This window comes from Corvus hawaiiensis, chromosome 2, assembly GCF_020740725.1.
Source record: "Corvus hawaiiensis isolate bCorHaw1 chromosome 2, bCorHaw1.pri.cur, whole genome shotgun sequence".
Lineage (NCBI taxonomy): Eukaryota > Metazoa > Chordata > Aves > Passeriformes > Corvidae > Corvus > Corvus hawaiiensis.
Window position 1 is genome coordinate 113,952,557 of NC_063214.1, and position 72,089 is coordinate 114,024,645.

The 72,089-nt window shown below is 39.7% G+C and overlaps 1 protein-coding gene across 1 annotated transcript; it reads right to left on the reverse strand.

The window, feature by feature from the left end:
* Positions 1-22,936: 22,936 nt before the first annotated feature.
* Positions 22,937-48,322, reverse strand: TMEM47 (transmembrane protein 47). The gene is made up of 3 exons (XM_048288812.1): positions 47,878-48,322; positions 34,764-34,904; positions 22,937-27,241 (listed from the first exon to the last, which is right to left on the reverse strand). Exons 1-3 carry the CDS (start codon positions 48,101-48,103, stop codon positions 27,063-27,065), a joined length of 546 nt encoding a protein of 181 aa, XP_048144769.1. The 5' UTR covers positions 48,104-48,322; the 3' UTR covers positions 22,937-27,062.
* Positions 48,323-72,089: the final 23,767 nt, after the last annotated feature.

Consider the following 72,089-nt stretch of genomic DNA (forward strand, 5'->3'; position numbering starts at 1 on the left):
CCCAAAAGCTTCTGTCCAGTGACAGTGACATGATAAGTCTTGTAAAGTGACTGCCTGCACAACCACAAACAGGTAACACAAAGCATCACTAAGTGGTATTTAGTCAGATAAACCTTTTTATATGGGTTTCAAGAAAATTTATTGTGGGCAAGTGAAAGCTGCCTGTGTCCTCACAGATATTTACTGGGCTTGGAGCCCAGTGGGACCGATGTGAGCAGGGCTACACAATATTAATGAGCTGCCTCAGAAGTTGTGCAGTGATGGGTGACTCATTCAGTAGTTAGGTGTTCACAGGTGGGATGCATCAAATTAAATGTAGAGCTTTTAGGGCATGAGTTCTCAAGTAAGAGCCTGAAGTAAATTACAGCAATTGGCCCCCAAAATTGTCATTTATTTCCATTCACTAGAAAGATAATCTATTTTGTAAAGCTCTAAAATAAGTCAGATGAACCCTGCAGTAGGATTATACAGGAGGGGAGAGGGGGCTGGAAGTACCTATCTTTTTATCATCTCACACTTGTCTTTACAGATGACCTGAGTGTGATGTTTAGCTGCCTCTGGATATTATTGTTTGAGTTCTGGAGACAGAGAATTTTCATTAGCCTTGCCTTCTGCCACAGATAATCAGCCCAGGTGATTCAAAAACACAAACTACAAACATAGCCTTTAGGTCAGCAGTTTCAGTGGCTCCTTCTAAATCTCTCAGGAAACTTAAGAAGTTCATAAATGTGGTCTTGAAGCCATTTCAAATCCTTCTGGTTATTGCTAGAGTCAAATATTAACTTTATCAATACAATTACTGAATGGGATAAGGGGAAGTAGCAGCTGCTTTTAGTAAAGCACAAAACAAGGAGACAATTTTTATTAATGTTTTGTGTGTGAAAATTATGATAGTGTTGAAATGATTTTCTGCCTGCCTTTGAGGATAATAAAAAGCACTACAGAAAATGCTGAGTACTTGAGATATTCTCTGTCTGCTCTGTGCTTTTCATTTCACAGACACTTATGAATTACCATAGTTATTTCACAGCCTCAGTACCTGTTCTCAACAAGGAATATAGGAAGGAATATAATTTCCAGCCCTTCTGGTATCATGGTGGGTATGCACTTAGCACAAAGAGCATTCTAGGTATTCCTTAATATATTGGTATAGGGTTAACTTGAAGTACAAAAGAGTTTGAGAAACTGTTGGCATACGCTAATGCAGAACAGTAGAGGATGTCTTTCTCATCAGAAGTGGGCAAGTGTCAGACTCTAACAGAGAAACACCACTATCTTCTCAAATCAACCCGGACAACCAGGTTACTTCAGCAGCTTTTTGATGAAATTCTCAGCTGGAATAAATGGGCAGGATCTACCACAACCTACTTCTGTTTTTCTCCCTCAGCAGTGGAGTGGACCCTCACTTCTAGATTAATGTTGCATCGCATGATCAAATCTGTTGTATGAGTTAATCCTTCACCAGAGGGAATGCATAACTCTCACAGTATACCACTGTCATGAGGAGAAAACAAGTTTGTCCCATAACATCTCAAGTAGCATTGCCAGCATCCCTGCACTGAGACCAGGGGGGAATTCACAGCAGGGAAAGATATATAAAGAGGAGGAATATTCCTAGGATGAGATTTCTGCCCAGGATTAATTTCTGCTGGATGACTGTATTGCAGCAGAACAGAAAGAAAGGCTCACTCATGTATTTACAGGAATTTTTTTTTTTTTTAATCTATGGTCAGGGAGTTGATGGTCAAGTACCTTTCCACCAGGCTATGTGATGGGTTTTGGTAGCTCTGAAATTGGACACTGTCAGAGGTGAGGGAGGGGAACAGGATCTGTTCACCACTGCTGGTTAAATGAAGACCCAAGAGCATGCTCCAGCTCACATGATGAAGTTTGCTTGTGGAGCTACTCTTTTTTATCTTGGATATCAAACTATACACATTCTGACTCAGAGGCCTCCTAAGCTTGGAAGCTGGTTTCTCAGATAAATCCAGTATTCAAGAAAATAAACATTCCAACACCATGGAATATGAAACTTCTAATTTCAAAATGCTTAAATTTTTTTTCTTTCTTCTGGTGGACCAGATTTATAGACTTCTTCCTTTAGCTTCACAACACTGTTCCTGTTATCAGTAGTGAAACAGATCTTTAGGTAAATCTTTTTAACAAGATCCATTCTTAATCAGTCTTTTCTTAAATTTATCATAGAGGCATTAAGGTAGTAATTTCCTTTGAAGTTAAACAAAAATATTTCTAAATATTTTCTCTGGAGCTCACAGTAATTATATTGAATTTCTTATTTGGTGAGAAATAGTTGTGGGAATTTGATAACTTAAGGCACAATCTTATATGTTCATTTATCCAGCACTGGTTACCATAACTCCTGCTTCCACCACCTCAGACAATCTTTGATTTCGGAGCTACAAGTGGCCACAAAAAGTGTCTGCAGAAACTGTTTGTAGAGGACTGGTATGATGACACTTTTCTAAGAGACACTGGAACTTCACAGTTGTATAAAAAAAATAAAAGACAACAAAAATACCCACGGAAGTCAGGGAACCTTCAGCAATACACAAATGTGCTCAATGAGCCTGGTTATATAGAACCAAAATAAGGGCTTTTCAGCTGCATTGTTTTCAAACATGTTTTACTTAAAAGTCATTGGGACAGAGATTCTTAAATCATTACAAGAATGAGAAATTTAAAAATTACAAAACCTAAGAAAAAAGGCAAGAAGTACCTAAAGCAAACAGTAAAATTGATGGAGCAATTAAAGCTTTCCACCTATGCCAAATTATAGGCCAAGTTGAGAGAATAAGATCTTGTTTGCAATGTGGAAAAATGGGCACCCTGGAGCCAGACAATGGATTTTAGTCAGTTAATTGGAGCAATTCCTATGAAGCATTTTTTATTTCCTGAGATTTCTTTTTGAAAACATTCCAGAACTAAAAATCTTCATAAAGCATAAAAAATTCAACTTTTGTAGGTATTGCCTGAGAATGGGCCCCTTGAGAAACACTTACTTCACATTTAAATGAAACTCAGGAGAATGTTTGTTCATTAAAAGCTCAATTAATTTTGTAAAATATGACATTTGTTTCAAAAACACAACTAGCACTGGAATCAGCAAGTTGGCACTTAAGTACTTATACCTTTGCCAATACAATGATAGATTATAGTTCAGTTTTCTAACAAAGGGATATTTTCAATAAACATGGAAAGAATCATGCTGAGTGCTATGAGAAAAACATAATTCTGGAGAAGATTAGTTAATAAGTAATCATCAAGGCTAATTTTCTTTCCCAAACATGAGCTCTACTATTTTTCTAGTTTTCAAAAAGATAGCTGATTTGTACCAAAGCCTGACAATTTTGAAAGTGAGTGTCTTTTGATGATGTAACAACTTTCCTATAAAAGGCCTGATGATTTCCTGTTGCAAACGCCTGGACCATGCTGATTTCCCCAAACAATTTTTTTAGAAAAGGAGGTGTAGCAATTGTGAAGCATATTAAAACAAACACCACTGAAAGGGGACAGGGGAGGAAGTATTTCTCCTCCTCCTCATCCTCCACACCAACATCACTTTCTGAGCCTCTCCAAAAAAACCTCAAAAACAGCACAGAAAAAATGCCATCAGGGAAACCCCTGTGAACAGCTAGCAAAATAAAGAGCAACTATTACATGAATTATGGAACCCAGCTAAATCTCTACCACCAACCATTAGTAGCCAAAAAAACAATTGTGTAACTGATACAGAGAGGGGGAAAGTCAAAATGCAGTCTGGTTTTCTGCTGGTTTTCCTAACAAAGTTCATGTTAATCACATTTTTAGTAATCTCATAAAGAAAACCCAAAATTGTCTGCATTAAGGTAGACTCCATGCCATATTTAGTGCATTTAAATTACAGAAGCAAAGATGTCTGGGTTGCCATTGGCTAGTATTTTGTTCAACAGAGAGCTGAACACAAGGACATCTGCTGTCTAAAAACTGGCATCAGTCAGGGAACCTTGCAGACATGCAAAGACGTGCAAATGATGATAAGGATAAGGCAAAGAAATTATGGTGGGATTGGCACCACTTTGTGGCACTGACACTGCACATTTTAGGGTGAGAAGCAGCACTCTGCTGCAGCAGCCAAACAGATCCATTTTTCTCCATTTGCATGGAGTCAAAATAACCACACTCCCATGGGGAGCAGGTGATGTGCCAAAACAGGGGGAGGTAAGGGGCTACAAGTTTGACATTTTTGCCTGCAGACAACCTCAGGCAGACAAGAAGCTGCAAATTAGAGAGACATCCTGGGACGCAGCAACAGCAGATCCCAGGTGTCAGCACCTCACAGTGATGCCTGTCAAGGTCCTGCAGAAGTTGGCAAGCCTGTCACAAAGTGTCACCTGCTGCTGCTTTTGTCTTTCTTCACAAAATTTGGTCACCCCAGATCCAGCCAACATTACTACTGCTGTTATGTTGGCCTGGCTACAAGAAGGCTGTGTGCTTAGCAGTAAGAGCAATTCTTGTGCCAAGTCAGTTCCCAAACCACAAATCAGACTCCTAGCTTTGGAATAATGTGTCACTTTGGAATAATGTGTGTAATGTCTCGTGTCAAATCCATGTCAAGATCTAAATCATGATGGCTCAACCTCCAAAATTCACTAGTAATTTTTCAAGCTTTATAATAAATCCAAACTCTTTACCAACAACAACCAATAGTTTGAAATTGTTTGAAAAAACAGATGCAGTGATTTGGGAAGGGTAAAACTGAGATGTCGATTGTTACTAAATGATGGAAGTTCACATGTTGTAATTTGAATAATTCAGTGCTGTGCAGAAGTCTAATGTGAAGACGGGGGGAAACGCTCTCTTTTCCTTCACCCCCACTAGACTGGATTGCCAGTCTTGCTCTTGTTTTGTGCCCCTAATGATATAAGCAGAACAGGGGAATAAAAGAGTGAAGTATCTGCAGCAGATAAAAGTTGGCTTGGATGGTTTCAGGCCTAAGTGAATTATTTATCAGTGACTCAGCACATCTCTTTTCTGAGAAGGAATAGTGCAGCAATTAAAGTGGGTACCTTTTTTTTGCATAGAGAAGAAAATTCCTGATTAAGATAATGTTCTGGTTTTAGTTGGGATGGAGTTAATTTTCTTTACAGTAGCCAGTATGGGGCTGTGTTTTGGATTCGTGCTGAAAACAGTGCTGATAACACAGGGTTGTTTTCACAACAGATAAACAATTAAGAAACAAAGTTACTGCTTACTTCCAAAGCTATAAACAACGTCTGCAAATTAACAGCTACTGACAATGTCCCTTGGAGATACTTTTAGATGGTTTTTACTATCCCATTTAATACAAAATGTATTTTACTGCAGTCAAGAATACAAGAGTTAAGAGGAGTATTTTTCCTTATTCACATTTGTATTTCTGGGTAAGAATAAATTAGAATAGGAAAATCCCATTTAATATTTAGTATGTTGTAGAAATATAATGGCTAATGTCAGAACAAAAGTTAATTTAAATTTTTTATTGCTTCCCCCCATAATGCTGAGGCTCTTTGAAGACAGAATAGTAAAGATGGATACAGATACTCCAGTACAAGTAATTCCTTTTCCAAGTTAAATTGGAAGAATTTAAAATCATTAAGAATTATGGAGGCTTTTAACCATGAATAACACATGCTTTCTTGTATCACCAATTATTCCCTAGGTACTCAGATGCAGCACTTGGCCTTACATACCTAGAATTTATATGATATTTCCTTAAAAATGGACAAAGCTTCTTCTGTTACATCATTTGCTTCAAGAGGAAAGCAAAAATGTCAAAGCATTGGCTTTGCATTTTTTAATTATGTAACACAGGTACAGGACAGTAAAATGAGAAATCAGAGAGACTTTGCTGCTACAGAATGGCAAGTAAGGAACTTGCCTGGGCTCACACATTTTGCACTGTGGTAGTTTCTGTCCGTGGATCGGGTGGTCAAGCAAGGTGCGGCTAAGTATGAGAGCCTGTTCCTGCTCTTACCTCAGAGGGTGTTCAGATGAATTCACATGGTGGTACAAAAAACAGTGGAACATATTTAGGAATGTTTGTGGAAGGGTTCCCAAAGCTGTTGAAAAGAGCCAGCAAGACTCAGATATTTTATATTCCCACCTGGCCCTAGATGCAGACATGAAGAAAGAGATCCTCTTCCTGGGGAACAAAATGACAAAGAGGAAAATGTATAGTTGGGAGGTGCCCACATCCTCCATCCTCATCCTCCCACACCCTTCAAGAGCACCATTTCCTTGTGATAGGTTATGTAAACATAACAAAAAGACACATCTTTTTCACAATAAACCTATGACCCAAAAAGCCAAGAAAAAGACAGGAAGAATAAAAAGATGCAGAGAGGTGAAGTGATTTACACAAGGAATTAGTAACAGTTTTGTTCCCACCATATTTTAAGCTTGCTTGTTTTGTTTTCGACCCAAGGAAACACTTGCATGCTCAGAGTTTGTCTCTTCTCTGGTTTAATAAGACCTGGTTTTATACATGTATGCAGACTTGTCCATAGAAATTTTGCACTAACCAATTATCTAAAACAATCTAGTAAGGTCAGGCAGGGATCAAAAACATTTTTGGGATACACTCAACACTGTATCCATAGGTTCCCATGTTCTTTTAAGACTGTGGACAGATATTACTGGGGGATGAATTTATACTGTTATTTGGACATCTTTTACCAACTAACTGTTCAGGGGACTCTGGGTGTGGGGGTGAAGGCTGTTAACAAGTATCAGTATCTGAATTGTAGTGAACTGTATGCCTAAAGCTACCCAAAATGGAAGGATTCATCTGTGGACAGAAGAGAAAGCAGAGATAAGCTCTCATGTGAGAGACAAATACATGAGTATGACAAGCTCAGAGCAGGAATTACATCTGTTTTCAGCCCAGGCTTTCTTGCTGTAGCACAAGGTGGTCCTGCGCCCTGTCAGAAACCTTTCAGGAGCCCCAAATCAGCCCTCAAATGCTGGGTGTGCTTTAGGGGGAAAAAAAAAAAAAACCCAACAAAAAAAACCCCCAAATGAGTTAGGACCTCAATAAAATTCCTAGTGGGATTTTGTGGAATTTGTTTAAAGTGAAACAGCATCAACCCCCAAAACTGTCATGCAGGACAACAATAGACTGAAAGTGGCAGAACAGTTGAACCATCCAGACAGAAACGATGACATACTACGGAAAAAGTAAGGATTCAACCAATGAATCAAAAACTTCATGGGTTACTTAGAACAGACTAAAGAAAAATTAGAACAAAAGGGGGAAATCACTACATTTTATTTTAAAGTAATACTTGGGGAGGTGAAGTAGGTATCCATAATTAGGCAAGCTCTTTAAGTAAGAGCCCATTAAGCCTTGCAAAAGAAAGACAAGACCGATAATCTAACACAGCGAATTTTGCAAGAATTTCTGGATGAAAATCAAAGGCAATCAGTGTTAAAAAAGAGAATGAAATGGAATGAAATGAAAATGTTCTTGGGGGTATCTTTTGTTCATTATTGTATTTTAAGTTCAGAAGAACCAACAGACATCAATGGAAGGAAAAAATTGCAATTAGGTGATCATAAGTGCCACTTGCTTGGAGGACAACATTATGTTGATATGCTGTATATCACCTTCTGTTTTAAGAGCCAGTTTCAAGAAGCTTTGCACAATATGCTTTAGGATCTACCCTGAATTAGGATTGATTTCTTTAATGGCCACAGCAGAGCAAGACAAAAAGAATGACTCAGACATATAGGAGTCACACAACCAGAATTACATTTTACAATACTACTCTGTACCTGCAGGGTACTCCAACTTGCAGGCAAAACCAGTCTTAGGTATCAATTGATTTTTATATGCTGAAATGCAACTTAACTTCTAAGGGCACCACACTGCACTGTAGCAGACAGCAAGAGATTTGTAACCCTCCCAGTTAAGTACTGCATAGAAGACTCTGAGAAGTCATCATAAATCACCCACAACCCTAAAAAACCTTAAATAGCAAAGATCAAGATCCTTGACTATAATGCATTAATTTATAATAAGTCATAATTCTAACACAATTAAGGAACAAACATTCATTAGGGACAAATAACTCAATCAGACAAGACACAAAAAACTTACACCATAATTCCATAATACATTTCCTCATCCTCTCCTAAGTCCAATTAAGTGTATGCACTTTGCAGGATAACTGTAATATCAAAATATTCAAGGGCATACAAGAAAATAATTATTTTTTAACAGACGGAGGCAGAAAAAAAATCTATTTTAAACAAGAGTTAAGGAAAAAGGAAGCTGGACGAAGCTGAGTTTACTTTATTGTGTTCACAGTTACTGCTTGCAGTCTAACATTATCTCCCTCATTTGGGAATTAAAAGGAAGAAAAAACAAGCAAGTGTATTTCTCTCAGGCAATGGTGTTTCTTCAGCATTTTGAAAGAGTGCATAAGATTGGATCTGGCTTCTATAGACCCAGACAAGTGTCTTAAGAATGAAATTTTATCCCAGCAACCTCATGGCAAAAGCAAAAAAAAAAAAGCTGTCAAAAAGAAAATGTGCCCTTAAAAACCAAATCTGCCTGGGGATCTTGTTTGAGACAATGAAAGCTTTATCAGAATCCCAGAACTACAGAACATTCTGAGTTGGAAGGGACCCACTGGTGCTTTTAGGGAAGCCAAAAGCAAGTCTGTCCTGTGTCAGGGAAGCAGGATCTGTACTACTCTGAGAGCACACTGGAAGACTACAATCGACACATTTCCTTCAACAGAGGTGTCACAGAGCGTGCTGGAGGCATTGTGAGGACTACAGTGGAGAAAAGCACAGGGAGGATATGTAATAGAGAAGAGTATAAATAGAAGTCACACATAAAGATGTTCACAATGGGTATTTATAGTAGCTAGCAAAGATTCCTCTACATCTATGTCACTCTGTTCACCTTAAAATGAAACAAAACAAAGAGCTGGAGATCAGACATTTAAATAAATTTACATAGAGTACTTCATCAAGTTGCCTCATAAGCAGCTACAGGGTTTGTTTGTGGTTTTAGTCTGATTGTCCAGACACCCCCCATCCATCTAGCAGTACGTGGAAGTGTGCTTTATGTAGCTGTGATGTCTCTGCCTGCAGAATGACCACAAAACCTCTGCCACCAGTTGTAAATATAAAGAAACCTTGTAGTTAGTGAGGTATCTGTGTGAAACTTTACATGATGTATTGAGAAACTCTTAATGAATAATGGCCAGGTATTTTAATTTTCTGCTCATTTTAGGAGCTGTCCACACCAGAGCTTTGCTAATGGTTTGTCAAGCCAGAGTGTTATTCTTGGATATTACATCAACAGCAGCCCTTCTATATATCACCACTTCTATAAAATACTTTATATCAAAACAAAGAGTTTTCACAGTGACTGGTCCTAATGCTCTTATGCTATATTTGATACTCAGCTGGAGGTCAGTCAGAGGGTTTCATGGAAAGCCATGCTTTACTTTCTAAAGAATGGTGTTTCTTCAGATCTGTTCAGGTGGACTTCTCAGCTTTTGTACCTGGAGACACTTGTGAAAAACTGTAACGCCAAATTTTTAAGAATGGGTACCTACAGAAAGAATGTTCCCATATTAACAGACCTTGATGAGCAGATCTAGGAACTATGTTGTTAATTCCTTAGACAGGAGGAAAATTCACCCTTCTACAGGAGCAGACCATCACACCAGCTAACAGTGACCAAGGAACACCACCTGCACTTCTGGCAGGACTGTTCATGGCCCACAGTCCTGGGTTACTCTTCTGCTGAAATACCTGTTCTTGCATCTAAAGAAAGGCAGGGAAAAGTAAGGATTTGCACTTGTGGCAACATTTTATTAATTTAACACCTGTTCACTGGAAATTAGACAGTAGATGGACTTGTTTTATTGAGGCTGCTGCATGGCCATCTGAACATAAAGATTTTTTTACCACCTCTGACTTGAGTCTGGTATAAACAGCTGGCCTAGAGCTGAATTGACTCTACTTTACATTAACACACCATTGAAACACAGAGATGCCTTGTGCCTGTATTTCATTTCTCAAAGGTTTTTTACCTGGAGGTGCTTAGAGAAGTAGCAGCAGTGTTATTTTTACTTAAGAGAGATTCTAGAAATATATTGGGAAAAAAAAGATAAAACATTCTAAAAAAAAAAGTCATTTTCCAACAGTGAAACTAAACGATTGCTGCCTAACTGCACATGTTGTTCTCATGAAAGAACAGTGAGACTGTTCACTGCTATTTCCTAGGTAACAATCATACATACAGAAATAAATCCCAACGAATTCTTGTGAATTAGCCTTAAAAAATAGATTATATGTGAATAAAATCCATAGCATAAGTCATGCATTGCAAAAGCTGAAGGAATTAATAAGGTGTTCTCAGTACTTTTGATAAGGTGCAGCTGCAGCCTGTGCCTCCTTAGCGACTTAGAGGGAAAGGAAGGGTTTAGTCTTTGCCTCAGTCTCCCTCAAATATACTTGCTGCAGAAGGGGGGATTTGTTAACCTTATAACACTGACATTTTAAAAGTATAGATAATTATTAACAAGGTGAGAAAACCCTAACAAATGGGTTTAAGTGGAATGCTTATAAGATCTCTCTTCTTTTTTTTTTTTTTTTTAGCAGCTAAATATGTACTAGACAACTTTAATGAGGCAGCACAAACAGGAACTATCTCAAAAGACATTCACCCAGAGATAACACAATCCAATTTCTGTTTGGTTCAGAATTTAACTCACAGTAGCAAACACTTATCCTGTTTAATTAAAAGAAACATTCATATAAAGAACATGAAGTTCTTGAATATGAATTTAAATATAACAGCCTAAGAAAGCAGTTAAGATTAAGAATGGACTACAGTTACAAATTAAATTATTTGCAATCCTTACACTTCAGAAAATTCAGTAGCTGTACAAATATTATAAGCCTTGAATACAAGGTATCAGATCTCAGCTAATGCAATCTGTTCAGATCAGTTGATAGTATGACTTTGGCTCTGTGTTTGTATAAGAAGCCTGAACTTATTCATTCTGGAGTTGTTGCCAAATCCTTCAGTTACATCTGTAGTTATATGACTCCTTCCACCACAAAGCAAAATATGGTTCTACTCTGAAATAGCTCAGTAGATTTGCTCTGTCAGTGTTTAGCCAGATTTTGGTACCAGTTTCTCAGCTTTCACTAAAATTAAGGTGTAAAGCTTTAATTTTTGTTTCCTTCCAAGCATATCAAGGTGACTGCGAACAACCAGAGTTATTGAGAATGAATCATACTTGACCAACCTGATTGCCTTCTACCAGTCATCCACCAGTTGGGATGGATGATGGGAGAACAGTGGATGTTGTTTATCTTGGGTTTATTAACATCTGTGATGTGTTTTCCTACAGCAACCTTATAGCCAAATTAGAGAGCTATGGACTAGAAAAACAGACAGTAAATAGGCTGGAAAATTGTCTGGACAGCCTGGCTCAAAGGTTCATCTCCAGACTTCCAAGTCCATCTAGTGGCCAGTAACCAGACAAACTAATTCCTTAGGAGCCAGCACTGGAACCAATGATGTCCAGTAGTTGTATTAATTACCTGGACAATAGGACAGAAAGTGCTCTCAGGAAGTTTGCAAATGACACCAAACTGGGGAGAACAGTAAAATACACTGGAGGGCAGGGCTTCAGTTCAGAAGCACCTCAGTAAGGTAGAGACTCTCACTAAGTTCAATAAAATCAAAAGCAAAGCCCTGCACCTGGGATGGGACAGCCCAATACACAAGATACAAGATAGGGAATGACTGATCAGGGAGTAGTTCTGCTGAAAAAAGCCTTCGAGTCCTGGTGATTCAACATGACCCAGAAATGGGCCCTTGAAGACTAGCAGCACCCTGGGCTAGTGGAAGTGCAACCAGGAGGTCCAGGAGGGTGGTCCTTCAACTCTGCTCAACACTTGTGAGACCACAACTGGAGCACTGTGCACTTTTCGGCTCCCCAGCACAAGAAGGACATGGACATCCCAGAGCAAGTCCAGCCAGGGTGGTCCAGGGGGTGGAGCACTTGGCACAGTGGGACAAGCTGAGAGATGTGAGTTTGCTAAGCCCAGATAGAAGGGTAGGTCAAGGGACCTACTGCAGTCTAAAGCTATTTAATGACAGGATTTAAAGACAGACTGTTCTCAAAGAGGAACAGTAGAAAGATGCAAGGCACCACGTACATGATGGAATACAGGAAATTAGACTCAAGGAAAATGGGTGGTTGGACACTGGAATAGAGGTTCAGTGAAGCTGTGAGAACTCCATCCTTGCAGTTATTCCTTGCAGCTGAGAAACCTTGTCTGAGTTACCCTTCTATGAGTAAGGACTGGACCAGTAGGCTTCCAGAACACCCTCCAAATCCCACGATGACCGTGATTCTGTGATTCTAGCTTTGGATTCAACAAGCAAAAGAGGTAAATGAAGTACATCTCAGTGTATCAGCACCTTGGTGTTTCTACCTAAACTGTCTGCAGAATTGTTTTCTAAAATTCTGGTTTGTTTTACCCATAGAAATGGGCTCTGTCTGATAATCATTGGGCCCTCTTTAGTATGCTTATCTGATCATGTGGTGTGTAACCTCTTACTGCTGCCTCCTAACCTAATTCATTAAAAAGGTACCAAACCATCAACCCATCACAAGAATGAGGAAGACTAATGTGAAAAGATACAGAGATGCTCACAGAACCACACAAGAAGTTTTGGGGAGATCTTGGAACTCCACATATGCTCCCTGAATCTTTAGGGTAACCCTAAACTTTTGGGTGTTCTTTCTTCTTCACAGTGAAGGAGATGGACATAATTTTACAAAGGTAAAGCAACTTCTGAAAACCCACAGCTCTCTCAAATTACCCCAAAAAAGGCAATTTAGTGGCAGATTATTATAGGTGACAATGTGTCACTACCATGGCCAGGGTGTAGGACTAGAAAAAGAAGGTAGGAATGAAAGTAATGCAAAAGCAAAGCAGAAGAAACACCATATGACATTGCAAAGATGGCAAGTCCCCATCACATACTTTTATGGAATTTCCAGAGTCCAGTCTCATTTTAAGCTTTGCATGTTGAATCAGCCAACCAGTCAGGGGTGCCCACAGACTGAGTGCATTTGTTTTAAAACAGAATCCATGGGTTTTGACTCTGCCTTTCAAAGGGGTGACTGGCCCAGCATGTATAGCCCCATCCCTTTCACCACACCAGGTAGTGTGAAAACCTCTTTAGGGTAAGCTTGCAGCTGTTAGGTAGCAATGATAAACACTTTGAGTGCATTACAGTGAATATATTATCCTCACCCTCTGATTCCCACAATAAATTAAAAACTGGATCAGTTTGAATTGCATGTGTGTGGGGAGAAAGTTCAAAATCAGCAAAGTGTGACTGTATTGTAAAGTTAAATTTGTAGGTAGTTCTCATTTAAAGTTTTATGGGCTTGCAAAGATTGGATAATATGTCAGAACAGTTAGGAGGGGATTGGGAATCCTATTTGCAGTTCTCCAACAGGCTCACTCCTCAGGCTGATCTGAGGCAATAATAAAGGCAACCCTTGGACCATGGAAGAACTACTGAAGCAAAGCAAGGTGTAATGGCCAGATGCAGTATTAATACCAATTGTGAATTACATATTATTTAGGCCAAGCAGTGATATGAAAAAGGGTATTTCCAGTGCTGGCTAAATGAGGAGAGAGAGGAAGAAACTACTGACTTTAATCATGACTTGGTATGCTTGTTTTCTCTGTCTATGAACAACAGGAAAAAATATACATTTCTCACTTATTGATACGACAAAGGCAGGCCAACATCTCAATAAATATCAGGGTGATACATGAAAGAGTGCTGAATTGTTTCAAAAAAGGTGATGTACTGCTAGGAATTCAATTAGAGCAAGGCAGAGACAAAGAATGGTGGGAAGTGGAACCAGGACAATGAGGACAAAGCTTAGAGCTGCATTATCACTCAAATACCTGTAGTATCTGTAAACTGTGAGTACCCAATATGTGTGATATTAAGGTTAGTCATCAGTGTGGGGGCCTGTAAAGAATTCCTTGGCACTCATAGAGGGACCTGTCCAGCCTGTGGTTGGAGACAAAGGAAACACCATAAACCAAGGCAATTTACCCCAGTACACTAAAGTATTTCACTTCACCCAGGAAACATAAGGCTCCCCTAAACAATATGGTCTTTGTAGTGTGCTGTAGTAGTAAACTTATAAGACTCTGCCCGTGCACAAAAAGGAATTTGCACCAGACTTTTATGAAAAAGTATTTCCAGCTCTAAGCAAGCAAGACAGGAGAAACGCTATGCGATAAAGATTTGAAACAGTGCACGAAGCACCAAAGCTATAAAATCCTAGTTAATATACATGAGAAAATAATTAGTATGCATTGAAGCCTTGGGAAGAAAGCAGATGCACAAGTATTTTTACTGTAGATAAACACAATGTGGCTGCTGCTGAATGTAAAATACAGAAGACAACTTTTTTTCTTCTCATTCCTCGTCATGCTTGATGATCTTGCAGCAGGTTGGGATAGTAATTAAGTAACAAACTCATGGGAATAAATGTTTTACCTAGTCCACTTAATCTCATTCCCAGGATGTGAATGCATGGGGAGAAATCAAGTATCCCTGTGGTGTCCCTGTTGTCTGGAAGATACTCTTCCTCTATGCTGAGAAAGATGCAGATTTAATTATTCTCCACATTTAGGATATGAAAAAATTCTGTGAAGGGTGTGGAGAGGTTCTGTGCTAAAGATCAGTAGCTAACTCTGGCAGTCTTCATCATTGTTATAAAATGTAATAAGAGGTAATAATTTTTATAAAAGGTAATAATAGTAGATTCCTCTGCTTTCTCTGCTTTCCTTGCTTTTACTCCATCGTTCACGTTGTTCATTAGCAGTCTTTTGAGGGTGGTTCAAGACCTCACAGACTTCAAGCCTTTTGAAAGAAAAATGGATAAATCACTCTAGCCCCATAAAAACCTATGGAGAAAACAATTTCCTTTACCTTTCCCAGAAAATTAATGTGCAGACTACACCAGAAATAGATACTCTGAGAAGCTGCTATTATCTTGGTATTTGAGCTTACTATAGATATTCACAACATATGGGGTCAAATATAATCTTCCCCACTTCTCTTGGCTGTTACTATTGGATCTATAACTAAAAAGGGGTTAAGCCATAATAGCTGCCTTCTCATCTGGCACTTAGAGAACATGCTAAGCAGACGCATGATTTGACTTGTTTCAAGACTTGAACTGCAAGAAATTCATTGTGTGCCATAGTAGTGGGAAATTTTAAAAGTAGATAGGGATCAAAAGATGCAGCTTCTGGCACACTGAAATAAGAAGTATTGAAAAGCAAAAAAGGAAATTAAAGGTTTGGTCTATTCTCTGCCATTGCTGAAGAGACACCCAAGAGAAAGGAAGTTTAGGGTTAGACTGTAGCTTACATTGACACAAGGTGATTGATTTTATATCGTTTGTGAGCGCTCATGTTTGAAATCCAAATTAAGTCTTGAGGTGAGGAGCTTTCATGGACTCTCCTCTTGTCTGATGAGGCTGCCCAGCATCTAACACACCGAGAGCTCAGCTCCCCCCCTGCATGACTGATGGCAATGCACTGGAAGAAAGGTACAAACCAGCAGAGACAAAGGGCTTTTGTGTGGAGAAAAGAAAGTGATAAAATGCGATTCTGTGACAGCTTGTATAAATCTGACCATATCTCTAATTTCTTAGCAGGCCTGGCAAGGGGAGCAGCATCAGAGTCTGAAGAGAGGATATTGCCCAGTCTCCTGTGAAAAGCTTTGCCACCCACAGTCCTGCTGAAAACCAGCTCTGAAATGCAATCACTCGTCTTGCCAAAAGCATCCTCTTCCCCGCAGTAGTCCAAGCCTTCCTTCTCTCTTTCCTTCTCATTAAGCAGACATTACAAACCCATTCAGCACTTTCTATTATTGCCAGAAGAGCATTTCTGCTACTGAGTTATACAGCAGAAGTACAAGTAGCCACATGTTCATCAGCCACCTTAATTTACACTCCCTCCAAAACCAGCACATGTATGAAACCTCATCAGTTTCTAAAACAAATTACACATCACTTATGACTTATATCAAAACTGAAGCAAAGCTCAGGAGGACTTATCAAGTCTCAGCAAAGACTTAATAGCATAGTGAGAGATTTCTAATGCCTGTTTAAAGGGTTTTTTAAAAATATGCATATGGATACCTTTAACTAGAACATTTCATCATGAGTATCTAAAAACAAACCACAGTTGTCAAAATCAGAGGACAAAGAACATCTGTGTGATTTTTAATGTTTTGTGATAAATTTGTCACTAGCACACTGAATATTGTATCTATCTTATCTTACTGACATTTCAGGGCACATTGTAGCACATAGGAGCTGAATTCCACATTCTTTGTGCCCCTTCAAGTATCAAGACAAGTGTGTCCTGCTGCTCTAGGGTACAAAGGATTTTCCAATACCTTGAAATAAAAGTAGGGGGAAAAAACTGAGTGAAAGACGAAAAGAGCTATCTCATGGTCTTTGTGTATGTATTGCAAAGAAGAATCTGCAAATTTGATTCAAGTTGGTGTTAGAATCAGATGCAACTGGAAGTCAAGTTCAGTAGCTTTTCCAAATATATCTTACCTAATGTAAGATTATTCCATATCTTACCTAATGTGCACTTGCTCTTGAAAAAATATCTACCTCAAAATATCAGTGGAACAAAAATGTAAGGGAGCACACATGTTTAAAATCAGTGTCTGTGCAGACAGCAACCAGTCCCCATTGTCTGCATTTGGCTTGGGAGGTCTCTGTTTTCCTCAGTGTTAGGCTTACCTTTAGACTCTTCAAACACTGGGGAGATGGCTGAGAAAAGTAAATTTCTGCCTGTTGGAGGTGTTCTAACCAGACTCAGTCATAGGGACAAAGGACACCCCTTCTGATGACCCTCATCTCTTTCCCAGCGCCCAGTGATTGGTCTCCCAAATACGATGGTTTTTTCTTCGACTATATCCTGAGTGCTGCTAGTCCATGCACAATCCATTTGGTATAATTCAGATTAGCATTTAAGGTTAATTTTAGGGTTACACCCACGTCTGTGAAGTGTCCTTCTAAGACGGTGGAAAAAATTTGCATCTAGGATCTAACAATTTCTGCCCCTCATTTACTTTTTTAAGCCCACGTTCTACAGGCAGCCATGGAAGTCAAGGTAGGAGGATACATGCATGCCTCTCTGAAATGAAAGACTGTAGTTTTGTTCTATATGATTAGGTTCATAGAAGAAAAGGGTAGGGAGTCAATAAGGTTCCTTTGGGCCAGAGAGAGAATATTCTTCACTGGGCAACTTCCACTTCACAGATGTTAGCTGCTCTAAACCCCCCCAAAACCAAAAGAAATCTTTTCATTGACTTTAGTGGTTTCGAATCCAGTTCATACTCTACAGTGCAATCTGTATTTCCCACTCAGATCAATAAAACACAAAGCAAAATATTCACTATGTCATGTAATCCATCCTGCTCCAGCTCTGTAGCAGACAAATGAGATGTCCTTTATTGAAGCTCACAATGAATAAATGAGACTTTCTGCAAGTTTTATATGTTCATCAATGTTCATTACTTCTCCATTGATTTTGTAAGATCTGAGATATTCTTCTACCTACATTTAATATATGCCCTTACTTTAGTTTTTTTGACTGCAGTTGAAAGTCTCCTGGCTCTGACTCCAGGCTGAAAGTTCCCTATTTTTTTATGACTACAAAATTTTATAGTACTAATTGCATCCTTCACTAAAGAAGAGTGAGTACCTTGCAACTCATCAAAATTTTATAGGCAAATGAATGAGTTTACTGAACTAAATATCTCTACCAATGAAAAATTTCAAATTACTATTACAGAATATTCACAGAAAACAAAAGTTGAATCCACCCATAGGGTTGCAATAAAGAAATCCTTTTCTCAATGTTGTGCATTGAATCAGGGAACAAAAATGGTGGCACTAGGAGTCACACAGAAAATTTAAATTATCTTGAAATTTCAAAGCCAAACATTCAGGATGGCTATCTGACTTGCATTTTTCAGACCAAAAGTTGCAAGAATTATTAACTAACTATTTTGTGATATAAGCTAGTTTCCACATTTTCATCCACTGTACAGTCTGTTGAGGCCACTACCTCAATAAATCAGGACAGACCAGAGGCCCATTTTCTATATTTTCTCTTTTAGCTTGAAAGGAATTTTTCTCTCCAGATGGTAACTAGTTAATACCAAGTAAATGTCAATAAAGGTGGCTAAAACACTTTTTGGAGCAGACATTCCTCACACAAGTCACCCTTTTCTCTTCAACCAGCACTGCCCTACTTAGAGAACAAATCTCACTGCCATCTTAATTATGAATTGACTGGAAACTCCACAGTATAGAGGGACTGGAAATTTTCAGGGTCTTGCCTTTGGTGTTGGTTCGATTCTAGTACAACAGAGTCTTAGTCTCAGCTGGAATGTCTAGCTATGATGAATATACAAGTAACTAAAAAAAACATTAATTTCAGTAATAATAGTACCCTTATTCTGATTGACCTCAATCCAAGAATACAAGTCCCAAAGACACCAGAGGAAAATTTAAACACTCTTTTTTTAAACAGTGCTGTTTTTTGTCCTGAAAATAGACTCTCACAGATACTAAAAATATATTCGGCATAATGGTCAACAGTTTCTAGCACTGCTCTGTGGATCATTTTAGCTATGCTGCTGACTCCAATTTAATTTTAATTTTACTTCATTTTGCTTGGAAAGATTTTTCAGTATATGGTTTGGGGTTTTTCTTTTTGTTTTCTTTTTTTGTTTTGTTTTTGTTTTTGTTTCTTGTTTTTTGTTTTCTTTTTGTTTTTAAAGCATTGCTGTTTCAGGTTTTGCTGGCAAATAGTGCTGAACTCATTCAGTCTGTTTGCCAGAGTTAAGGTCACTGCAGCTTTAGTTTTACAAAGAACACCATTTCTCTGTTTCTCTGTTAATCTTGGCCTGAAAAGACCACACAGTACCCTTCCCAAATGAACAGTTTAGCCTTTGTTCCTTTGTTTGGGTTATACTATTAATCTGCTAGGTCGATAGCAAAAACGTGTGAACTGCTGGTGTAGCACATGATTGACAGGCAATTAGCAGCTTCTAGAGAACCCTGCTTTGAATTCCCCAGATATGTGACTGTGTCGGGAGGCAGAGGCTGCTGATCTGACTTTTTTGTAAACTTTTGCTGCAGTACTAAAAATGGGATCTCTGAAAGAACTAGTGTAACTATTCTCAGGAGCTTCAGCTGCATGAGACCCACAAAATTGAACCGGAGGTGCGAAAAGCTTAACTGTAAGCAAATAACCTGTATCTATTCTGATTTCTCAGGAAATAAGGTAAAATGCCTCATTAAAACACAAATCTGAGAAAACATTCTTCTCCAGCTGCCACTTTATGGGAAAAGGTGTGTAGCCCACGAACAATGAAACTTTTACGCTTGCTAGTTGTTTGTGAAGTCCTCATTTTTTTCTTTCTGTTGCTAATTTCTTATTAAGATGATCACATACTTCATATTCTGTTAACCTCTGCTAAAAACTAAGTGTGAACAACATTCTAGAATGCCATTCTATATTCTCCACTGATACATTCTGATTTTAAGTGTACACATTTGAAAGCATGTACATGTGTTCAGTGATATTCCATTTCTCTGTTTGTAGAATAAGTCTAAGGAGAGCTACATATCCTTCTCTGCCAACATTATAAAATATTTTATTTCCTCAGAAAATTTTTCATGTGTAAAAAGCTTCATCAACTGAAGTGTATGAGTGTAAGTCATTTCTTACAGACACATGTGCCCCTGAGAATTGCCTAGTGACAATTTCATCATTTTTTAATGGGGTGTGGACTTGGTCAGCCACCACCAGGATAGCTGGCTACACCTCTACCAATTCACATTTTATGTGCACAGACCTTCACCGACTCAAGCAGGGACAAGTCTGACATTCCTTAGTTCACAGTGTGAGAGCTGCTGGCCAAAGCCCTCCAGGAGCAGCGGTGCTGGATCACACCCACCCCCCTCTTGCTTGGAGAGTCGTGTCCCACAGACATGCACAGGTCTGCAAATTACTGCAGGGACAGAGTGAGAACTTGTGAGAAAATTGACACGGCTCCCTCCCAACCCCCCTTCCCACATCTGCTGCAAAGACTGCATTTGTACAGACACAGAACAGCCAAACTCTTGGGGGTTCAGCTTTAGTCCATGAGACTCAAGAATCGGAAGCTGCAAGCAGCATCAAATCTACTTTGCCAGGATGAAGGCAGGAGCTGAGTGAAGTTTGGATTTGCATCTTCGGTTCCCAAGAGAACTGGCATTTTAAAACCTGAGGCCTAAACCCCCATGTTGTCACACTCTTCCAGCTCTAAAAACAGCCATAAAAATAAGCTGTGTTAGAATTACAAGATGTTTGGAAAGGAGTATAATGGCACTGCACTTCCGTCAGGTAAGGGTTGTTTTCAAACAAATGGAGCACAATCTGTTCACACTTAGCTTCTCAGAATATCTTTGCCTGTTCCTTTTGCAAGCTGCATGATATTTTATGTTAAAATGCCCATGTGTTAAAAGATTCAGAAAAATTCAGCAGTGTTTCTTTCAATCCAACATCTGCAAAGCTTTTCAGATGTTCCACAGTGAAAATAATTTTGTCCAGCTAGAACTTTCTATTTCAATACATTAATCCCTTTTGGCTTTCCCTCAAGCAAATTTTATTGATGTAATAATTTAAGTTGTTTCCAACTATGCCTCAGAAATTAGGTATTCTAAACATTTCCATTAGAAATTCTTGATATTAGTTTAACAACTACTTTGTTACACAGCTTTGCAGTAAGCATACTTACTTCAAAAGATAACCAGGACAAATCCTGAAATAAATTTTTCTTTTCTTGTAGCATCAAGGGAAGAAATGGGAACAGATAGAAACAATGTGCTTGTTTTTAGGAAAGAGAGGCCTTTTTTTCTCAGCTGCTATTCATTTCACCTTTTTTTCAGACACTTTCATTATAGAGCTATCTGCTGATAGAGCTGAAATTAGTCCCTCAACAGTCCTGTTATTCCAAGATAAGTATAATGTTCAGCCTTGCCCTCCTATTCTCTTAACTTCGAACTGGCTCAAACGTTTCAGCTTTCTTTTTCCAATTGATGTGAAAAATAGATAAGTAGTAGAAAGGGAAAAAAAACCCCAAAACCTAAAAGAGATGCACTAGCCAAGAAATTATTTTAGAAGAGCTGCAGTTTCACAACTTGAATACATTTAAGTATTTTAAATAATTCCAGTATTATTAAATTTGCTGAGAAAAAAACTTGACTTGCTCTCAATGAAAAAACTTTATAAGAAAATGGCTCTGATTCTGCCTCCTGTGAGACCAACCTGAAGACAAAGGTATTTTAAGCTCACAGCAGCTCTGAGTCAGAAAGTACTCCTCATATTTAGGAGGGCATTTATGAATCCATTAATCATTGTTATATACCAAGGCTTGTCTGCCACTGCAGAAATTCTTCTGTGCCCCATGGTACTGTTACGATTTATCGGAATTACAGCTGGTTTCATATTCACCAGGAGACACTGCTGTCTGCATCTAATCCTGATCTCTGACAGGACTGAGGAGCATCCCAAATCCCTCCATGTCCTGCCCAGCTGCAGTGTCACAGCACAGTGGGCCACATCCCCCCTCAGGACAGGATTTTATCAGTGGTGCACAGTACAGTGCAGAGAGATACTCAGAAGGTGCATAGTGACCAAAGGCACCTACAAGGGCAAAAGCACCACAAGAAGTTCACATTCAGTGGGAATACATTAAGGATTTGAGCTCACAAAAGCCTCCAAAGCTGCTTTGCAGTCCGCTTCCTCTCAGGGGAATGAAACTAAGGTATTTTCTGTGTCTCTGTCACCCTTGAGGCTTAGTTCTGGGAGTATTTCTTCTACAGGCAGGAAGGTCACTTACTTCCCTCAGGTGTCTCTCACCTTGACTTGAGCCAGTGGGCTCCCTGTTTAATGCTCACTTCTGCTCCCTCTGTTCATTGTACCCTGAACTCCAAAACCTCATCCATGCCTGATCGACTGCAGGGGAGGGCAGTCTCCTTTCAGTAGAGGATTAGATCCCCTCCAGAGTGCAAAAGGTAAACAGACAACTCCTCTCCCTGCCGCCCTATTTTACAGACCCTTTAGTGTGACATAACATCCATGGTACCACAAAGTAACCACAATCAGATACCCAAAATGGTTGTGCTGCCTGTCCCAATACTCTCACTTTGACAGAAAGGTGAATTATTACCTCCCCTCTCATTGGGGAGAGGGAGGAGGCTGCAAGGCAGAGAATCTGCAGAGCAGTGAGGACCTGAACCCAACTCAGACACCACTCCTGAAACATGGAAGTCACCATTCCTTTGGTCCTGGCATCTGCTGCTTCCACCAAGATGAACCCATCATCAACAATAACATGTCCCTGGCTCCTGTCCAGCATTAACACCTGCTGTCATCAGCCCAGGCTTGATCCCTCACTCCCAGTGACTGTGGATTCATAGTTCCCTATGGACATCTTCCCCCAATGCATTTCAAAAGAAAACAAAGCTTTGGGCACCTCCCATCCTTGTCCACCCCCATCATACTCACTCCCTGCTCTGAATTCCTTTTCCATGAGTTGATTTCCACTCTGCACCCCATTCTTGTGCCTGTATTCACTCAGCATTCATCTGCTGAATCCAAGAAAGACTTTTGCCTCCCATTCTCCTCTTCCTTTCTCTGGCAGGCTCAGGTTGCTGCCCACCCACTTGGGGGATATCCAGTGATGCAGTGGATACATTACCCAACAGCAGAAAAAACACAGTACCATGTCTTTAGTGCTTTAAACATGCTTTTCTGTTTTTGCAACACCAGGTTTAAGGTTCAAAATTAGCATCTATTTTTTTTCACAATGAAAAGTAACCCAGCTTTCAGAATCAAAATGGACAAAAGTATTAGTTATTGGAAATGTGAAAATGAAACCCGTATATAATGAATAAATTCCCCCACTGGAACAAGGTGCTCAGTACAGATTCCCATTTCAACACATGGTCTTGTTATTTACATTTAAAGCATTTGGTTTTCTGATGTTACAATACTTGCATCTTTATAAAGGCAGTGTGGGCTCTGTGACACCCAGAAACTCACCCTGTGCTACTGCTTTATGGCCAGGTGAGATACGGAACTTGCCAATGACACCCCTCCATCTCTCCCTCTCTCCCCCTGTATATTTTGGTAAGACTCCTTTAGCATGGAATAACTGAATACCAGGAATATTCATTAGCCTAAGGAGCCTGTTCCTTCTCAGGAAACCATGCCACCTGAGCTGCATACATCTTCTACTCAGAGCAAAACAGGCACATTTTCTTAGTGTAACAATTTTTTTTTTTATTTCAGTTACTTTTTCACATAAAACTTTATGTAAGCTACAAAAATTGTGAAATGCAGAAATGGTATTAAAACTGCAAACTTAAAAGTTTAGATTAAAAAAAAATCCATCTTTCCCTGCTAACAATGACCATTTAAAACGAACCATATTTTGATGGACTCATTTAATAAACATACCATACACTTCTCAAAAATAAATAAAGAACAACATCAGAAAAACCAATACTATCAACAACATGAAGCATTTAGTCATCTTTTCTTTTTTTTTCCTTGAAAGACATAAATGAAATTTCTAGGCACAGTTTTAGGCATTATAGAGGACACAGAGGCAATAGGTTAGTGTGCACTGCGCTGTACAAAAATACAGTCTGAATAAATTACATTGCTAGCCATAAGATTAGACTTCACTTACCAGTCAGTTCATTGCATGTTTAATAATATACAGGTACATGCTAATCCATATATATCATTTATATTTCAAACACATAGGTCTCTCTATATTTGTTTTTAAAATTTACAAAAGCTAAACGAAGTTGTGCAAGAAATCCAGAAGAGGTGCTGGGTACTTGTCAGCACCGGACGGTATACTTTAAGCTTAAAAAATACAAATAACTAGCCCTGCTTGCAAGTTTGCTATATATATATTTATTCATATATATTTGGAAGGAAAAAAAAAAAAGATTTGTTGTGGGAGAGAATCATTCTGCCAGTGAGAGAAAGTCAAACTGAAACAGTCATGACATGACACAAGCACAACATACCAAATTATTAATTTGTCGTGTGTACACTCGACAGAGACTTGCATCTTTTTTGTGGCTAAAAAAAAAATCAGCACAAAATTGCATTTACCTTTAGTTCAGTTCTGAGAAACAGAATGCTTGCCAAAATTTGCAATGGTAAAGGGGAAAAAAAAAAAAGACACTGCAGTAGCAACCTAAGCTAAAGGTAGGTACCTAAATCCACATACTATTTGCCCAAACACAAAGGTCCTGAGGAGTCTGAGAGGTGGGTCCTAATAGACTGCATTACCTTCAAGAGGAAAAGCAGATGTTGAGACTGAAAATCAGATCTCTGACTCAGATGTGAATCAAGAACCTTGTCTTTAGGCATTCACGTTTGTACATTGTTTTGCCTGAACACCTTTTACATTAGCAGCCAGTGACTTGCAGAGCACACACCATTCATTTGCATTTGCCTTAGGCCTGACAGTTGCTTTTGCTCAAACTCCACATAAAGAAAAATAATTTGATAATTCGGCATTGTACCTTCTTCTCAGCACAAAGTGCCACGCAATGCCAGCCCCAAAACACCATCCTCTTAGAAAGGTACAGACATCTTCTCACAGTGGGCTTCTCTGCACGAACCTAATTCCCATGCCAAACTACAATGTTCTCCATGCTGCTAAATAAAAGAACTACACAGCTGTTCAGAAAGATACTGAGTTAACTACATACTGAATATCCGCCCTAAGTCAGTCTCAGGAAATAAAGCAGAGTTACAAATGCTCTCTTGGTGCCTGTGAAATAACTGGATACAAGTTTTCCTCCCATCCTTTTTGCTCTCCAGGCATTGCCATGCAATCCCTTCCATGTCAAGCTGCATTTTGCTCCGTCTAATCTAATTAATCACCACTGCTTCTGCAAATACTGCCGATATGGAAGATTCTGCCACGGTAATAAAGACTGAACTCCAGAGCATCCCAGAGTTTTAGAAACCATCTCCACAAGCCAGCAAGACTTGCACAATGACCTCCTAAAGGCAGCCCTGTGGTCCCCTGCTCATTGCAGACCCTCAGCACCCTGCATATGGTGGCCCAGCAGTAACACAAGAGATCCATCTTAACACCGAGTAATTCAGGAATCTTTTACGTGGAAGCAGCAAAACCATTTGTGTAGAGGTGGATGTGCAACCCCAGCATATCTGCTTGTGCAGAGGTCCACATAGAATATATTTTAAATTTTTCCATTAAAAAAAATAGTTATTTCTAAAGATTACAATTGTATAAAAATATGCATATAATTAATTGAAAATATCCAAATAAGCAAATTGTAAACAAAAATAAAAGTGATGCGGATTTAATTCATGTGAGAGTTCTCCCTATTTTATCTTGGGTTTCATTTCATGAGTACAGTCTCTGGATGTTTTAAGTGGGAAACATACTAAGCAAGGAGTACTCAGAAGTACATCATCATTAGACAGTCCATTAGAAACTCATCTTTTAAAAACAAGAGCTTACCTCCTGAAGTGCTAATGTTTTAACATGATGGGGTCTCAGCGGTATTATTGATGATCAGGGACACTCACAACCTAACTAGACTTTTAAAAAATGGCAGTTTTTAAATTTGCAACAGCCTTAGAGAAGAATTTTTAGAAAGTATTATATTACACATGGAATAGCAAGAAGTTATTTTTGTCCAGTTTGACCTTAAATTGATGTGAACTTTTAAGCATTTCCCATAACACAGAGTCTGTACAAGGGCATATACAGAAGACAAACCATTGTGTGTTTATTTTGTAACACTAACCAAAATTGGGGGTACCAATCCAAGACCTTCAAGAATGTGTACAAAGTTAGTATTTTAACCACTGCATCACAGCTCAAATTACAAGTTTAAGATGCAGCATTTCTCTCCCTCTGCATATATATATTTGCATTATATATATTCATTTATACTAACAAATACCTTTCAAAAATATAACTGAACTTGTTCCATATGCATTCTTTCCATGACGATGTTTGGAAGTTAAATGGGTACTCAGGACAACTACAATTCATTCACACATTTTAGGCGTCTCAGGGACAGATCAGGTCTTTTTCTACTCCCCATTATCTTCACCCCTCCAGCAAAACACTGAGAGCTGAGACAACTTCCAACTACACAGTCAGAAGCACATGTCTCTGGGTTTGGACTTCCTTCAACAATCTGCTACAGCTGGCACGGTGATGTCAATTACCAATTCATGAAATCCTGTGTGGGTTGGTGGCTTGTTTGGGTTTTTCTTTTTTTTTATTATTCTCCCAGCAGACTGTTGAGTGCAGATATTAGACAAGTCATTAACCAGTTACATTCATTGCCCTAAACACAGTCACTTGCAACTAATTCCTTAAGAGCATTTCTGAGCAAGTAACAAGGGGCCAACACAGCCTAGTGTACAAGATGCCATTGCCTGCTTATCAGACATCTGAATCCTCTATGATACAGGAAAACTTCTAAATGGAGCCCATACCAGCTGCTCCCCTGAAGGCAATAGCAGATGCTGGCATTGCATTCTCATTCCAACCAGTTTTCTCGCAATGATCACTCTCACGTAGATCCTTTTGCTTGTTGTCAGGAAAAATGAAGTTTATGTATCAGCAGCTTGCAGCATCTGCCTATGTAAGATCAGCAATCCTAGTGTTTGCAGTTCTTCTAAATGGTCGTAAAAGCTGGTTACAGTGTTCACACCCAAAAGGCAAAGGCTATTTTATCAACAGAGCAGACTGTTTGGTGCTCCACAAGTGTTCTAAAAAAACTGTGAGCTAGAAAAGATGGGGTAATCCTTTTTTTTATTTTTCTTTTCATTAAATGATTCTAGTAATAGTCTTCATAGTTCTTAGGGTTCAGGCAATAAAGAATGGCACCCCCAAATGAAAATATAGTTGCACCCCACGCCAGGCCATAGCCCCAGTTGAATTCATGGTATATTTTCAAGCTGACCGTTTCGATGAACTTGATTGGGTAAAGGACTAAGCTGCAGACCTGGAGAACAACTGAAAGACAAAAAAAGCACAAATGTCAGAAGAAGTCTCAATTTGCTTCCCTAAAACAAAGAAAACATCAAATAACTGAAATTCACATTTAAAATGCTCTTGGTGACTTTTAGCTTGTAAGTGCTGCTCTTTTGAAATCACCTTCCTTTCATTCACAGAGAACAGAGCAGCTCTTCCATACTCCCTTGTTGATGAACAAATGTTATTGCTGTGATATAATGATGATCCTTCAAATGTCCACAAAATTAACAGTGAAAGTAGTATTTTTCAAATTCTTTTCTGTCTCTCCTTTCTCTTTTAGTTTGCAGTCATTACTCCTTCCATAACAGCAAATCTTGTTCTATTGCCATTATAAAAAAGTCAAAACGAGGAGCGAGAATACATATTAAGAAATGTAGCTGAGAATCAAATAATTTACTTAGCCTAGAAATAATTCATTGTCATAGGTGATATATACTTGTGATCAGTACATGTTATGATCCAGTTTCATTAAGGTCCTTTGGAAATTCCTCTGCCCGAATTAAGGTGCAAACAAGACCATATGCCAGTGACAATAATAGGGGTTTTATTATATAGTAAACATGAGAGAAAGAGAAAAGAAAAAAGAAAGGAATAGAAAATAGGTGGGGGGATGAAGAGTGACAGGGACAGAATAAAAAGAATATCACTGCTCCATGGGTCCCACTGGTGCCTCGATCATCTTCTCCAGCTGGTCTCTTGGTGGTGAAGGTCCCCCAGAAGGCACAGAGTCCCATGGGTGTACATGCTCAGGCTGGCTGGGCATGTCTGGGGCAGTCTCTCACAGCAGACTCTGGGTCTGTTGCACCACGTGCAGCCCTGTGGGGCCAAGCCTCTCATGTAAATGTCCCGTGGATGTGCTCTGTGGGGTTGGGGGTTCCACAGCGGGGCCAGTTTGTGTAATTTGAGGATGGGTGTTCACTGCCTTTCACCAGAGGTTGCACCATGCACCCAAAACCTTCTCCTCCCCCCTCGGTTGGGGGCAGTCTGTGTAAACCTGGCTTCTGTGAGCTGTGCTCTCCCCCCACCCCAAACTCAGCCAGGGATAGCTGCAGCTGGTGGCTTTGGCCTTTTGTGGATGCACACCTTTCCCTCAGCCTGAGATGACTGAACAATAGGTTGGACTTTCAGTTGGACTTTCAGTTCAAATAGTTGGACTTTCAGTTCAAAGTCCCACTCTTCAGGGAGGCTTCTTCGGTTGTAGCTTCTTTATAATGGGCAAAACTTTATATCAATGTTTGAGGCATGAACTATTTTCAGTCTCTGACAATAGAGACTCAGTGAATCACCTATTTCATATGCATTACTGTGTTCTGTAATTAGAATTAATGGCATTCTCACACAGAATACCAAGGAATCCATAAAATTTGATCAGTCACTAAACTTCAAACCGGCAAACTATTATGAATTTAGGGGGTGGGTCAGAAATACTTTGTAACGAAAGAAGGTAATAAAATAGATCAAATCCAAGACATTAAAGAGCTTCAAAATCATTACTTCCTATAGCACTGTCTCTGAGATCCACAGACACACATTGGCCATTTCACTCTCACACACCCCCTTCAGTTGTGCCCAACTGGCCCCTTTCATTAGCCCTGGAGACAAGTGCTCACCTGTCCTGAGGACAGGACTGGTACGGGGAGATCATGCCCCACGTTCATCAGAACCTCAGTGACAAAACTCTATAAAACACTCACTGGAAATTTCTGTTCATCCCACCTTAGCCTACAGAGTAGTCTTTGGACTCTTACTTAAGACTGACAATCTGAATAATGTTTGCACAGTGCATTTTCTGATGGGGATATCAAAATCCACGGGACTTTTTTTAATTCTACAGTTATTGAAGTGTTACTTGACGTTATTCCATTTGAATATAATTTTTTGTCTCTCAGCTCACAAAATACTGCACAACACTGGAGAAACTCTGGCAGGGTACACTGGGAAAAGCACCCACTCTTATGAAAAGATTATGCATTCCAGTTCTATATAATGAGAGCATCTTTACACCCAAAAGCACCTCAACATATGCTCAGCTTTTAGACACATCGTTAAGACTATTCAAGGTCAGAAAGGATTTCTGAAAATGTACGGAAATATATGAGTTTTTCTTTAGTGGATTCCTGCACTGGAGATGCAGCATCTCTGCTGAGTCAATGCAGAAACTGCTCCACGTGTGTCTGTGTCAAGTGCAAACCAAAAAAGTCCCCACCTTCACCAGTGTAACATATGAAGTATGCTAAGTTTCAGTCTACAGATTGGACTTGTCAAAACACAACCAAAAAAAAAGTGATTCTCTTGGAAGAGGAACATGTTGCTAAAGCAGCAACACGCACAAGAGGGTTTTTTTGACATTTCCATAGTGAGGGTTCCAGCTTTTCCTACTATTGGTCCAGATACACTACTGTAGAACTCAAAGGAAGTGCTGGCAGCAAGTGGCTGGTGGGAGCAGCCACCCTACACAGCACTGTCATCACTTTGCACTAATTTTGCCTTCTGTCATTGTTTTTCCCTGTAGAGCAGGAAGGGAGCTGTGTCAGCCAGAAGCAGCAGTCAGCAGAGTTATGAGAAATGACCAGTATGACCCCAAAAGATATTGAAAGCAATGCCTGCAACTACTGCTCTGCTTCTAATGCATTTAAAGGGACTCCATGCTATGCTGACCTGCTTAAGGGAAGTGTCTACTATCTTTCTTCAGAAGCACAAGTCTTTTCCTGTAGAAAAAACAGGCTGCAAAGGAAATCTTAAAAAGTCTGCTACTGAAATGCTGCTCAGAAAAGACTACTCATCTCAAACTTGATTGTTCACTTCAAATGTAGACCCACTTTTATGAGTACCACTATGATGCTTGCAATATGGGAACGGGAATACTAGTTTTATTCTATTCACATGAAATATAAGCAATTATATGTACTCATCATATTAAACATGCAGAAATTGTAACAAATGCTTTAAAACTAGGGAAATATAATTTCAGTCATCTTTTTCTTTCTTCAAATGTTTGACTATAAGTTTTGATGTGAAGAAAAAACCCCATTTATGATGTGGCTTTCTAACTGATCAAGTAATTATTAAAATGCTGGTGCTGGCTAGTGAGTTCTGTACTTCTGTTCTCTACCTCCCACTCATTTCACATGAGTAAAGCACTTCATTAGTAAGTGCTGGGTGTTTCAAAGATTACCTGAAAATGTAGCTGCAACAATGACAGAAAAAAAAAAAAATCCCTCTTCTTTGCAGTGCCATGCAAGCTGGCAGTAATGAGAGTGGACACTAATCTCAGAGATTCAGGATGGACATCAACAAAGAAAAAAAATATCATAAGGAAGGTAGTATGGGCCCAGGAGAACATGCTTGGAAAGGCTGTGACATCTTCATTCTTAAATTTCTTCAAAACTGGTCCAGACAAAGCTGTCACTGTTAGTGACCATCCTGCCTCAACGAGGAGATTGGAGTACATGACCTACAGAGTATTTTCCCCAACAGTATTTCTTTGATATTATGACTCTTTTTGCTGCCCTGTAGCAGCCTGCACTGCACCCTACTGAAGTCAGTCCTACTTTTTCAGACCATTCCATCAATTTCACAAAATCAAATTCTGGCTTTCAATGTATCTGCAATTTTTTCTAGCTTCACTGTAAAATTTGACAAGCAAATTTTCATTCCGTCTTCCACATCATTATGAAAATAGGTAATAGCACAGAACTAAGGACACAATCCAGCTGGACTGTGCTCTGTCAGAATTAAAAGATACAACCTCCAAGTATTCTCCAATTATTATCTGCCACCATTTTATATTACTCTCTTACAAATAATTTTTTCACTTAGCCACTGTTTTCCCTAGCTTGCATGTAAAAGCATCTTGTGAAATGTGTTAAAAGCTTGCTGACGTCAACAGGTTACTCTTCCAAACATTGTTACGTTTGTTACAGCACTAAAAGGCAAGCATCTTTAATTTTTCTTATTTTTCTTTTATGGACTTTCAGCAAGCACACTTTCTCTTTCTGCCCCTAAATTAAGACTTGGTTAGCACTCAGTTATCTGGTAAGTGTATCAATGAAACTCCTACTGAAAAGTTTGTGAGCTTGCACTTTGAGGGTGAAGTTTTCATGCATGTTTGGTTCATGATCTCTAAGACACCCTGGCAGGTACATGAGCTGGTGACCTGCACTAGACCAAAGAGCCACATGAGCCAAGGTGGCTCCACGCCAGAGTTCTTCCAACTGCCTCCCCGTTGCTCCACATTTTTCCACTACCTGAGGTGTTCTCTTCCTCCAACATTAAAATACTTACTGTCAGCTCTATAAAAACACATTCACATATTTTCATTACTTGCTGGCTTATTCTCAGTATCTAGGTTGAATTTTGGTTTTTTTGGTCCCCTTCTTTCTCATCTCTTCCAGTCCTAGTCAGTCAATCTTCTCCCTCACCTACAGAGTTGCTAACTGAAACCTGAAGCTGAGAAAAAAAAATAAAAATAAATCAAAACTTGAAGGAAAAAAAATAGCCTGGAGCCAACTGTTTGGACGCTATAAAGCATCTGGAAATAACTTTTCCATTTTGTCCTTTCTTCCACACAGAGACCTTTTCTACCCAACACCCACACATCATTAAATGTCTCTGGGCAATGCCTACTGTGCCCTTTTTCCAGAAGCAGCTGATAGACTCCTAACCGGAGTTACACAGAATATTTGGTCTTGTCAACACACTCACAGGTCAGGGTGGGGTTTATCCTGAAAGATTTGTGAAATCCACAGATGAAGGCTTGATTCCATGGAAAGCTGCATAAAGCACAAACTGCTACAATCTTAACTTTCTCCTCTTCAGTGGGGGATTCTTTTCCATAATTCTTTCAAGATGTGCCATCCATATTCATCTCTACATATTGCTGACATCAAAGATAAAATCTGTAGGAAATGTCTTTTAACAATGTAAGTGTCAAATCCTAAAAGGATTCTCAGATTTGCTAAATAATGAAGAAGAATGGGGCAGGTTGTCTTGGCCTCATCATCTCTCTTCTCATATGCTTCAGGTTAGGGTTGTTCAAAATGCACATGCACACACACAGAGGCAAAGGGAAGATGTGAACACCATCATAAGCTAAAGGACCAATTTAATTTCCTCTTAAATTCAAGGAAGCATTAACCCCCCTCACCATCAACCCTTTTAGTAAAGACTGGAAGCAATTTTATGGAGAGGAGAGAACATGAAGACAAACAGCAGGATTTGAGGAAATATTTTCTTGGGGAAAGCTGTTTCTTTTTTTAGTACAAACTTAACTACTAAATGAGCAACATGACAAGAGAGGCGTGTACAGCTGAATAATTACCAAGTTACCACACAACATTATGAGAAATAAAGCCAAAAGCCAAATAAGAAACCACTACAAAAATTCAATAACCCCCTTTCCTTCAAACTTAACTGCCCAGCATGCCTTATAATCTCAGAATTAACTCTAAATTTTAAAACAATGTCACCAGTACCTTTATTCATTTAACCAAGCAAGCAATGCCACACATAGAACAAAACCAGATGATTTCCATTCAGGGACTCTGATCGTAGGTTGCTTTAATTTCCTAAAAGCAAATGAATGTAATCTAGGAATATGTCTTGAGCACATAAAAGAGCATCTTGAAGGGCTCAGTTCCATCAAGGCAACACTATCAGCAGAGGGCAGCAGGAGCCTTCCTGGAGTTGTGCTTCATCCCAAACTCCCTCCAATTCTGTGCTCTCATCCTCTCATATCCTCCTAAGTGGCTTTTTTTAATACATCCTGAAGGTTCTGCTATCCTCTTCATTATGGGCTATCAGAAGGGGCTTAAGCTGCTGGCTCCAATGCAGATGTGAGTGACAGGATGAAGGCAAACGATGCTTGGTGAGTTTCAGGAGAATCTGAAACATCCATGCTGATGAAGCCCCAAAGCACCAGAATATATAAAAGGAGATGATTTGATTTTGTAATTGTACCTCACTGGACCAGTCTTACAGACAATTCAGATTCGTAGCTCTCCCTTAAGATTTTGTGATAGTTTATATAAACTGTTCCATTTTTATGTTTTTAAAACCAAACAGGGACTACAGTGACAGCTTGTTAAATTAATAACTGAGATGACAAGGAAATTAATTCCTTATGGCACAGGGGCATATATAAACACCTTGCAAGATAATCCTATTTATTTTCACATGTAGAGCTTCCAGGGCTCACCTCTGGGTATTAATTTCCCTGTTTTAAAATTGCAAAAAAGAGAACATTAAAATAAAGATGGCTTTGCGTGAAGAAAAAAAATGGGGACATCTAGCAGCACAAAGTCACAGATTAAAAATGATATTTTGAGATTTATCCTCTGTAGCTTTCCCTGCTGCGTGTACTTCACAAAATAATAAATATAATGCAAATAAATAATTGTTTATGAACTAATAACAGTGCAACTGCAAAAATTATTAATGCTGTGCAGAACTTATATCTTGAGAAATCTCACCAGAGTTAACACAGAAGTAACCAAACACCTCTGAACTAGCATGCAGAACAAGGCATATCTCTGCAGGAACTCATGCCTTCTGATCAACGAATCAATATGATTACACAGAAGCTTCTTATTGTTTAAAATACACTCCACTCACACATCTCACAACTTTGACATCATACCCTACTTATACACTTTGCTTACTTATACATAGCTTATACAGTTCACTTACTTATACATTCTATAACTTATAACTTCCACATATCACACTACTTATACATCTTACTTAACTTATACCTTTTACGACTTTTACCCAATACATTACTTATGCATTTTACTTACTTATGCGTAATACACTACTTATACATGCTACTCTACTTATACATCTTACAACCTTTACATGATACAGTACATATACATTTTGTAACTGCTGTGCACGAGATCTCACATTGCTTAACCGGTTTCTCTATTCTGTCCATGAGCTCTGCACACACTTTTCTGATAATATGATTGGTTTTAATCCAGCACAGCACAGTCCTTTTTTATCTATTCCTTGCTGTCTTGGCATTTAGTTTTTCAGCTGCTTCTTTCTCAATTCTTTTCCAATTTAGCCCAGTTTATGTTTCAGTCCTAGATGAATTCCTGAGGGCTCTAACAGGTGGGGCTCCTGATCCAGGCAAGCAGCATGAGGATGATGACAGCAACAAAACCCATCCAGCGATCAGCAGCCAAGTTAGTTCAGGAAATCCAAACAAAACAGCAAAGAACAAAAAGCCAATATAAACCTACCCCACCTCTCCCCTCAAGCCTTCAGACTGGAGCTTAAAAACCCTCTTGGGGCTGATGTGCTGCAGCTGAAGGTGGAAAGGCCAGGTGAAGCCAGTGAGGGTAATTCCAGCCTGGTCCCACTCTGAGGGCTCTGATAAGAATAGCTAAAGAGGGTTTGGCTGGGGCACACTATCAAGGTTCAAATACCTTACAACATATCTCCCTCCACAAAAGTTCAGCTGCTCTCCTGAAATCTTTTTAATGATGCCCGTGCTTACCTGCAGCAAAGAGCATGACTGCAACTGGTCTGTAGAACCGCCTCCGAGATCCCACGCAGATGGAGATCAGCCCAACCAGGAAAGCTATGAGAATAATGGCAGCACCACCCAGCAGCAGAGCCAGAGTAGCTATCTGCCAGTCTAGGGGGAAAAAAAAACAAAGAGGGGGAAAAAAATAATAATACAATTTCAGTAAAACAAGCCCACAGGCCTGACAGAAACAGCACAATACGAGGAACACAGAAGCTGCATCAAGGCTCAGGTAAATAAACAGCTGTGCCTTGAATTTCTTTTCCCCTAATTAGTGAATCACCTTTATAAAACAGATGTAACTCAGAAGCAAAGTGCCACAACCTCCCACGCTTACTCAAGCCTTAGTTGGCCTCGTTGGGATTTTGTCTGAAGTAAAACTGAGTAATTTGGTCCCCTGGTTTTTATCCAATTTAGAATGAGAAATTGAGGCTGGCTCGGGATTAGCTGGCGGTGTGTTAGCTGACCCTCAGTCTCCTGTAACTTTCTCACAAAAGAGTGAAAGTCAAACCTCTGCTTGAACTGATTACGATGACACAGCAAGGGAAATGCATGCAGCCTCATCATACACACCTGTCCCTTGGGAAGTACCAAGGCCACACAGTATGGTAACAAAACTGAGGAGATGCTCAGAGGAATCAAAATGTATAAATATATATATATATATATTCAGCACTGAAAGATAGATGGGAATCAAGACTTTCTAAAGGCAGTAACAATCATTAGCTGCAGACCCAGTCAAATCTCAAGCCCATTTTAAAATGTCAGTTATCCTCAAGTGTCAGTTTTTCCTCCTCCAAAAGCAACCTCTGCACTTGGCCCAACGTATTTTCTAGTTATTCTCATATATAATGGATGCAGTTATAAACAACATATTTGCAGTCTTAAGTCACATAAATCAAAATCCATTTGTAAACTGATGGCCATGATGTGTGTATACAACATCTAAGATCTAACATAAGAGCTTCTGTGGGATTTTGGAAAGGCACAGGCTTTGGGCTGTCTCTTTTCCCAAAAGAATATCTAAGACCTTTTCTCTCTCCAGTAGCAGGCATCAAGAAAAAGAATCAGATCACTATTTACTGCTTATCACTACTAGTTCAAGGAAGATGATATAAATTCAGCTCATGGGAAAAGGACCTATGGATCCTTTGCATCTCATTACTTTGAAAATACTAGCAGTCATGTGATACTCAGAATACAATGTCCAAATGCATTACACAGTTCAAAGAAAGTAAGGGTATTTCCAAAATAAATTTCCAAAATAAATATCTTAGGGTTACAAAAATAACAACAACAACAAAATGAACATCCTCTTTTGGAAATGAGTAAAAAGGACTGTTTTAAATAAACAATAGATCCAGTTTCAAGAGGAATCTAATCTGCTGAAGATACAGACAGTGCAGCTGTGGAGTTTGGGAATGGAATGCTGGCAGCTATTATCACCAAAAAGCCTTCACATATTATATGAAAAAGGATGAAGGAGATTAAAAGAAAGTGAATAGAAAAGCTATAAAAGCACTGCTTGAAAAGAAAGTGATTTTAAAGGTGTGTTTGCGCAAATACACTCACTTATTTTCATTCTTTTCAGAAATCCAGGCATGTTCTTTAGTAATCGTTTAATTACTAAGTACTCAACCTTCCAAGCTATTTTACTCCTTGTTTTCTTACTGGACTAAACCCCAAGGCTGGGAACAATCTTTCATTCTATCATCAGCATGCAAGCAAATGTCAGTTTGCTGTGTGTCCCGCTGTTATGCTATCATTATTGGGACAGAAATATGATTTCAGTATTGGATGGAGATGTTTTGGAGAGTGGTTTTTAATTTTAACATGAGCCTTCAGAAACACCAAGTGGTTAGTGTACTGATGATTTAGAAAGGATTCTTCCAATATCACAGTGCATTACAGATATAAAATACAGAAATAAATAAACAGAATGGACCACTTTGGAACAATATGAAAGGAATCCTTGCGCTAGAAAATTGCACAGGTACAAAGACCAGCCACATAAATCCATATCACACCAAAGTTAAAAGCCACACAAAATTGATGAAATAAATCAAAGGGTCAGATGGGAAAACTCAGAAACTAAAATTTCTTGAAAGTCACTACAAATAATAAAATATTAAATGTTGTCTTCGCATTGATCAGATGCCAAAGTCTAATGCAAAGGAAGGCATACAACACTGGAGTAGCAGCTAAAAGGAAAATAAGTTGAGTATCCCATTGCTTTCTAAAACCACACTGGAAAACAACCAAACAACTGATAATAAATTAGGCAAAGATGATATAAGTGTGGGGTTAGAATACAGTTTAACTTCCAGGACAAATATACATATACAGATTTTAGAAAGGTTAAAAAATAAACAAACTACCTTACTATAGTACTGATGTGGGAGGTAAAAGGACAAATGAGTGTTGGGAGACACCCACACTCCCAACTAAAAAAGAACTGACTTAGATAAACAAAATTAATTTCTTGAGTAAGACAACCTACTCAGTGATGCTGACAGCAGGACAAAACCAAGGCTCTTACTGTTCCTCACTACCAGCTGGGGACCAGGTACTGAAAGTTATGCTCTGGGCCACAGTGTCTGGAATTGCCTGTTTATTTTAGCCCCTTTCACAGCAGCATACAATGCTACAAGCCCTTGCCTTGAGCTGCAGCTCAAGTGGGACTTTGGTTGAAGAACATCATGAAGGTCAGATGTAACTGCACAAAGAATACAGGACTAAACTTTCCTATACTGGCTGCCATAGTAACTACATGTTTAAATCTCCTTGTCATCTTGGAAAAATCTTAACTTTCAATTCTGAAAGCCATTTGCTCTGGTGACAAAATAAAGCTTATGTTGGATTAAGAAAGCAAAATCTTCTGCATGGGTCTTCAACTTAACAGAATTTTTTTTTTTCGATGCCACTGGACTTTACGAAAAATAAAAGGAAGATCCAAAGAAAACAGAACCCCTACCTCTGAAGTTCAAACAGCCTGTAAAACAGATAGCTACAATATAAACACATACAGTGAACACAGTTTTTCTGTAACAAAGATCTGTAGTTTTCCTCAGAATACCCAAGAGTGATATACAACACACAGCACCAAAATGGGATCAGCAGATTGTTCTGTTACATAGTGCTACTGGTACACAGAACATAAACATCATAAACCTACTTTAGAGTATCCAGAATATGCTTGTACCTCTTCTAGGCATGCACCAATCTTGCAAATAAGTTACTAATAAGAACTGTAAGTTCAGGAGCCTCAGCAGTTCACTGAGACTGCTTGTTCTCACAGAGATAGAAATATGCAAAACCACAAGTATAATGGGACCTTATAGATGATAACTGTTACTTTTCTGCATTCAAAACACAATTTGGTTACACTTTAAGAGTGCACATCAGTCTTTTTCACTGTACACCACTACAGTTTTTTAAACTACACATCCATTACCTAAGAAAAATATTAGGAACTAGTAAAAAAGCTAGTTAAACTCACACAAATGTTAATAAACTTTTAGACTTTAAAAAGCACTGTGACCTCATGTCATGACCAAATAAGACTGCTTTGTTGGTTTAGATAACATTAGATTTTTTCAGTGTTCCACCCTTTTTGCAATACATTAAGAATTACACTAATACCTATCCCATCCAAACTAGAATTAAGACATTTTTGACAATTGTTAAGTAACTCGAGAGATTTCTTAAGAAAAGCCTCACTTAATGTATCCTATTTTTAGGTCTGAAAATCCCCAAGAAGCATCCCAATGTCTATAACCATGAGAAATATATACTGCAGTTCTGACAGCGATTATAGTGTTTGCATATTTTTAACCATAACAATCTGCCCATTAGTTTGTGGATGTGGGTTTCAGTATTTGGAAATATATATAAATATGAACCCAGGCACTTAACACATATTTCCAATACATACTTGGTGAAGAATTTATTAAAATTAGCATCTTTAGTTTAAAAAAAAAAAAAAAAAAAGCCCTCAAATCATGATGCTGCTGCTTCTTTTCACTTACTTCCTCATACAACAGTCAGCACCTTTCTGGAGGACAGTTTGGTCTCCATGCTATTTGGAAATTCTGCCTGCTTCTTAGTGATCCAGACGCACAGTGTCAACTGTATATTGACATTTCTAACCCTCCTCCCTTCTTTCCCTGAAAGAAATGACCCAAGGCTTTAAGCTGTATAGTAATTTTTAATTAAGAGCAGCTCCATTTGCCCAATTTCTTGGATGAAATAATACTTCACTACTAGGGTAAAATCAGGGAAAGCCATAAAAGAAGAATAAAACACATCAAAGTTCTGAAATGTGTATTTTAATAACTAGGTCCTTTTTTGAACACAAGAAAGATCAATGCAAAAGGCTGGAGTAGATGTCATGTTTTCAGCCAGGTACCTCAAAATTAGGGGTTTTTTTTTGACAAGGTATTCTACCATGTAAAAGAAGAAGTGGTGGACATAGAAACATACCGTGGAATATGTGAAGCATTTGTGTATAGGGCTCTTTCAGACAGTGCATGTGAACTGAATTAATTTCTTAAGAAACAATCAAGTTTTCCCTTCTTCCATACAATGGCTCTCCACCAAGTCCTCTCCTCATAAAGGCTGAAGTACCAAAATGCATGCAGCTGTTACATAATGAAGATTGCCATTATGACTGACCTTCTAGTATGAAACAAAATCTTGGTAAGAAACAAAAACACAACACTTGGCTAAGTCTTTCTGATTCATTGCAAAGCTTCCACTTATTGAGTACCTGCCCTCAGACAATAAACACTCTAAGAAATTGCAATACAGTATTTAAAATCAAGAATAATGATTTTGAAAGAACGTGTGAAGCAGAAGAACTTGAGGCACCCACACATAAGAAATTAAATAAAACCCATTAAGTATCATAACAATCATCTTAAATAAATAGGATAGCTAGAGATATTCCTAATTGCTTCATATTCAAACTTAGATATCAAATAGCCAACAAAAGTTAAAGTATAATGTATATATAAAAACATAAGGCAAACTCTATTTCCTAAAAGTGCTTTGGTTGCATGGTCAGTATGATTTCTTCTTTCTTCAGCAGGATCATGAGCAGAGGCATCTGTGGAAGCCAAAGGTCCACTGAATTCTGAGGAAAAGCTGAGGTACAGCAGGGGCCATTAAGTTCTCACATCAAATTACTCCACAGAGGTCATCTTTGGAGCCTCAACCTGAGCCAAAATGATGGCCTTCAAAGAGCTGCTCAGAAGAATTCTGTCCTGGCTGATGGGGATATTGGCTAAAGCTGGGAAGCCCCATGCCTGTAAGTTACTGGGTCCACACTCTGCTCCTGTACAGCCAGCCTGCAAGTACAGTCCTTGGGATCCCTCAATGGACACTTCTGCACACTGCAGACAGAAGTGCTGTCTGGCAAGATCCATACCAAACCTCCAAAAATTGCTCTAGCCACAGCTTTTCACAGTGGAGCCTTGTACAAAAATGACAATAAATATGCATTTTCTGCTCGTTGATTAGTATAGTATGTTTACTAGTGCTGGCTGCTGCACATACTCTGGCTTTTATATTTCCTTTTTATTTTATGGATTGAGAATAAGATTTTTCTGAAGTATGAAAATTACTTGTGCATGTGGCTACTCAAGTCACTCAGACACTTAAAAAGCATTACCAGAGCTACAGGAACCAGCCAGCTCTGGCTGAAAGTATAATTTCCTTAAGAGAGAACTCACTTTACACCGAGGCTTCCTTCTAAAAGCCATAAATTGAAACACATGAAACAGCTATGTGAAGTCACAGATACGTTAAAAAGAAGTTGTTTGTGGACCTGACATGTTCCCTAAGAAATCTGTCTTCATCCACACACAGCAGCAGGACAAAGCCCTCAATAACCCAAGTACTGCACAACACCCGTGGGATTAACAGGAAGACTTTCCCATAGCTCTAATTTACCAGGACAGTGACAACACCCAAAGAGAAATTTAAGCATTTTATGCTGGGTGCCAAAATCCCTAAGTGCCTCCTAAGGATAATTCAGAGGCTCCACATAAGGCGTCAGTCATTTTGCATTTACTGTACAAGAGGCTTGTAGGATGATTTAGTGTTCCTGATGCTGAGTGGAGAGTTCACTTAGAATCAGTCAAAGAAAAAGAGAACAAGCAGAGAGACGTCCAAAAAACAGCTTTCTGGTGCAGACCCTGTGTCTTACAGAGGTGCAGAATGCCAATGGATAACGATGGCAGCCAACCACTGAAGGAGGAAAGGCAGATGCCTCCTTAGCTGCCATACACCAGGGGCTAGAGAGCTTCTCAGAAGCTGCAAGGTCTTTGCTTCCCAGCTCTGGCTCCAGACTCTAACCTCAAACCTCTGCTCCCTTTTCCCAGTGGGATTTCTTGACTGCTAGGGTAGGTTGCAACTGCTCTCCTCTTCTGTCTGCTAGATCCAAGCTGCAAAAAGATTTATGAGGTCCTTGAATAAATTTGTGCAAGGGAATCCAAATCTGAGTCTTGCTTCAGACAGCCTCTACCCTAACTGGCGCCTTCCAACACTGTTGCTGTTTATGCACCTTTCCCTTGCTGCATAAGGATGCTGACCATTACTGCATGGCAGCCCAGACTCAGGGCTCTCTCACCTTTGAAGGAAAAAGGCCTTAGCAGCCACCTACAGAGCTGCAACCCTCTCACTTGGGCTCTTCCTATGGCTTTCTTCTTTTCCAGGAGCAAGAAAACTGGATGAAAGAGAAAGATGTTGACTCTATTCCAGACAAGATAACAGCCCACTGGCAGCATGCTCCAGGCAGTAGGTGCTCTGCCACCTACCCTCCTCAGCCTGGAAAGGACGTGCTTGATTGTCTGGGGGAATAACTAGGCAGCCACTATACAGACTGCTCACCTCTCCATGGAAAGCAGTGCCCCTCACCTTCCACCCAAAGATGCCACTGGGAGTGCAGGGGACACTTCGGTTATATATATAAAAGTATGGTAAGCAACTCTACTGCTGTGTAAAAGAGACAGCAAGACAACAAAATGGTCTGGGGGGTTGCAGATGCATGAGCAACTTGCAATGTAGCAGGTTCTTGCTCGTCTGCCCACGGACGCACATCTCTCCTGAAGAATAAAGCCTGCATTCCTTATCTATATGAAATATATATACTTCATAGAGATGTGGGCTGGGGTAGAGTATGTTGTACGTCTGCTCTGTGGCCCGCCTTTATTTCTAAAATCACAAAGTTCTTTAAACACAGCACAACTTCAAATAAAGAATTAAGTGGTGCCATTACATAGATCTTTATTTTGCCATTTAACAGCAACATGCATTGCACATCGCTTTCACCAACAGAGGACTTCAGGACAAGCACAGCATTACAGAAAATCATGTAATCTATAATTCATTCACAGAGTAGTACAGCATGTACTCAGGCATTTCCTCTATTGGATACACAGCATTCTTCTGAGATTAGCTTGCTACTATGTCATTTTAATTATTGGATATTCATTCATTCAATACAAATAATAAAACCCCTCAAACAACTGCATACACCCACAACTTAGAGAACTTCACAAAAACCTGGAACTCTTAGAACTTTGCCATTAGGAGAGAAGTGTGGGAGATGTGTTATACAAGCTTTTCACAAAAAGCTCACTATTTCTGACCTCCTCTATATAAGCTACTACTCCTTAGCAATCTGAAGTACTATGCTTTGCACTGGAACCAGAATGTAACTATTTTCCCACGGTTGTCAATGTTCTTCCAGCAAACTGGCAATCTTCTGCAATTTTCCAAACTCATTCCATTTTTCCTTGAGAAAAACAATTAGCATTTAAAAGAGTTTGAGGAGTACTTCCCATCTGAACAATGGCTTTAAGTGGAACAAGTCGAACACATAATGCAATACACTGGATGGACTTTACCACTCCTCCTGTTACCCTGAATCTTATGTGGTCATCTTGGGCCACAAACCAGTAGCAGAGGCAAGACCACTCTCTGTGCAATTCTAAATAGAAAAATCTCATCAAATATTAAAACTACTTGTATTATCCCTAACTCCAGGAACCTCATATTTAATAAACAAAACTTAAAGCAACAGGATACATTAATGATTTTAAAATTGCAATGGACAACAGCAGTAGCAATAACCCACTATAGCTACAAGCCTCTCTTTTTTTTTTTTTTAAGAGTATTATCACCCGTAACATGTATGGTACTCTTGACCTGATCAGATGAACTCACACAAACATCACAAATGTGCTCTAACCATGTCTCTTACTGGCTGGAGAAGGGTGGCTGCAATGGTAGCATCCACCATACTGAAAGGTCCAGACTGCTGAACAGGATCTGCTGCTCCCATGGCCTTGGGAAGTCTGAGGCTAAAATAACTGATCCATTTGTAAGAGAAGGAGCACACCTTAAAATATTCTATCAGGGCTGCTGTGAGGGGTAGTTAAGCCAATTCAAGGCATTCTACGCAGTTTGAAGAAGCCAGATAGACATAAGGCATAAACAGAGTATCAGTCATCATAGATTCACAGAATAATTTAGGTTGGGAAGGACCTCTGGAAGACACCTAGTTCAGCTCTCCATGGAAAGTGGGGCCAACCTTCAAGCCAGACTCAACTTCAAAGTTAGATCAGCCTGCTCAGTCTTAGATGCTGAGTTTGAAGTAGTATGGCTTTTGATTTTACATCCACCTTCAGAAAAAGTGCTGGGATGATTATTAGAGTTAATACACAAAATGACAGACGAGTTTTCAAAACCAGATGGAATGTTTTATTAATTCCTCCTTACACTGTATGAGCCACTTTTTTCAGGTTAGTAAAATTACATTAGCTCCTCTTCTGTTATTTTGTAGCAAACTACCAGCCTTGCTGAGCTTTTTACAAATACATGTCAACATCAAATCTGAGCAATGATCCAGATCTTCTAATGAGGAAGCTGCTTTTCAGCTAGCAATTTCCCCTTGGAACAGCTCCTTAGATTCTGAACAAGGAGATACCATCCAAGACTATTCTGGCATGCCAATTCAGATATCTGCATTTACTGTGTAATTAAGGTTAAGCCCCTTGAAGTGCTACCGAATGAACAGTCTGTGACGCTGTTTTTATTTTAAGAACAAATTAGAACAAAATTACAAGCATAGAACTAGACTCAAGTTGCTTACTGCACTATGCTATAAGCCAAGCTTACCTTCATTGTTTGCTCATCACAAAGTTGAATAGACATTCAGAGACCCTGTTGCATGTATTTCCCTGACAGTGTTTTGTCTTTCAAACATTTATGGACAGTTCTAAAAGAGCATAATATTCTTGAAGAAAACTGAATGTTGCATAAAGAAATCCACAGGTTGTAAAGTAACAAAGCCAGATACCACCGCCGCATTCACCAGAATGAATACAGTTAATCAAAACCACTCAAATATATTTTTATATATGCTGTTTTCACAATAAACTGAAAGGCTGCAAATAAGCCATTGTTTTCTATGAACAGCTTATAAATGTATTGAAGTCAAAATAGACAATGTTTACCTGCAGGTCAGATTCTATGGAGCCCTTTATTTCTTCCACACCACATTTGTGTACCTTTGATTTAAAGAGCTATAATGGCTGCAGTTTATTGCACAAATTCAAATTTACTGTTATTAATCTGCAGGATGAAGACAAGTACCTGTGCACGTATAGATACACCAGGCAGTTTACACAGGATGCATTTAATTTTAATGCTGTGACAGGAATAAATATTCATATGTAACTCTTGATAAATAAACCATCGCAAACTAGATATAATGCATTTCAAATAAGGCATAAAAAAAAATTGTTTAAAGACACAGGAGTTTAAAATACAGTTGGTCTAAAGACAACTCATGCATTAGCCAAGGTAAGCTCTGATCACAGAAAATAGTTATATGCCCAGACAGTTGACAAAAATTCAGAGCTTTACAACTGCATTTCTGAATTTCAAGATTTTATAATGAAGCTTTCCACACTGGCAACTTTGTTAGTTTTTCTCTCCTGAAGTTGCTGCTAATGTGTGATTTACATAGACCCTAAAGACTCAGAAAAAAAAGAAAAGCAAATTCAGATGAGATATTGAATAATTTTCATATGTCAAAAAATTAATTTGACTCACTATTTTACATACTTGAACCATCAATATTGTGAAGTATTTACACAACTTTAAAAGTCGTATGTGAGCTTGCAAGTTACAAAAAAGCCATTGGAACAGTGAAAGAATGAATGTGAACACATGCTCCAAGCACTAGCAATGCTCAAGGAAAAACAAGATTATTCGCTGCTACAACAACCAATGCAATCAAGCTCTGTGCATTTCCTTCTCCTCTCCACTACCAAGCTGACCTTCTGACAGCAGTCAGGGGTCCTACATCTAATTACAACAACAGTTTTTAATTAAACCTCGAATGTGCTTTAACAGCTTCTAGCATGAGCTTGCCCTTGATGATGCCACTTGAGGTGCTCTCCTTCAAGGGATGATGAAGTAAATCTCTTAAAACCATGGGTGCAGATGCCTTTTTTCCTGTGTGCACTGCTGCTTTTCACAGCTAGCTGCAAAGCTGCCTGCACTGGTATCAAGCTAAAAGAGCTTTCCCTGTGGGAGCTCTCCACTATCTCCAAAATACCGTTTGCTGGATTCACAATGTAGGAGGAAAGTGCACTTAAAATATTAACACCAGCACACAAAATGGTCTCAAATATGAGCCCAATCCAACTTGGTGAACTTAGTGGAAGCCCTCCTATTGGCTTTTAATGGCATTGTAACACACTAGCAGAAGGCAAGAGGAAAACAGTACAATTTCTCATATTTCAGGTCTGGTCAGAATGCAGTACTCTGTGCTGAACATGAGGAAACTGAAGGGTTTATTCCAGTCACCTCAAGTAAAACAATCACTCACTTCTTCCACAGTAGCTTGTGAAACCTGGCTCCAGTAGACTGGAAAGTATGTGAGGAAAATGGGTAAAGCACATTCAAAGAACTTGAATAAAACTGGATAGGCAGGAATTTGTGCACATGATAGTAGAAGGCACCACCAGAGGACAGATCAGATTTTCAACACACAGCATCCCACAAAAACTACATCTCATTCCTATCCATCCTCACCCATTCATCTTCCACCTCCCCAGAGACAGACAGGTGACCAAGAGAGGAACAAGAGAGATTAGTGTCCTTTTATGCTGCTCCATAAGCTGTCCTGCTTCTCTTCCCGTCCCACTTTTGTGTGTATGTATGTGTACACACGCATGCGTGACAGGGAGATGGATCAAGGGGGGAGCCCAGTAAAGTGTGTGGAGGTGGGGGGGATTTGAAGCAGGTTCTCATTCAAGCCATCTGAAAAGTCTTTCTGTAATCAAGGGGATACTATTTCAGGAGACAGGGAGAAGGGGCAAAGGATTCACGTTACTAAGGAGACACATAGAAGCTGACATTCCTACATAAATTTCCATTTATACCAGGGAAGGAAAAGAAAGCACTCCAAACTTTGTGTAGATACCCTGGTAACTGACTGAAACTGATATTTCTTTACAACTCATTTTATGTTATTTAAAACAAAATCCCAAACAACATTTAAACCCTCAAACATTACTGCACACAACAGAAAAAAAATAAGCAGAGCAGCAAAGGAACCTGTGTAATTCTAACGCGAAAAGAGATCAGTTAATTCCCAGAACCTATACAAAGACTTCAGAGAATAGAGGAAAACAAAACACACCGAGAATATAGTCAGTCCTTTGCTTTACCTCCCAAAACACACATCTTGTCCCTACATGATTTACCCAACCAAAGAGCACAGCAATCCAAACAGATGATTTATCAATGCAAGTGTGTGTGGACAGGAATGGGGATGAAAACGATGTGGGGGGAGGCTGGCTGCATTTGTCAGTGTTTCTGTTGGGGCTCCAGAAGTTGCTATCACGCATAAAGTAAATAAAACCACCCATGAAAACCAAAACAATTACCGTACTACAAAAGAATTTACTGAAAAATATTCAACAGGCAGCTTGTTTTTATCATTCACAACCCGTTTTTGAAGTACTCCAAGCAACAGTGAAATGACGTTAAAAAAATAACAATCTGTGATCAAAGACTTAAAAAGGTGAAGAACGAATGAGCATCAAGAAATCACAACGGGTAGTGTGGCATGAAGGCAAAGGAGCGTGAAAGACGACGGGAATATCAGTACATGCTAGAGAAAGACACACACAGGCACACCCGGCGTGATGGAGAGAGTCCGAGCCCAGGCGTCCCCACTCTGGACAAAGTAGCAACCGGTTTTGGTTTAGGAAGCCCCAACTTTCCAAGACCAGAGACTTCTCAGATAGGGCGGAGGGGATTTATAAGATACTCGATCCCAAACAGTTTCTCACTGTACAGGGAAGCCACCACACGGAAAAAATAATCAAAACTAGTTCAAACTCGGGATCTTTTGTACGAATACCACGGCAGATACGGAGCCAGTCACCCCTTCCGCTGACTGAAGCCTCCCATCTCCCGCACCCCGGGCACGATCCGAGCACGGGCGCTCGGAGCTGCCTCTCCCGCACACGCCGCTCGCTGGGAGCGCCGCCGCCTCCGCCCCAGCCCGACCGCCGGCGAGATGCGGAGTCGGTGCCGGGGAGGCTGGAGGGAGGACGGGGAGGAGGAGGAGGAGGATGGGGACAGGTGAAGAGGCTCGGGTAGGGAAAGGGTGCAGAGGACGGGTGGACAAAGGTGCCGGGGACTCTTCCCGGCGGCAGCGGCGGCCGGCGCGGGGAGCCGGGCAGAGATCTGGAGCGGCAGGGGGCGAGGCGGGGAACCAGCGGGGACAGCGGGGCACGGCCCCGGGCACTGCTCCGGTCCGGGGTGGGGGCTGGCCCCGGGAAAGGGCTGGGACACAGTCCCGAAGGAGACAAGAGTGAAAGTGAAGGAGAGGCGGCTCGGGGGATGCTGGTGGGTCAGCCAGGGCACGGCGAGGGGAAGGAATTCTCAGTGCCCGGGGAGCGGCCAAGGGAGCGGGAGGCGGACGAGGAGGGGTGAAAGGCAGCAAGGGCCGGCGGCGGAGGGAAGCGGAGCGGGGCCAGGGGCAGCCGAATCTCACCGCTGTGCAGCGTCGACTCGCAGAGCCAGCTGTCCAAGTTGCCGGGCTTGCGGCAGGACTCCCAGAGGGACAGGTAGTACTGGTGGTCCGCCGTCACCCAGGCAGGGCTCAGCACGGCTCCCAGGTCCAGGCACAGCGCCAGAAAGATGCACACCAGCCCCACGAGCTTCAGCGGGGTCAGCACCGAGACGCGCACCTCCTCCATGCCGCTGCCGGCCGAAGCCATGGGGCCCAGGGGAGACGAGGAGGAGGACGCGCTGCCGCCGGCCCCGAGGGGAACAGGAGCGAGAGCCCAGCTCCGCGCAGAAGGGGCGGGTGGAGGGAGAAGCGGCGAGACCAGCGCTGTCTAACGGCGGCGAGAGGCGTTCGCAGGCGGCGGCAGCGCCGCTCCCTCCCGCCCTCCTCCGCCGCGCTCCCGCCCCGGTGTATCAGGTGCAGCAGCTCCCCCGGCCCTCCGGCGCCGCCCGGCCCGGCCCGGCCCGGCCCGGCGCGCTCCTCCCCGTGCCCGCCCCTGCCGGGGGAGGCCGGGCCCGCGCTCTGCGGGGAAGGGGCGGGGGCGCGGCCCCTCTCGGCCCCGCTCCGCCCCGCCGGGGCCGACTTTGGGGAACTTTCCGCGGCCGCAGGCGGCGCCCGGAGGCGTTCGCATCGCATCCCTTCGCCTCGCCTCGCCTCGCCTCGCCTCGCATCGCAGCGGTTCCCGCTGCCCCCGAGCGGCCTCCCCGGCCCCGCTGGGGGCCTCGGCCGCGCCGGGAGAGGGAGAGGCGCCGGCTCTGCCCCGGCGGCCCCGCGGTGGTGCCGCAACCCCGCGGGCGTGGCCGGGCAGTGAGGGGGGTCCCGGGCCGCACCCCCGGCCCGCCGCGGCATCCGTACGGCGAGGAACCGGGCGAAAGGCAAGGCCGCCTCGGGTGCAGGATTAGCGGTGCCTGACCTTAATTCTTCTTCTGGAGTGACCTTTAAATCATAAGTTATTAGTGGAGGGTTTAAAAAAATAATTCAGCGTTTCACCATTCGTGTGTGGACCTACCTGCCGTTCCCTCTTCCCTCTGCCGTCTGCGGCATTGCTGATCCCAAATTAAATCTTTGAGAAGGGATAAGTACTTTGCCCGGTTTCTATTTGGTCTTTATTTTGCTTAATTAGCACTGAGGTGCTGGGAATGTCAAGGGCAAATGTTTAGGTTAGTTATTAAACAAGGTACTAGTATAATTCACTGTCTGAAGCAGCTCTTCCTCAAGATACAAACACACATAGGCACGAAGGTGGAGTGTGATGTCCATAAAGGATTACTAAAAAAAGAAGAGCAGGAAGATACAACCTGCAGATTTTAAAGCAAGTGTTGCTACTTACATTTGAGGGAGAACTGTAAAGTAGGAAGAGAAAAATTAAGCTAGGAAAGCCATCATCTAGTGAAGAAACAGGGAAAAATCTTGTCCATAAGTGCTAATTATTATATCCCTATTAATAGTATTTAGGGTTTTTTTTTTTTTTTTTCTACCAACTATAGAAATGTTCACATTAATTTCAAAAGGTGCAGGATTACCCTAGTGGTTTGCACAACTTCCTTCCAAGTTTCATTTCATTCTGTTCACAGTTTAAGGCTGAAACAGAAAGAAAAAATATTATTTACATGACAAACTTCTTGGAGCACAAACAGCTTTGCTCTTACAGCTGCTCGTAGGAGTTAGCATTTGAGGTCTAGTTCTGGTTTCCCACTGGTGTTATGTTAGAGAACACTTACAGAATATTGCAACAATTTCTCCTTTTCATTTTAGTTATCTCCTCTGCTAGAAGCACAGCCACCAAAGCTCAGTGCTCTGATACCATAGTAGATGTATCACAGTGCGTCTGAAGACCCTGATGTTAGCAGAAGTTGGGTGTGTTTCTAAAGGGCTCTTGGCCATAGGTATCTGTGAATTCAACTACTGCCAGTCTGTCACTAATCCCGAGTAAGAAATACATTTCCTTGACCTGTTACTGCTAGAACTTGGAAAGAAATTAGAAATTTGGGGTTGGAGTTTTGCAGAGTTTGTTGGTTTTTGGGATTTTTTAAAAATATTTGGTATCGCTTCAGTAGGTATATACCAGAGTAATATGTTAACCAATTTGTTTGAGTCATGTTTCTATTGCCTCCCAAACATAAAGTGTTAAGCATTGGAAGAACATGGCAAAAATAATTTTAAAAAATTAGAAAGGATTTAAACAATAATTGATAAAACAACATACATGTGCCAAGCTAAAGACTTCAAAACCACATTAAGTGCAGAATCGTGGTTCTGGTCTAGTATTTCATATAAAAGGGAGAGAAGAAGTAAACAGTTTGCTAGAATATGTGAAAACTTGTGATATTATATACAGAGATAACACTGTCACCTATAGTTGATGTTGCCAGTACTTTCTGGCAGCAAAAACTCAGTTTTTACTTTATTAAACCTTTGCTGTTTGGGCTGGAGTTGCCTCTGCAAGATACCTGCCTCAGGTTGATTTTTTGTTTAAAAGTTACACTAAAGTTCAGTCATATGTAGTCTGAAAAATAGGCTTTTTCACCATCTACCAAAAAAAAAAAAAATCCCAAAGACTTCAACATTTTTCTCAGTGAGAAGCAAAAGATTGACATACAGCCCCCCCAAAAACAAACCCAAGCATGACCTGCACACCTCAGTACAGTGGGCTGCACACGAGAGAGATGCTTTTGTATCTTACAGTCTCCAAAGAATTCATCTGTCATGACTGTGCTGCAACCTTTTACAGCTCCTCTGTCTGAATGAATGATGTATCAGCAAGTGGATGCTTGGGCATGCTCCAGCCTCCACCTTCTGGCCACCCACTGTTCCCAGTGTACCTGGGAGAGCCTGCTGCAGCCCATCTGGGAGTGAAAAGGAACAGGGACATGTCAGCCCTCCTCAAAGATGTTCTGCTCACAGAGCTTATTAAAAACAGCCCACATGGTGGGACCACTTGTCCTAAGGTACCATCCAACACTGGGGGTTCAAGGATTTGGAAACCTGAGCTTCACAAAGGGCAAGGAGGGCTGGAAAGAAGGTAGAGACAGTATAAATGGACAGGCAAGATTAAGTGAATAGAGGCAAAATGGGAAAAGACAGCAAGAAAGCTGAAGTAGCAGAGTTCATAATAAAGTAACGAGCACCATTGCCTCAAAAATTTGTCTTTGACTTAAGTGTTGTGACTGTCTGTTTTCCTATGGTGAATGGATGTGAAATCAGCTGCAGAAGTCTGCCCTGCCTCCCTGGCAGTCAGTCAGTCCAGAGAAGGAACAGCTACTGAAACTATTAGTTCAAGTGATAAGGATCTCCTCTGTGTCCCCAGGAAGACCTGACCTTTGCTGATGACATAAGCTGTGGTTCAGTGCAGTTTCACACAATGTACCTTTCATCTGTACAAATAAGTAATTTTTTGAAATGTTGGAATGATTTACCTGGTTTCATGTTTGGAGCTCAAACTGGAAAATGAACTCAATTACAAGGATGTTTCTAACACATGAGATATTAAAAGCTTGTTGAATATTTCCAAAATCCAGGTGCAAAGCACTGACCACTCTTACCATAACTGGGCAGTTCCAATGAATCTCAGTAAGTCTGTACCTGAAATCTCTCGTAGGAAACAGGAAAAAATATACCATCTCTAAATCTAACCGAGATGTTCATTACTGTTTATGAGAAGCCATATGCTAAAGTCACAAGGACCATAAAAGTATTTCAAGAGAATTAATACCATTGTATTCAAGTCAGTCTAGAGATAAAATGCAGTGAATAAATAGTAAAGATTCTAAGACCTACTGTCTGCCTGCTTCATTTCCTTGGAGAGGCAGGGATCCTCGGGAAACATAGCTCATGCTCATGTATTAATTAGTATGCCACCCTTTATGTTAGTCAGAGCACATGTAGAAACAGCTGAATTAAATCCATCTTAATCTTGTCATTTCCACACTTCTAAGTGCCACACTTTGGAACAACAATACAACAATATCTTTTGAAGTACAATATGTTATTCTGCATATAACTTGAAATAGAACAACTCTAGTTTGAAGTATTTCCAACGAATACTATTTTTCCAAGATACATAGAGGTGTTATAAAAGTGAGCTACTACTTCTTCTGTTGTACTAGTTCATGGGTCTGGCACCATCATTTTTGTGTCTTCAGGTCAGGAAATACTAAGATCTTCTTGAGCCTTTATTTCTCCAGGCTCAACAATCCCAACTCTCTCAGCTTCTCTAGTATAGAGTGTTCTGGCCATCCTCATTGCTGTCTGCAGGCCTGACTCAGCATGTCTGTACATTTCCTGCACTGGGGAGCCAAAATTCTGGACAGAGCACTCTAGAAACTGTCTCACAAATCCTGAATAGAAGTGGTGGATCACTCTCCTGGACCTGCTGGTTGCATTTTTGCCAAGGCAACCCAGGATGCTGTTGCCTTTCTTTGCTGCACGGGGACATTGCTGGTGCTTGTTCACCTCACTGCCCAGCTTGATCACCAGGTCGTTTTTGTTCAGAGCTGCTTCCCAGCTGTTCATACCCCGGCCTGTACTGCTGTGTGGGATAATCCTCTCCAAGGTACAAGGTTTGCATTTGCATTCTTGACCTTTGTGAAGTTCCTACCAGACCAGTACTGCAGCCTGAGCAGCTCCTTCAGAATCCCAGTCCTGCCCTCCAGTGCATTGGCTGCTCCCCCTCTGTTTCAGTGTCTCCTGAAAATCTGTGGAGAGTTGCTCTTCATGCTGTCCTAAGTCACAGCTGAAACAACCATATGCCTTGTCAAGGGTCCTTCCAAGTCAAAGAGCTGAAGGAATTGCCTGAATATGATGGAAACTGCATAAGGAAAAGTGAGGGAGACAAGCCTTTCTCCCCTTCAGTCATGAACAAGACTCTTACAGGAGAGCAGCAGCAAGCAGTCAAAGCCCAGTCCCACAGCTGCCTCTATAATCAATTTTTTGCAGACTCAGTAGGAAAAGCTGTGTGACAGAGGTCCCCTGGGAAGGTTCTAGTCTTGCAACCTTTAAACAAGTATCCAAGCACGCAAGATGTTGGTTTCTATGGGACTTCTGCTGTTCTGCATACTATCTCAGCACCAGCCCCTGTGATAATATCAGGAGTCCTGAGACAGCAGTTCAGTTATTTTTCTCTGAAGTGGGGTGGGGTCTGAATTACGCATGGGCTGAGGTCACTGCTGCTAACATGCTTGGTTTTATATTAGACTTTAAAGCCAAATAGCACCCAAACTGGGAAGTACAGCACCACCTAAGAGCTGCTGCATTTCCCTTATCCATAGTGAACTTGTCACTATGTGGCAGAAGAAAACCTTGGGTGGTTTAGTACTGGCTGTGACACAAAGTGCACAGTCACTATGAAAAAAAATGAGGCAGATACTGAAAAAGCATGTGAAAAGTTTATTTTAGCAGGAATGGAAAATAGTGTTATGTCCATACAAGAAAACAAAATGTGTTTTGAAAACTATGATGAAACTGAGTATGACATATCAAAGAAAATAAAAAAGGTGAGTAGAAACTACTCTTTGCCAGGTGGCAAACTCATACCAAGGGGAAATATATGGTTAAGCTAGTGACAAACAGAAAATTCAATGTGACTGATTCATCCAAAACTGAGAAGAGGAGCATCATTGCTACAAATTTCAATATCCTTTTCATTTCTTTTCTTTATTTTTTTTTCTGCAGAGGCTGGGATTGTAGAAATATTATCTCCTGATATATCATCACCTCATATGACCAAATGAGCTACTGTGCAACCTCCTAGACATCATATCTGAGAAAGTATATTTGTTCTGCTTGTTGATGCCTGTTGGAATTTCTTTCACAATGTTTTGAATCTATCCCCAAATCGTCGTCATTTGTACATCTGACTGAGTGCATTTCTTCACTCATATATTTTAGCACTTTTCATATGCCCTCGAGCATCAACAGAAATGTATTTTTCATTGGCTGAATTGATGTTGCTGTTTTTTCATTGCATTTGTAATGTGACATTCGTTTTTGTTTTGTTTTGTGTTTTGTTTTTTTTTTCTCCTAGTACTCCACTTTAAATGACAAAGTATTTAAAGAGAGCAAGCTGGTTCATTTTGTTCTGCTATATTAAGAGAATGCTTCTAACTTCAATGTTAGAGCTAATCTAATTAAAATTAATGAAAAAAAAATCAGCATTTGAAAAAAGGGATAAATGGGAATTTATGAAACAGAAAGAAGTCAGGATTTGCACTATTGCTGTGCTCTTTGATTACTTTGGTTAACATGAAGGTCACCTAGAAAACCATTCCCCCCCCAGCATCCATCCTGTGGTTCTAGCTCTCCTGCTCATGGGAAGGACAGCCAAGCCTGGAAGTTTTGCTGCTATTCCAGGTGTGACCCATCCCAGGTCCGTGCTCCCTCAGGTTTTACCTTCCTGTGGTCCATTTGGCATTTGACAAAGGCACCAGGCCTGTCCTCCAGCAGCAGTCCTGCAGTTCCCTCTCCCTAAACTCCAGCCCTTTTGTCCCCTTGCATTTCCTCTCTTTCTGTAGTGCCCTTAGTAGTATTGCAGATGAGGAAGGGGAAGGCTCATTGTTGAGGACAATCCTATTACTAGTCTAGCAAGGCTATTGTATTATTATAAAATGTCAGAATTTCTGTCATAGTCTTTGTGCTGCCTTCAAGCAAAGGTTCAGATCTTTCTCCTAAATGAGGGAAAGGACAGTCATCTGGCTGGGTCTTTTAAACCCTGTCTGGCCTTTCTTTGGATACCTTGAGAATCAACAACAAGTGTTTTACACCCATTTTTTGTAATCTCCTCTTCTGTCAGACTAACTTCATGCATGTTTAACATTTAAGAAGAAGAAAATTGAGACCTAGCAGTTCCCTTTCCTCCTGCTCCCTCCTCCACACTGTACACTCACCACTTGTTTTTAGCCAAGAAGTGGTGCTGCACAGCTCCAGTTGCTTTGTTGTTCATATTAAGACTGCCAGTAAAAGTTTCATTTGGCTTCTGTCAGTCATACAAGAAGTAGTGAAAATAAAAGTTAAGGGAAGCTTGCAATCAGAAGCACAGCCAAGAAAGGTTTGCACTGAGAAGTCTCAAAAACTTCATTTCTTAACAGAATCGAATGCAAAGCAAATAAGGTCATTATTTTTTAGAAGATTGAGAAAATAATGGATATTTATTAGGCCTTTTCTCTAGATCTATTTTTAAGTGTTTTGTTCACCAAAATGCTTTGTTTTCATAAGGAAAAAATACACATAAAAACAAGATTCAGAATGAAACCAGAAAAATTATTCTGACTCGAAAAATCAATTTTAGATAAAGAAAATAAATTAAAGCTCTCTTGTGGAAGGTGACTTACATTTTCCTTTAACATGTGCTTCTCTCCACTAGCTGGCCAAGTAAATTGCTCAATCCCCTAGCCCACTTAATCTGGGCAGTGAAATCCCACTCTTAAAGTCCCTGAAAAAACAGTGACTCACTTTTCCTAAGTCTATTTACCACAGTCCTGTGTTTCTTCCTTCACTGGATGTCTCCACATTAAGGAATATGGAGAATGAAAGAGGCTGTCATGATCTGTTGAGAGACGTCAAGTCACCTTTGATGTTTTCAGGATCCTTGTTCACTTGAAGTAAAACATTAGTTATGAAATGATGGACCGAAGAGCTGGTGAAGAATGTGAAATTAGTAGAAACAATGGAACAATACATCTTACAAAAATTAAATTTGTCATTCAAAAGACAAAAATAGCTCAATCTGATGTCCAGTGTATTAAATCTACCTTCACTGGAGCACAAAGCATGTACCAGTCAATTACTGATCAAGGGAAAAGCCATATGTCAAATACAGTATATGATAGATTGAAGAAAAATCACTTTGACTAGCATGAAAATTAAACCCAATCCCAGATTCTTTGCATACCCCAATCTCCTACTGAGTTGAGTAGATGAATACATTAGGAATGCAGACTAGTTTAGAACAAGCACTGGTAATAAATAACCCAAGCCCTTTTGCAGTATCATTCCATTCCCCTTTCTCCCCTTTCACCCCATTCACAGGGGGAAATATTTGTGTTTTGGTGTTGCTCCTTATAAATCAATAAATTTAAAAAGTCAACTTCCTTTTCAGTTTCAGGAGTGCAAGGTTGCACTGAGGTTTTCCTTCTTCATTTATTACTTACAGAAACATTATATAATCCCCAGAGCTCTCTGTCCTTACGGGACCACAGTGGGATGGCAGCCAGCTGCTGGCAGCAGCGTGGCTGGTGTTGCCCTGCTGCTAGAGCCTTGGCTGTAAGTGGTGCCTGCACAGGCAGGGAGAACAGATGTCTGTGGCACGCTGCTCATTTGGAGATGAACCATTATAGACCTTTCACACTGTTCATCCCTGCATCTCCAAAATGTGGGTTGGAAATTGCCTCTCTGTTTTGAGTGGGATTCATCTGTCTGAAGAGCCCCATTGGTGCGAAGGATGAAGGGACTGATTCACAAACGGATGCAGCCTGAATGTACAAGGAGCATTAAGAAGCCAGGGAGCCAAGTGCTGAGGGCTTGCCTCTGCTTGAAGGCAGCTGCAGGTTGGCAGTACAGGTCTGGGGGATGAGAAGAAAACATTCCATGGCCCTGTTACATCGCATATCTGGCTCTCTAAAAATGGCATTTGGGGTTTAAAAACCAACTAGAAAGAGTGACACTATACTGAAAGCAAAGTGATTCCCACCACTGTGAAATAAGGGTGCGAGATGGGAGTTGGTTGGAAGAGTTGGATCTTCTTTTCAGCCTACATCACACCTATCCCACTACCCTGCCTCCCCACTGAAATAATGTGCCTGACAGGGAATTCTCTGTGGGAATGCCAATGATTTTACATCAGTGTTGGGTCACCCTCTCATCTATAGCAATTCACTTTGTTTTGGTAGAGAAGAAAATGCTGTCTAGCCTCCTTCTGTGCTTTATAGCGCCAGTTCCCACTCTGTAAGGAGTATTCACATACTTTAGGTTAGACATGCCTTCAGTGCCCTGGAAGACGGAGGCAGATGTTTCCCTCCTTGTGCTCCATCTGCCAGAGAACAGGGCTGGAACCAGTCTCACAGGCTGCCAGAAGAAAGCTAGCAGAGAGCAGAAACTTTTAAATGCTGCGGATTTTGGCCTGAGCATTACCAAAGAAAACAGAAATTGATTTTGAAGTATTTTCCCATAAATCTCCATTCCTTGCTATTTTAAGTGAGCTACACTGTTTTGTTGTATATGACCACACAAGGTTTTAAATTTATGGGGCTGGTTCTTTTTTTTTTGTTTTTTTAATAAGTTCCAGCTTTATGGAAATTGTGTGACGTCCTTGAAGGCTGGGATCAGATCCAAACTCTCTGTGCCATAATTATTTTCAAAACTTGCTGAATTTTGCGTCAACTTTAACTCGACGCCAATATTTCTGTTTCGCACAAAAGCATCAGATGGTGCTGTGTATGAACAAGTGCATGTGGACATGATAAACTAGCACCTCCATAATGACTTGGAGTGACTCCATGTCTCTGGATTCAAAACTATGCAAATTTGGGTTTGTCATAGTGAATTTTTCTCTTCTTCCCACTCCACAAAAGGAGCAAGAAGAATGTGAATTTCAAAATGTAGTAGCAAAATGTGTTGGTTTTACAAATTGACTACTTAATTAAAATGGATGAATTCTGTGGCAAGAAAAGTACTTCCAGTGTGGGGAGGGACACAAAGGACTGTTGTGAGAATTAGAAACAGCCATGCAATCTGGAGACAATAATTTCTGTCCAATATTCAAGAGTCTTTCTATCTCACATCCCTTTGAAATGATGACTCTGACTTTAAATCTATGCATTGGTTTATTTTTTGTACTAATGAGCCATATGGATTTGTTCTTGCTTTTGGTAGCTGTTACATTTGCATTTGGGAACTTTAAAAAACAACCTAATGCATAGCAGGAGTTTAATAAGGTTTTATGAAAGCTCCTGGATCAGGCTGACCTTGCCTACTCAGGTGTCTGGGAACTCTGCCTTTTTCCCATGCTTCAGAACTGTGTGTTTTTTCTTTGGAATGGGACTACAGAGAAATTAAAAGAAAATGCAACAGCCTTCCAAATCCCTTTGAACTGCTAGCTATGAGGAGAGCTGATGAAATGTTGGGGAGGTAATAGGGAGAAATGCAATGAAAAGGCTGGAGTGGAAGCTGAAGATGGGTGGGGACAAAATGTCAAGGATACTGGGCAGAAACTGTAAAAATAAAAAAAAAAATAGAGCACCAGAAATACCTTCAAAATGATGGAAAGAATTATTATGTTCAAGAAGGTATTCAGGCTGTGCAAGAAGTGGCAGCAAGGTTGAAGTGCTGCCATGAAACTGTGGAAATGTCACTGCAATACAATGGTGTTTGTAATCCCTCTCACAATGGTAAGAGTAGTCAGTTGTGGAAACTCAGATACACACAGGTGTTACTGAATTCAAAGGTTCGGACACCTGATAGTCTGTATGCTCTCAATCACTGACATGGAAAATATGGATTACTCATAAAGATGCAAAAAGTAGTGTTCATTTAATAGGCATATCATATTAAAAATATAACGTTCAAAGGAGAATGGAATGAGCAAAAAAAACCCCATGGATTTTTTGTTTTTTTAATGCAGTTCACAGTGAGATCAAACTGTGAGTATAGGGCTTTAAGAAGAATATGGGCTAGGATAGATAATAGATGAAAGGCATCCTAAGTTGTCAAAGTCTAATACTAGTGAAGGCTGTAATTCAATTGAAAGTATAAAATAAACCAAAACAACATAAAAATGGAGCACTGGATTGTATATGCGAGCATCAGAGGAGATACCACATCTGGTAACACCGAGGCTGTAAATATGAGGATGACAATACTGAGAGAAGCAATGGGACTAAGCTCATATCATGGCAATGAAAAGCCATAAAGTGGGAGGGCAAAGAATATTTATGGGAGGAAAGACATTCAAAACTGCAAAAGATATGGGAAGACACCAGCCTAGATTTTAAATAATAGATATGTCATGCAAAAGAGGCAGAATGAAGGAGATGAAATATCATGCAATAATGCATCCAGGTCACCTCGAAACCCACTGAACAGTTGTGAATTAAATGCTGTTACTGGGGGATTATTCCGTATTTCTTGATGTGGTGTCAGGAATAAAGAAGAATGAAAAAATTGAGTCTGCATTTAGGTAAAGGTGATTAAATTTGATTTAAAATATAAAATTGCAATCTGAACAGCTGTTAACCACTATCAAAAATACCAGCACACAAGGAAGAAAATATGTAAAACCCCAGTGTGACTATTCACTAGCCCATTAACACATTAATTTTTTTGTCAAGCTTTCTGAATACTAGGCAGTGTGGCATTGTCTATAAGATTATCAGCCATATAAATTCTTTACATATCCCCTGAAGAATCTACAAGACAGTATAAAGCAAAATATTCAAGTGATATATATGTGCAAATCTTTCAAGGCTTTGAAAGAAGTGAAAGAAAAAAGGTGATGCTATCAGCACTGTAGTTACTTTAAGCTTTCTTGATTTCTATAATAAAGATGCTTAGAAAAACTTTTTAGTACTAAGAAATAAAATATCCTTTAAAATATTTTATTAAAAATTGAAAATTATTTTATTCCATTTACATAACTGAGGAATTAAAGGAAAAGGTGACAAATGTTTGTAAAATTAAAATGAAATTATAAAATTAAAGGGTCTTCAAGTCCTTGGAAGATAATTTAGAATTGATAGACATTGATACCGTGAGGGACAGGAAGGAACCTTTTACAAAAATAGGAAGTTTCTTTCTCAGGGGAACAAGAGCTACAGCCTATTTCCAGTAACTTCTTATCTTACAAGAATGAGGCCAAGAAATAAGGACTAACCTCTTACCAGAAGACTTATCTCTCTGTTTGAAGCAGCCAAAGAAGACAAAAAAGGAGCAGAACAAAAGGAAGAGAGGAAAATTACTATTAGTTGCATATGCCAAATTTCTGGAAGGCACACTTAGGCTCCCTTTCTCTATGCTGAAGGGATCAATGTAATGAATACTTGATTTCCTTTCAGAGGGACCATGAAGTCTAAATGACGTTTTTAGCCATCCTATATCTCTAGGTCATAAAGCTTCTGCCAATAGCCATCTAGAAGATGATGAATTGATAGATTCCAAAATATTGTAATTGAAGTTATATACGTCCTATACAGCCAGAGAAGAGGATAATGCAGCAGGAGCTTTTAATTAGAATTGGTTTATTTTATTAGCAACTTGTTTAAAGAAATATGAGTTCTTATAGTTCATAAAATGAGACCTCTATATTATCCATATTCTGCTGTATTTAAGAGTGATAATACAGGGACAAAAAACCAATATTAATTTGTTAGTCCAAAGTCTTTCCACAGCAGATAATGATGTGCCCTTCCTAAGAGCTGAATGTTGACTCTGCTCTGAAAACAGACTTGCCAAAACCCTCAGTAAATAAGTATTTCTTCTATTGACTCTATGGCCTAAGAAGCTTGTGTTTGTTATTTACTGCTACCTGCATACTGAATAATTACACTCAATAAACTCCCTCCTGCTATGGCTTTCTCAGATGCTTGGATAAGATTAGTCACAGCAGAAGGTACCTTCATCCTTTTAAAAAGGCAATCTATTTTTTTCCAGAAACACAGGCATTCATTTAGATGACGGAACTGCCTTAAAATTTATTTTAAATTACAGTGGGTTTTTTAAACACCTTTTCACGTACTTATTGTTGTGGAAAACAGTCTAAATAAATGGAAAATTTAATATTTCATGGTTTTACTTTACTTTTTAACGTATGTATGCACATGCATATGAAATACAACATATATATAATATGCTTATAAACTGTCTATAAATACATATGTATACCAGACATTTTCAGTGGAGGAAGAAAAGAGTCAGAAATTAATGTTCTTCTGTCTTGGTTAAAGCCCCAGATGTATGCATAATGTAGGAATAATAATAGGAATACCATTGATGCCCACTATTCCTTTCAATTTACTCCATTGTGGTTCAGAATCAAACATTTAATTTAGACACCGGTAAAAATGAATGTCTGCACTTCAGCAGGGAGGTTCTTATAGAGCAACAAGTACCCTGCAGCAGGACCTGCTAAAGGCTCCTGTTTACCTACGTGTCAATTTTTTGGTAATTGCATTCACGGGCAATGAGATTTAGAATAATTCTATTAACCTTGATATAGTTCAAGATAAACAAATCAAATATATGGGCCTGTATATAAATGGCATAAATTTTCACAATTGACTATTAATTTTGTAACTTTCTGCATTTTTATGGAACTCCTAAAACAAGATCAAATACTTCAGGCTCTCTAAAAAAGCTCACTTGCAATGATAGTAAACTTTTGTTTTCTTGCAAGAAATTAGATTATCATCAAGTAGCTACTATCCCTGTGCATTTTAAAGGTGTGGGAAGGAAAGCACATCCCATGGCACAAAGTGAGAGGAACTTCAGTCCCTTAAATGAATTATTATTAGTATAATTTCTTGTGACCACCTTGGTGCTCTAGTCCCACTCAGATAAGTTTAGCCACAGGAAGTACAACTATTAGCAGGGATCCTGGTATTGTTATCTTCTATCAGACTTTGTCTGTCAGCCAAAGTTCTTTTATAATAGTTGAATTAATAATTTGAGATTTGAACATTGAGCATAGATTACTATCAAATGGTTACAATGAAGAAATAGATTGCAGTGCTTAGCTGTGATACTTGGCGTGGCAAAAATGAATCGTCATTTCTGTTAAGTGTCGGTCTCTAAAACTGTTTTGGCCCTCATATCTGAGTCCTTTCTAAGTGCTTTTCCCCATGCTAGAATTCAGTATGCCAGAGATATAACAGAAAGTACTTTGATCACAGGTAAAGACGGTCACAACAATGGCACATCATGAATTTTTTTTTTATGGCAGAAATTTTGTGCAGGTAAGTGAGTATGCATATATTTTAGGTACCAGTGGTACTTATGCATACTACCAGTGGTAGGCTCATGAATGCATCTCTTTTCAAGATTTTTAATATTCTAAATCTTTTTGCAGTTTCATACATCTAGTTATTTAAAAACAACCACTTAGCAGAGGCTTGGAAGATCTATGGGTATCTCACTTTAAAAACATTTGATTGGGTGTCAGATATTGATACAGTTGAAGAGGCTTAAGCATATTATTTATTTAAATGCTTTCTTGTAGATATGTACAATCAGACTCATCATGATTAGATGTCTAAGTCTGCTAATTTTAATGGCAAAACCCCAATTAAAACAACTGGAAAGAATACCAGGTCCCGGTGGCTTTACTACAGCTTATGTAGACACACACAGAAATTGCTTTGTCCATCACTGATACTCAACTGTCACTGTCTGTCTAGAGCTGGCATCTCACCAGTAAAATAGGGCTTTATTATTTGTCTTTAAGAACAATCCCCAGACTTCTTGCTGGATTAGTGGTTGCTGTATTATTTCCAGTGTTTTAATGTCTTTAAGTGTACATTTTCCAATTTGAGATATGATACTTTCTCTCAAAAAAAAAAAAAAAAAAACCCAAAAAAAAAAAACCCAAAGGAAACCAAAACCAAACTAAAATAAAATTAATCTCTTCTGGGAAAAGAATGTGTTTTTTTCACTGTATAAAAATAAATACAAACAAAGTAACCATGTCTGACTATGTGAATACTAGCACTGGCAGACAAGTGCTCTATTTAGTTCCCCATAGAATGAGGATAAAAAGAATTCACTCTGAGCATCGTCTACATGTTGGAATTCTCCTTAAAGCATGCAAGAAACAATTCTCCACCACCCCTCTGGGCAGCTTTAAAATTATGGGTTAGGTTTGTGCTGAAGAGAAAGAGGAAAACTGGCCCAAAAATACTGCTGGGTGAAGACACCCCCAGCCACCCATGCAGACAGGAGGGGATGCAGATGCTGGATATGGAGCTGGTGGCTGTGACTGCAGCCCCTGGTGAGGCTCAGGGTGTCACACGTATGAAGGAAGCAGAAATCCGTTTTTCACTTGCTGGTGACAGCTTTTTGTTGGAGGGACAGAACATTTTGCAATAGCAGGAAAACCACAGTACATCTCCTCAGAGAGGTGCCCCTCACGTGCAAGCCCCAGCGCAGGGCTCTCAGGCAAACACCCCCCAGCTCCGGGAAGGCGACTCCTGGGGAAGCATCCAGCAGCACATGGGTTGCAGGATTGAACCTCTCCTAGCAGCAGGCAGGACTTTCACTCCTTGGAAAGGAAGATCTGTTTTAAAAATCCAGCTTTGACCAAAACAAAAGAGCTCTTTCTCTGTAATCACTTCTCTGTTGTCCCAATTCTCATGTTGCAGCTTTTACTGTGTGTTTTTTTCTTTTTTCTTTCTTTTTAATTCAAGCCTTGCTGTGTAATAATTATCCTTCATCTGAAAATTAGAAACAAGCTTCTTAAGCTCTCAACCTCAGGTCCACAGGGTTAGATATTATCACTAACTGTTCTGACATCTATTTCAAATGTTTCTTTCTTTTACTTTAATTTTTTCTTCCTTGAAACCAAAGGAGACACTCTTAACTTCATTTTCTCCTCCACTAAATGAAGAGTAATACATTTAAGATTAATGGCCTGGTAGGTCAGGCAGAGCAGCCAACATTCCCATGACTTTGGACACCAGATGGTCTCTAGGAAAATGTTGTGACTTATAGGCACATTTTAGTCCCAACTATAATGAGTTTAGAAAAAATAGTATGATACAAGGCTGGGACTTAAAAGGAGAGCTGAGCAGAGTATAAACAACCACACTGGCAGTTGACATCAGGCAGTGCTCCTAATCACTCTCGGAGATGGGAATATGTAGTGTTCTACACCAGAAAACTTTCATTTCCTGCCTATCGTTTAAAAGGTTTCCTGCAAAAGTTGCATCACAATGAAAACCAGTCATAAAAGATACTTATTATTTCCTGATTTGATATCATCTTTAACTTACAGCTTACAACACACATTTCAAAGACACAGCTCAGGACTTGAATTAGCGGTTGGTTATGCATTTTCTAGTTCCTGCTTTTGTGAATTGCAATAGTTACAGGGAGAAGTCAAATGAATTTAAGGGCTTATCACAGGATTTTGTGCTAATAAATCTAATTTATTAGTATGTTCTTCAGTGCAAATACATAATTGAGATTTCCAATATTTGGTCTGCTGGAGTATTTTGAAAGTACCCACTCAGATCTAACAAAAACCATAGGTATCCCTCACTTCAGCAGAAAATGCATTATTTATAAAGACTGGGTCTGACTCCTGGGTCTAATATTTTCATTTTGACTACTTGGGAGATCTTTTCTAAAGCAAATACCTATCCAGATTGGTTTGTTGTTTTTTGGTTTTTGGGGGTTATTTTTATCTCAATTAAATCTCAGCCATGGCAAAGATGATTATCATATATCATGGAACTGGAGCACTAAGTTGGCATTGCTTAATTGTCTTTAAAGCTATTTACCAGTTGCTTATATCTGAAGAGAAAGCTAAAGGAATAACTGCTTGCTTTCTTTTTAGAAATCAAATCAGAATTAATGGTTTAAAAATAAAAGGTCAGAATTAGATAAAAGGAAACATTCCTTAGCAGACAAGCAATTAGATAATGGAAAAATGCTTTCTACTGATGAACCCGAGTCACTTTCACTAATGGTGTTCAAAAATAAGTTAGGTACATTTCTTGTTGGCTTACTGTACAGGAACATCATGCTCCGCACAGGAGGTCGTACTGCATGATCTGAGAGATCTTCTCCAGCTCAATAGTCAAAGCTTTTGTAAGCAACAGGAATCATTACAGATCAGCGAGTTTTCTTCTGTTTTGTTCAACTGGAATATAGTGATTTGCCACAAATACTACTTGAAATAATCTCAGCATCTCTCATTTGGCTAATTGAAAACTTTTGCAATCCTTCTATATGCATTCACTGCTTTCAGACAAATTCCTGACATAAATTAAGGGGTTGTAACCTGTGGTATGCGTATAGCACTAGTGGTACAGAGCTGATTAGCTGCTTCAGAAATGGAATAAGGCTTAACCTGAAAACCCTCACCTTGCTGCGTGCTGCCTGCTACCATCACTGCTTCTAATGGTGAGAGTTTGCAAAAAAAAAAAAAAAAAAAAAAAAATCTGCAAAGAGGTTACTGTTGGAAATTAATATGCTCATGTGCTGATTTTGGCTGGGGTAGAGTGAATTTTCTTCTGTGTGGCTGGTATGGGGCAGTGTTTGTGATTTGTGCTGAACACAGGGTTGATAGTATAGAGATATTTTTGTTATTGCTGAGCAGGGCTTACACAGAGCCCAGGCCTTTGTGGCTTTTCACAGTCACACTGGCGAGGAAGTTGGGGGTGAATGGGAATTTGGGGGGAGTCACTGCTGGGACAGGTGACCCCAACTGATAAAAGGGATATTCCAGACCATGTGACATCATGATCAGTATAAGAAGTGGGACCTGAGCTGCATTCAGAAGGGGGGGTCTGGCATTGGTCAGCAAGTGGTGAGCAGTTGTATTGTGCATCACTTATTTTTCCCTTTTTATTATCATTATTATTATTTACCATTATTACTGTATTTTACTTTTTTTCTGATTATGAAACTGTTCTTGTTTCAAGGTAAAAGTTTTACTTTGATTCTCTTCTCCATTCCAGTGGGCTCAGGGTAAGAGATGGTGGTTGAGTGTAGCTTCGTTCCAGCAGAGCTTAAACCATGACAGCTGTTACTGACATCTCCTACATTATCAAAAGTGCTCTATTTCCTAATATCCTGTGCATTTAGAAGTTGAAAAAATGAAGCACTGGAGACTCAAGAAGTTTTCCTATTCTCTTTGTTAACTTGTGTTCTACAGTAGTGACTTAAAGCCCGTCTGTCAGAAAGAATGATGGAATTACACAGAATAATAACATTTCCTTGTGATAATTCTGTCACTGGAGATTTTTTGTGTTACAGTAATGTTTTTTTGTTACTTTGTAACAGTGTGTTACAAAGTACTCACATTTCTAAAATGTTACATATCTGGTTTTCTTTCCTCAAGCTTTTCTATCTATAATTTTACAGCCAGGTACCATGCTTAGAATAATGAATTTGTACCAGCCTTACTCTTTTTTGCTACTTGGTAAACAAGAATTCAGACTTGGACTCCTATGTGAACATGCAGTTTTTGTCCTCAGATCAGAAGGAATAATTTTTACACACTTTCCTCTGGTACTGGGTGTTTATGTAAGTCTAGATATATCTGCAAAAGTATGAAGTTTTTTCAGTGTTTTATAAGATATCAGTTATGTGATTTTGACATGAAAACATAATTTCCTCATGTTCATTTATTGTATGCGGTAAGTTACAACTCCATTAACTCTTACAGTAGATATGAGTGAGCAGAACAACAGGAGATATAAACAGAACTAAGTTTTCACTGAAAACAGGGCTATATGTTTATCAACTCAAGAAAAAAACAGCAGCCTTCCTCAGTTTTGATTTTTAAATGAAAGATTGTCTTCCTGGGTTTACCTGCCTATGTGATTTATAGGAGAGTAGGATATATAGAGAGATAGATATAAATATAGATAGTTTCACTTCTGCATAACTATGGACTGGAAGACTTGTGCCATTTGAAAATTGAGAAAGTGCACTGAAGCTTCAAAAAGCTTTCATTTCTGCTTCATAAAAAAATTTTGGTCTAGAATCCTGTATTCCACTGTTGGAACTGAATAGCCAGTTCCAACTGAACTGAACAGAAAGTCAAGGCACTGAAAGGAAAGTCAAGACAAAGTGAAAGACTGAATTTACCCAGCAGGAAAATCAGTTCTGGGGAAATCAGGAAAAAATTTGATCTCAGGAACTAAAGGAGACTGGGAGCTCCTCACACTGGCTGCCAGCACTGGTGGCAGATGGGGCCCTGCTGCTGCTCCCATGAAACTCATCCCTTTCCCAAGTCCTACATCCCCTACACAGGCTTTGCATTCAGCCTCTCCTTTCTCAGCACAACCACAGCTTCTTGCTGAGGGAAGACTGCTGTCCCAGGCCAGGGTCTGGCAGTAGAAGTCTCTTTCCTTTTTCTAGGTCAGCCACAGGTTAAGAAGTTCCTCAAGGCAATGAACCCCCCATCTGATAGATATTCTGTGCCTCCTGTGCAGGTACCTGCAGTTCACTCGCCCTTCTGTTTGCACAGCAGAGGAAACTGCACCAAAACACAAAATCAATGTTGTTCAGTTGCTCATAAAATGTGGCTTCTTGTTAATGCACATATAACATTTTTATAGGCAAATGTATTATTTACGTGGCTCTGAGAGTGAGCTGAATTATTTGATCCATACCATGCACATTGCCTTGCAATACCTAGAGTTGCAGACACTTTAGCAGCTCTGCTAAATCTATACTTGAGCATAGCTGCTTCTGATTTCTTTCCAAACTGAGGAAGATTTTAGGATAGGAATTACATATGATTTCTTCAGCTGGAGCAGCAGTTCACCCAAATCAGCCCTAGAAAACAGACAAACAGTGCAGCCTTTAAAGCTGAAAGCTTAAAACAGAATAGCTCAACAAGCAAACATTCCAAATAAAAAACCAAAAACAAAACCCACAAAAAACCAACTCAGTCTGAACAGTATAGGCTGGTTTTGGCTGGTTTTACACAAAACCTTCATGAAAATAATTCATAATTTGAGTGAAGTGTTATGAAATTGCTACAACAGGAAGGCTAGGAGCAAGGGAAGGAGTTAATTGTAATGTTAAACTCTATAGCCTGGCCCAAAATGGTCAGGGGTGGAGACTATATCGGATATGCCTTTAAATTGTTGGATAGTGTAGGACCTGAGCATGACACAAATGGTACAGAATAAGGGGTGGAGAACTTTACTCCAACCAAAACCAGCACAACATATTTCCTGAGCCAGAATGTATTAAGCTAGCTACATTTTTAAGGACAAATCTGAATTATTTTCTGCTAAGCATATATAAGGATTTTTAAAATTTCTTTTACCCAGATTATGCTGGGGCAGGATGATAAGATAAAAAAAAAAATATTATTCATGTACACATGTGGAAGATTAATCTCTGAATCCAAATCTAGCTCCATATTTAGAATATAATCAACATTTTCAAGATTTTCAAGATTTTCTTTATATGCATATATACAGACACACAGTCGTGTACACATGTGGATGCACACAATCAGTACCTATAAATACTTAAGAATTTCTATATTTAGATGTGGATTTTTCATATAACAACACTTTGCAAGCCGTGTTTATAGAATTACATCTACCATGTAACCTGCAGCAGGACTGCTAATCAAGCAGGAGAAGAAACCATCTAATATTTGGTGATGAAAATTGCTTTAGAGTGACTGATTGTGCTAATCAATCTTCGCCAAGTAAATCACCACTAAAAGATAGTCGATAATTATAGGATCTTTCCCTGTAACTGGGTAAGAAGAGGAATAAAAATAAACTCTCACAGGAAAGCTGTCGTCTTCAGTAAACACAGCAGTTTGCTTTGCTTCCAACATGTTGGAAAGAAATTTGGAAAATGTGTCCAAGTTGTCTTAGCTTTGAGAAATATAATTCTTGTGCTGATTGAGCTAACGGTGGTAAAATTGTCCATTAAAAATAATGTATGCAATGATCCACACAAGACATCTACAAACAGGTTGCAGTCTTACTAATTTCTTCATGATTCACAAAACTTTGACAGCTTTTATAAAAATAAGGCTACTTATGACATTTTAAAGTTTAAAATAAAGAATTTTTCCTTTCTCCACTGTTCACAAAATTCTTAGATAAAAGCAATTGTTGGAGGCCAGTTCCACTTGGAAGAAAATACTTTTTCTAAAATTATTATGCAGAGTAAGATTAATAAGTATATATAGATAAATCAGGGAGATGATAAGCTCAGCAAAACAAATTCACAGGCTTCAGCCACAAAAGATGCCCCAAGGAAAAGAATTACTTGGATTGTCATTAAAAGTACAGGGCACCAATGAATTGTAGGAACCTATACAGACCAGAGCAGAACCTCATGTGGGCAGGACAGAAGCACTAAGAATTGCAGCAGGGCAATGGTCTGAAGGAATTGTGCCCGTGCTCTGTAAATGGTGAGAGTTAGGCACAGCTCTGGGGTTCCCTTGCACTTAGCATAGAACAAAAGTCTCAGGCTCAGGCACCTGGGAATGCTCCACAGACCCCATTCAGGTCCATGTCCCAGCACCAGAATCTGGGTGGTGACATTTACCACATCGGGGATGCAAATGGAAAGAAGTTCATACATGGCATATTAATGAACCAGGAGACTGCTGTGTTGGTTGCTCTGTGAGCTTCTTGCAGACTTTTAATGCCAACAAAATGGTCACTTTCAACAACTTCAGCAAGTCAGGGTCAAACTAGCCAAGTCTTTGACCCTAATGTGTCAAGGTAGTTGCAATCTTGTGGGAAAAGTTAAGCTAAAGAGCCTGTTTCAAAATATGCAAGAGAGGAAAATGTATTATTTCAGCTGAAATATTTAGTTGATAAATGAACTTCCAGACTAATGATGACATTCAGGGTGCACTGCAGGATTCTCTTTAGAGCAGCTTTCTCACCATCATTAGGCTAATGGGGGATGGAGATGAGTAAAAATGCCATGTTTACCCAAAGCGAAACCTGCTAAACTGGGAAGCAGGCTCCCAGTAAGGAACCTATCGTGCATCTATAATTACCCAGTGAATGCCACAAAAACTGTAGGAAAAGAAAAAGCTCAGAAAATCCTGCAGGCTGTATTGGCCCAAATTCATGGAAGTATCTCTACCCAATATTGTAACAGGTCTGACTTTATTGCAGTGTCATCCATTACAGTGAAGTAGCAAAACTTCCAAAACTTATTTTCTTAAACCAGCTTCAAAGGTTGCTACCACCCATAACATTAAAATGCAGATAACATTTTCTTGGATGAATAGCTCACACTGCAGTTTTGTGTCACTCCATTAGCCCACTTCACTTATCTATCATTCCTGGACATGACAGGAAGGTCATATATCTTATTCCCAGCTTCAGAACAAATGCTGTCTTGGCATCTTCGGACACTTCCTGCCTCCCCTTGTAATTTGTAGCTCCTGAATTCCACTGTGAAGATACCACCTTGCTATGTAAGGGGAAATTACAATAGTAATGAGAGATGTTTTCCATCGGTGAACCATCTGTGGTGAAAATCTTGAAGAATATGGTCCCCTTCAGCCATTTGAACATTTTGAAGTGTATTGAACATGAAAGGGCTTAGCACATGTCTGATTCTCTTAGTTTTAAAAGCCATTTTATAGGTATGTGCAAAAAATTTGTGCCAGTTTATTTTAAAGAAAACTACTTTATTGCTCTTTCAGTTTTCCATTTATGAAGGTGAGAAAAATGAAGCAAAGTTATTCTTTTATTTTGCTGTACTGGAGTTGAAAGCCTGCACTTTCCCTTCAAAAAGTAGCAGAATTTCCCATTTCTGTTCAGCTTGGGATATGAGCAATGATGCATATTTCCCCTTTGTCCTTGTGGAACAAGCCAAACATCATGTTGAAAAGCAATTCCAGTGCTGACGAGACTTTTTTCTTCCCACACTGCCTTTTCAACTGTCATCAGACACAAGATCCTGGTTACAATGACAGCACTGACACTTTCTTGGAGGCACCTGCTCTGCTCTTGAGTTTCCATTGCTGCTCACTGTCCTTTGTCAAAGCTGCTGCTGAAAACTGGGCCTGCAGAAAAGATATTTTCCCAGAAATTTATGGCTAGACTACAGCTCAGATTTAATTTTCTTCAATGGACCGTTTTCCTCCTCCTTCAGCTGGCCCTTGACAGTGCCTCAAAGTCCAAATTCCATCCTTGAAAGCCAAAATTATTTACAGTTTTAGAGATCAAGCCATTTCTGAAGGCACTTTTCTCAGTGTACACAGTAATGAGTGGTACATTTCCACCTGTGACAATCAATTACATGCCCTTGTCAATTATCAAGCTCATCCTGCTGATATTGGCAACTCAGTCAAAAAGACCATTAAGCAGGGCATCATTGGATGCATTAAAATTAAAATTCTTAATGTGCAACAGATGGTTGATGTTGACTTGTCATTGTTATTTATGCACCAAGGAAGTACACGAAGAGTTTTAAAAGGCTGTTTGACAAAAAAAAATAGACGTGAAAGACATTCGTAGCTAAGCCTGGGCTTTCCAAACATGTAACATTCTCCACATCCCTCAATTTATTTGCATTATCAGATTTTAACTCCAAGTCTCCAACATTTGTTGTATCTTGTGTCATATCCTTATATGATTGCATAAAATATAATCCCAGGTAAACAGCTTTCCTTGCAGGCAATAAAACAATCATTGCAGAGCAGTCTGAAACATTTCTTTTCTCAAGGGCTGAGCAAAACCTGGAGCGTCCTTAATGAGATCAAGCGACAAAGACCTGTCTCTCTTATGGCTGCTGAGAACAGCAATCATCTAGGCACTAGAGGAATCTTCTAGTTTTTATATTATGCATCAGATTCAATAAGAGACAATATTTTCCTTTATGAAAGATAACCATGTTGCCTCTGAGTTCTTTAGCTCTTTGTCAGGGAATTTACTTCAGCCCTGGTTTTCTGTTTTCAGATTGCATTCTGTTTTCTCAACACAAGCACATAATTTCCAGTAAAAATATTTCCATTTTTCCTCTGAATGTTCCTTTTTTTCCTAATATACTGACAGATTAAAAGAATTCAAATGCTGCAAGCGTGGCAATTAATAAAAATTCCAGAGCTATTTAAAATCACAGTTTAATACTTAATTTTACAACTGTATATTTGAACATATAGAATAAGAATTGATTTGCAAATTGAAAAGCTGAGTAATATCTGAAATGTCTTAATCTTTTCCATTCAGATTAAGAATCCAAAGTTAGAGTCTCATCGTTCTGCCTAAAAGCAAAGGCAAAAGGTTTTCAAAATCAGTGATTTATTAGAATTTTCAGTTAAAGTGATCAAGGCATTCATCCATAGGACTATAACACCTCGTAGTGGGTTCGGTTTGTAACCAGGCAGAAACACCAATTTAGTGTAGTGGTTTGGTCCAAAATACTCATTACTGTTTACCTTCTGTGAGATAAGAATTAGGAGAAATGCAAAGCAGGCACCAAACTTGAAAGAATATAAAGAAGTTTATTAACAGACCTAAAAGAGGGAAAAAGGAAAAAAA

Excerpts from the sequence above, each read along its gene's own strand:
- TMEM47 (XM_048288812.1), bottom strand. The coding sequence starts at position 48,103 with ATGGCTTCGGCCGGCAGCGGCATGGAGGAGGTGCGCGTCTCGGTGCTG. Across the intron at positions 34,905-47,877 it reads CGAGTCGACGCTGCACAGCG|ACTGGCAGATAGCTACTCTG; the intron begins GTGAGATTCGGC and ends TTTTCCCCCTAG. Across the intron at positions 27,242-34,763 it reads AGTCATGCTCTTTGCTGCAG|TTGTTCTCCAGGTCTGCAGC; the intron begins GTAAGCACGGGC and ends TTTGTCTTTCAG.